General features: G+C 45.3%; 3 protein-coding genes across 4 annotated transcripts; 1 reads left to right on the top strand and 2 right to left on the bottom strand.

Moving 5' to 3' along the window:
- Positions 1 to 6,443: 6,443 nt before the first annotated feature.
- Positions 6,444 to 12,267, bottom strand: LOC119450411 (retinoic acid receptor RXR-alpha-B). 2 transcript variants are annotated; one of them, XM_037713851.2, is made up of 2 exons: positions 8,152 to 12,267; positions 6,444 to 7,770 (listed from the first exon to the last, which is right to left on the bottom strand). In XM_037713851.2, exon 1 carries the CDS (start codon positions 12,004 to 12,006, stop codon positions 10,747 to 10,749), a length of 1,260 nt encoding a protein of 419 aa, XP_037569779.1. In that variant the 5' UTR covers positions 12,007 to 12,267; the 3' UTR covers positions 6,444 to 7,770; positions 8,152 to 10,746. The 2 variants fall into 2 exon arrangements, with proteins under 2 accessions (XP_037569779.1, XP_049521819.1); XM_049665862.1 differs by having other exon boundaries at positions 6,444 to 8,560; positions 8,967 to 12,267.
- Positions 12,268 to 14,682: 2,415 nt separating this feature from the next.
- LOC119450410 (bystin) lies at positions 14,683 to 33,837 on the bottom strand. Its single transcript, XM_037713850.2, has 10 exons — positions 33,618 to 33,837; positions 33,450 to 33,538; positions 31,312 to 31,438; positions 30,567 to 30,699; positions 28,383 to 28,525; positions 25,975 to 26,072; positions 25,803 to 25,881; positions 24,149 to 24,214; positions 21,579 to 21,787; positions 14,683 to 15,050 (listed from the first exon to the last, which is right to left on the bottom strand). The coding sequence occupies exons 1-10, from the start codon at positions 33,747 to 33,749 to the stop codon at positions 14,759 to 14,761; spliced, it is 1,368 nt and encodes a 455-aa protein (XP_037569778.1). The 5' UTR covers positions 33,750 to 33,837; the 3' UTR covers positions 14,683 to 14,758.
- Positions 33,838 to 34,263: 426 nt separating this feature from the next.
- Positions 34,264 to 49,414, top strand: LOC119450409 (short-chain dehydrogenase/reductase family 16C member 6). Its single transcript, XM_037713849.2, has 6 exons — positions 34,264 to 35,453; positions 39,508 to 39,747; positions 41,225 to 41,331; positions 44,120 to 44,272; positions 46,002 to 46,127; positions 47,700 to 49,414. Exons 1-6 carry the CDS (start codon positions 35,136 to 35,138, stop codon positions 47,785 to 47,787), a joined length of 1,032 nt encoding a protein of 343 aa, XP_037569777.1. The 5' UTR covers positions 34,264 to 35,135; the 3' UTR covers positions 47,788 to 49,414.
- Positions 49,415 to 64,992: the final 15,578 nt, after the last annotated feature.

Raw genomic sequence — 64,992 nt, 5'->3', positions numbered from 1 at the left:
ACACTCTCTCTCGCCTACCAGGGGCCGCAAATCTTGTGCAGCATGTCGACGGTCAAAATCTTGACGCTGGCGACGTCGTGGGTAGTGTCAAGCCGGTGGAAGTCGGCAGCGTTAGGTGGTTCTGGAAGCAACGCGGCCATGGGGACCGGAAGGCGAGTCCTGAGGCTGCGCCCCATGAGCAGTGAGCAGGGCTGTACCGGTCACGCCAGGTGCGTTGCGGTATGCAAGAGGGCCAAAGGCCAGTCCGGAGACTTTCTGAAGGTTCCTTAACCGTCCGCACCATACGCTCGACTTCCCCATTAGACTGCGGGTACATGGGACTGCTGGTGACGTGGGAGAATCCGTAGCTCTGGGCGAAGACGCGGAATTCTGCCGACGAAAATTGAGGCCCATTATCGCTGACGAGGGTCTCTGGGATCCCATGCCTTGCGAATGACACTTTTGATGATGGAGATCACCGCTGTAGACGTCGTCGAGCGAAGGGACAGCACTTCAGGGTACCTCGAGTAGTAATCTACGAGGAGAAGGTAGTCGGCTTCTTCGTGATGAAATATGTCCACCCCGACTCGCTCCCAGGGACGGCTAGGCGTCACGGTAGGCAGCAGGGCTCTGCTCGCTGGACCCGCGTGGTAGCACAGTTGGGACAGTTCTCCACCATTGTCTTGATCTGACTCCCATGGTCGGCCACCAGACAGCTCCCCTGGCGATGGCGCGGCAACGGTTTCACTCCGAGGTGTCCGTCATGGATGAGGGAGAGGACGTGCTTCCGCAGAGAAGCGGGCACCAGCAGGCGTCCACCGCAGAGGAGAAGGCCGTCACCAATACTGAACTCGGCCCGATGAGCCAGAACTGAGCCATGCTGAGAGGCAGATTCTCTTTCCTAGGCCACCCTTGCTCACAGTACAACTGAGCTGCGCGCACTCCCCATCTGCAGCCTGGTGAGCTCGGAAGTCGTCGAGGAGGACTGCAAATGTAGGAGGGATAGCACGGAGTGCTTCTTGAACGTACAGCTCCACCTTGTCAACAGCTGGAGTCGCTGGCAGCTGGACGACTGGGTCCCTTGAGAGTGCATCTGCGGTGGCCAGCTGTTTCCCAGGAACGTACTTGACATCAAACTGGTACTGGAGAAGGCGGATGCGGAAGCGCTGGATTCGTGGTGGCATGAGATCGAGATCCGCGGTTCCTAGAGCTGTACTAACGGCTTATGGTCGGTCTCGAGGGTGAAACGAAGACCCCGAAGAAACTCGTCGAATCGGTTGATGGCCAGGTGGCAGCCAGTGCCTCCTTTTCGATCTGGCTGTACCTCCGTTCCGTTTCAGTCAGCGCTCGAGAGGCGTATGCAACTGGTCGGCGCTCCCCTGATGGCTGGTCTTGAAGGAGGACAGCACCCAACCCGAAGGAACTGGCATCTGCGGAGACTGTCGTCAACAGTGCAGGGTTGTACCTTGCGAGGCAGATGTCCGACGACAGCATGCTCTTGAGCTTTTCAAATGCTGAAGCCTGCGCTGGTCCCATGTCCAGGCTGCAAGCTTGTTCAGGAGACTTCTGATTGGCGCAGTCGTTTGAGAGAGGCCCGGGAGGAAGCGACCGACATGGTTGAGCATACCGAGAAAACGTTGGACACCATGAACGTCCTGAGGAGCTGGCATGCGCTGAATGGCGGCCACTTTCTCTGGATCCGGAGTGATGCCATTGGCACCGACGACAACGCCAAGGAACCGCACGCTGGACACGCCGAAAGTGCACTTGGCAGCGTTGAGGGTGACCCCCGCTTGTTGGAGGCGACCAAGGACTGCCTGGAGGCGTTGGTCGTGTTCTTCTGTGGTGCGGCCAAACACAAGGATGTCGTCCATAAGGTTAACACACCAGCCAACCCTTCCAGCAGGCGAGACATCTGACCGCTGGAAGTATTCCGGGGCCGATGTTATGCCGAATGGGAGGCGGCAGTAGCAATACCTGCCAAACGGAGTGATGAAAGTCGTGTACTTCTGGGAGTCGCAGCGCCAGGCGTACTTGGTGGAAGCCTGAAGTTGCGTCCACTTCGAGAAACGCGTGCGGTCACCGAGAAGTCCGAGGGTTTGGTCGACGGTCGGGAGTACGTGGCGTTCACGCAGAACGACTTGGTTGAGTTTGGTCAAATCAACGCACAGGCGGTAACCCCCCGCTGGCTTCGGGACGACGACAAGTCCCGCGCACCAGTCCGTCGGTTCGTCGACGCACCGGATCACGCCCTCCTGCTCCATCTTGTCGAGCTCCTTTTTGACTACGTCTCGTAGCGGTATCGGGATACGCCGGGCTGTGCTGAGGGCATACGGTACCGCGTCAGGCTTGATACGTATCGTGTACTCTTCCGGAAACGTGCCCAGGCCGGTGGAAAAGGGCTGGAGGGACTTCACGAGGTGGTGCGTCCGGCAGAGCTGGTGCGACGGCGCCGACAAACTTGACGACCCCAAGGGCAACGATAGCGGGATAGCCGAGAAGTGGCTGCTCTTGTCCCGCAACGACGTAGAGGCGCTCGTTGACTTGCCTGCCTCTCCAAGACAGCGCCGCGTCGAAGGTGCCGAGAAGCTTCAGGGCTTGTTTCCCGGGTCCGAAAAGTTCTTCGCCTCGCGGCTTATCGAGGACGGCTGGGCAGCCGGGAAACGTGCGCGGAACCACCGAGACGTCGGCTCCAGAGTCCACTTTGAAGACGAGAGGGTTCCCGTTGACCACGCACCTCAACGTACCGCCCGTTGCGGGCCACCGCCGCGACGGAGTGGAGCTCGACGGATCCGAGGCGCTTCCCTGAGCGACATACCGCCGCGAAGTGGCCTCGCTTCTTGCAGTGGTTACAGACCGCTTTGGCCGCTGGACAGTCAGACCGTCGGTGAAACTCGTGACCGCAAAATCCGCATTGCCCTACTTAGGCCTAGGCCGCATTTCAAAGCCTCGCCAGCTCTGTGCTCGAGTGCGAACCGTCGGGTCGGTCACGTGACGCAAAGTCAGCAAAGTTGCCAGAGTCCCGTCTATTGCGTCGTCCGCGTGCACGCTGCGCGGGTTTACGCGAAGTCGCCGCGTCCACGTGAGCTGCCGTAAGCGGTTGCCCAGCGGTGAGGGACAGGCGTTGTCTTTCGCGTTCGGCGTCTTCGTGCTGACGAGCTTGCACGAGTGCGTCGTCCAGGGAAAGGCTCGGAGTGCGGCACAGCTTGTCTGAAAGGCGAGAATCCGCCAAACCACGACGAAACGGTCGCGAACAAGACGCTCTTCAACGGCAGGTGACGGGTAGTTACACTTGCGTACCATGTTCCGAAGGGCCGTGAAGAAACTGTCGACGGTTTCGCCTGGCTCTTGCGTCCGCTTGTGGAACCGAGAGCTCTCGTACACTCGTTTACGGGGTGCACGAAGTAGCTTGTGAGCCGCCGGTGACTTCCGCGTAGGACTTGTACGCTTCTTCATCGGACATGAGAGAACTGAGGACAATGCGTGCACGGGGGCCCATACAGTAGAGGAGAGTCCTAACCCTCGTCTCGTCCGGGGCTGCGTGCATGCCGGTGGCGAAGGCATAGTCCTCAAATTGCCGTAACCAGGGCAGCCACTCGCCGACATCGTCGAAGGGGAACGGAGCGGGACTCCGGAGACTGGCGGCAGCGAGAGCAGGAACTGGAGCGTCTTTGTTAGCCATGGCAAGTCGCGGGAACCACGCATCCCACTTCTGACACCATGTGGTGGGAGGGTTCGAGCCGAGGAGGCAGGCTGAAGCCCGAGGGCCGCGGAGTAAAGACACACGCTCCGAGTCCCCAGCAGAAGTGCCCCCGTTTATTCACAGCACAGCCTTTATATGCTACATCCTATAGAGGGCGCCTCATAATCGGCTTAGCACTCGCGCCCTCTACACCCCCCTGGCAGAGATCCTGGGTGCGCTACTGGTGCCTAAAATTAAGAAGAGCAATGTGCTCCCATGTGTGCATGTCATAATAGGGGCGGCCCCACTGCAATGTGCAATTCCATGCCAAATGCAATGGCACTGATGTCCCAATTCCCGCAGCGATGTAGCAATCCCAGGCTGCACGCTTATGCCACAAGAAGACCTTGGCCGTTCTTTTATTTTTCTTCGTCTTCGGCTGTTTCTAAACTTCAATCCTGAAAAGCCAACTTGCAGAACAAGCTTTCGTAGCTACCAATAAATAAAATTTTCCATCGTGTCTGCGAAGGTCTACAAAAGTGTTTTTCGACTATGGTAACTGCAAAGGGCACTCAAATGCTTTGCACCCAAGCCCGAGCCCAGAAGTGAGAAGCACATTCTGCATTCGCGTGCAGGGCCTATGCAGTACACCTCGCTTCCTTAACACAGACTGCACATAAACCTCCCAAGCACTTTGGCGACAAAGTGAATGAGCGTTTTCGTAGTTTCGGCATTCCACAGACCTTTATGGACATGTGTGCATACACTTTATCGAATGATTAGCAATTCATGAGCCTAATTTGTGAAGTTGTTTCCTTCGATCCTATTCTTTTCAATGTGTTGTGTTGAGAAGCCGACTTCAGTGATAACTACCACATGATCAAGTACAAGCTGGTGGCAAAGACGAAAAGAATTATTCAAGAAAAAATTTTTTACAAAATGTGGGCCCAGGTAGTCACTGTACTCTGAAGTCCCAAGCTACAAACAGCATTTCCTATGCACAGACCCCAACAACATGAACTAATAAACACTGTAGATTATAATGCAATCATCATGGAGGACACCAGAGAAGAGAGAACTTGTACAAACTTTTACCATGCACGAGATTTCCAAAGCAGACCAAAATTGCCTCATCTGAGCACCCTTGCATTTCAAGATCATTACAGACAGGCCACTTTTATCTAAGCAGCGCACAGTCGTAGCTATAATTTATATTTGTTGGGCAGGGTTTCCCTCTCTGCTCAATTCATGGAACAATTCATGGAACGCCCTTTCCATGAACTGGAAAGGGCGTTCCAGTTGCATCCAACGCTTACCAAAGGAGTACCAACACACAAACTTGTCCTACATTTACTTGCTTTTTTAGGTAGCTGTCAACTTCATAATTAGGGTAAAAACCACAATTACTCAAGAGTGCCACATATAATTAATGACAGCACCTTTTATACTACCCGTTCAAGATGTGCACCAAGCGCAGCGTACCCTTTGGATGAAAAAGGAGACTCATCACACCACCGAAAGCAGAAGTAGTGGTTACCTGGTATCACAAATTTAAGAGCCTGCCAGTCAACCTGGTAAAGTGGTTGAAAGTGATACAATGACCGTGTTGCTGAAAGCTATCAAATTGGCCAGTCTAATTATACACTTCTCTAGGAAACACAGGGGGAGACGGTCTCCCTCCCCTCTTGTTCCATCGAGTGCTGAGTGGACTCAGCTATTGGGAGCATGGACTTGGTGTGTGTGTGCATGTCACTAGTATCTGGTACAATAAACCACCACAACAGGTCTTCATAACGTTGAAAGTCTCCTTTTTCGCGTCCGAAGTACTGCACTTGGCACACATATTGAACTGGTCACATCTGTGGCGTTATCCTGCGAATGAGTGAGATGGGCCACAAATTAAAAAAACATATTTCTGATGAGAAATCGCCAATGTCTGGCCTCAGCACTCTGCACTGCGCTCTAAAGGAGAGCTCAACCACGATGGATGCCCCATCCTCAGACTATTTCCCTGGTTCCTGCCTTGGACTGGGGCACGCGACTCGTGCCACACAGTCACGAGAAGAGGAGGCACTTTGCCGTCTTTATCGGAGGATGGCATGTCATCTGCTGTACGGTGATTGGCAGCTGCTACCAGCTGCTAGACATTAAAAGGTAAAGCAATGAACGGGGCTAGTTGGTGGACATTCATGATTGTATTGTGCTTAGTATTACACTGACAGAAGTTTACTAAAGAATGTACGTGGTGCAAACTACCAACTTGTTTAATACTGTTAAAGAACACGTTTATATACATGGTGATTGGGGGGAAAGGGAGTGAAATATCAAATTTGACAAGGTGATGACATGTGATGCTGCTGTGGGCCGGAACAGCGGCGTTCACTTGCACCCGTTGGCGCTGGCAAATGGTAGCGTAATTAATCATTTGTTGACCTCTCGGGAAATAGAGGCTCCACAGCCTAATTACTGTGTCGGCAGCTATGCAATAAAGCAATGAAAACGAGACAAAATTTTTCTGTTAGTACTCTTTCAAAAAATAGGCAGTATGAGGAAAGAGGAGACCGGGCCTTCTACATTAGTTCAGCCACATTTAAAGGCAAGGATGGAGACAAAGCATTAGTCTGACTTAGCACAGTCTATATACTAACTTAACACTGTCTATATATAGTCAACAAAAACCTACATTCATGTAGCAGTATCTCCACTTATTCCATCCGAAAAGCCGTTTTGAGCTTACCAACGAGAGGCACAGCCACAGTAAATTACCAAATGACTAAAAACATCCTGAAAAAGTACACAGATTCTTTTTGTCTCAGCGATACAGCAGAGCGTCGCAAGACACCCACGATGGAAAAGGGCCCTACCCATCATCACTTCACTGCTAACAGGTGTGGACCTCGTGTGAAATGCAGTTATGCCTGCATATCAACAAAGTGTTGGCTGATGGCCACTGCAGTCAATGCCTGGTAGGCATAGTTTTGTGGCTGTGAACACTGGCAGTAAATAGGTTATACAGATGGGAGAGAAAAGAAAATATGGTGGATGAAACCTCGCCCATCCTCACACACATTTCATAAGCATACCAGTCTCCTTTATTTCCATTAGATTCATGTGACTGGCACTCTAGTGTGCTGAAATTCCAGTGCTTAGGGACAACATAACATTACAATTTTCCTCACCTGCACAATATTGCCACACAAGAGGGAACATAAAGCACACTCAATAGTGTTACGGTTCACCCTCACATTAACACCTAAACAGCTTTTTTTTTTTTTTTTTTCATGTACAGCAAGTAAAGGAAATCTTGTGATGCTCTTCTACGATGATTACAACGTTGAATTATACCAAATTAGTTCTGCAGAATTCCACAAGGTGGAGGAAGGTTCATGGAAGGAAAAATTGACATCCGCACTGGTTTCTGAGAAACCCGTGTGGGTTTCCTTTGTAGGTTCGTGCTACAGGTGGATATCAATTTTAGAGCGCAGCTCTTGGGCACCCGGTTCCTGCTTTGAGCGTCAGTGCCTCTCGGCGTAACCGAGCACGGCAAAGAATGAAAAGAGCGAATGCGGAGCGCAGCAGGTGATGAAAGACGGCGAGAGCAAAGAGAGCGCAAGGAGGAATGCGGAGGAGGAGAGTATGGCAAAAGGGTGAGGAGGAAAGCGGAGCGCTACACGAGATGTGCTCCACAGTGGCGACCAGGCATGCGGCGAGCGAGTCCACCGATACCATATATGGAAACAAAGCGCTGGGGTGTGGTTTGGACTCACTGCGCCGCCGCCGCTAGAGAACACGCTCTGCGCTAGTCATGCTTTCCCATGTAAACGCTTTCTTTCTGAACAATGAGTGACGCAACCAGTGGAAATGCTTTGTCTGCCACTGCTGCTAAACGAGCTGCCCGAGCAGAGGCTCAGCACCGCTTCCAAGAGGACCCTGTCGTTCAAAATCAAATACTTTGCCACAATATATCATGAATTCAAAACACCTAAACAGCTGCACTTAAAATTCACATTAGAGAGTATTGTAATCATCGGTGAATTGTTTTTCCTTTCATGAACAATAATGAATGATGCACTGCTGCTCACACGTGAAAAGTTGTCAATGAAGTGCGTCTCCACCACAAAACGGCTCAGAAACAGCAGGTTGCAGTAAAGAGGAGTAAGATGCCCACTTCTTTTAGGCTACACACTGATCCATCCCAAATGAGCAAAACCAAGATTGCAAACAAAGATGCCATAAGCACATAGTGCTCGGTGGTCATATAGGGGGAGGCAGAAAATTTGCTTACAGAAGACAACTGTGTTGCCAAATTGCAGATCTATTTTTACATGTCTTACTACCAAAAAATAAAGCACAGGCAACAACACACCTTCTTAAGACATGCCACTGGTGTTCTCAAATTGGTGACATTTCATAAGCACAGCCTCATGAAAGGGAAAATTGCCATTAGTAGAAGGGAAATTGTCACAGTAGAACGAAGTCATAAAGCAAACCACAGAACTGATTTGCCATTACTGCCCCTGTGCTTTGAGTTGTCAATTAATTTGGCCTCACTCTGCAATCTACTAGCCTCCTTATCACCCTAGAGAAGCATTGGTCCTGAGCTCAATCCCAACTCCAGGATGAATTATTCAACTGCAAAACTTTCTTTTTAAGAAAACCGTGTCGGTGACAATTTTTCCATTTCACGAAACTTCTTCCACCTCGCCGGTCAGAACTGAATTGCCAAACTCAGCTTTAGCGTTGAACAGACAAGATATGGTGATGCTGATGCATACAAAACTCTTGTTGTGGTCACAATTCTTCTTGCTTCAGCCACCTATTACAAGTGCTGCGCCATTTATAACTGAACAGCTCTCATGCAAGTCCATCTTCAATAATTATAAAAACATTTGCAAGAACCTGTTCTTAACAGGGTGCCACGTCGGGACGCTAAAAATAGGCATACATAACTATCAGACCGCTAGCAACAGCTCAAGTTCAACTGCTAAAACTTCCGCAAACATTTAACAGTGGTTTGTACACAAACAACCCCGTGATCATGTTTACACTTTTCACTGCAAGAAATTTTATACTTCTCATTACAAGTATTTTTCCTACCTGACACTAAAAACATCTTTTTCACCCCCCAAAAAATTCATTATACATGACTCGTCTGCAGTTCGAAAGTACATCATTATATGCAAATGCTGCACGAATGCCAATGAGTCCTGTCTAAACCACAGGGTATAAATTTACATTTACATTTATAACTGCACAGCTCTCATGCAAGTCCATCTTCAATAATTATAAAAACATTTGCAAGAACCTGTTCTTAACAGGGTGCCACGTCGGGACGCTAAAAATAGGCATACATAACTATCAGACCGCTAGCAACAGCTCAAGTGCAACTGCTAAAACTTCCGCAAACATTTAACAGTGGTTTGTACACAAACAACCCCGTGATCATGTTTACACTTTTCACTGCAAGAAATTTTATACTTCTCATTACAAGTATTTTTCCTACCTGACACTAAAAACATCTTTTTCACCCCCCAAAAAATTCATTATACATGACTCGTCTGCAGTTCAAAACTACACCATTATATGCAAATGCTGCACGAATGCCAATGAGTCCTGTCTAAACCACAGGGTATAAATTTACATTTACAGAACACTTCAATGGTGAAACACGCATTTTGCATTTGATAGCATAAAACGCTAAGTTTAAAATCACGAAACAGGAAAAATATATTTTCTTCACCACTAATATGCTTTCCTACACATAAAGCAACTCTTTTTACAGCAATGAGTCAGTTAAAAGTCCACAGGCCTCTTACGAATGCTATCATGCACTGTAGGAAACCTTATGCTTGATGTATGGCATACCAATCATAAGAGCTCTGGACAAGTGTCAAGACTTAATTGCTAAGAGCCAATTACAACTTCGGAACCAGCAGCTTAAACGAAATACAACTATCTGACCTTGAGCCGCTGCACATTTAAAAGTGATTAAACTAGTTATATCACCATAAAATGCTGCATGTTTTGAGTAGCACTTGGCTATGGATGGTGCCACCATAGGATTCAGCAGCAGCACCAGCCTGCCAATTTCGCACAAGCACAAACATGCAACAAGTGAACTTTTAGCACCAAAAATAAAATTTGAGTTAGCGTGATTTTTTACTGTGTTCTGAATATCAGCTAGTTGCTTTCGTGTTTGACTATAATAAGGAATAAAGTTTGTGTTTTTGTGCATTCAACAAGAAGCAAAGGCCCATAGGTTTCGAAAATATCAGAATCACTATGGCACATTGGTTCAAGAAAACTTCAGTGCAGACAGACCATAGGACAGCTAGCTATTCTGCGAGCGCAATTCTGTTAGTCAAGCTAATTAAAACAGGATATGCAGCAATATTTTTTTTTTTCAACATGGCAAATTATAGGGCTGCGGAGAAGGCACTGCAAACCTTAGCAACATTCAATATCCAACTCTCTCACATTATCATGACACATACAAGTGCTCCGTGAGGAACCAGCCATTAAATATGTTCGAACATTGATATAGAGTGACCACCAACATGCAGTAGACAATAATGGCAAAGAATCTGGAACACAGTTCTTGGCAAGATGGCCAACAATCCTTCCTCCTCAGTGAGGGTGGTGAAAAGTATGTGGCAGAGGTACTGGAAACGTTTCCAAGGTGCTCCTGTCATAAGCTAATGGTACAGTAACTGCTACGTCACTTAGCGCAAAAAACACCAAGAGACGCTTTGTCATGCAAGCTTGCACTCAGCTGTACCTCACGTACGTATGTAAATGAAACCTTCAACAAGCTACAGTACGAGCTCAAGCAGGGATACACAATGACTGTTGTCCATTCGCCTTCAAAATCACACAGCAGCTATTTACCAGCACACTGCTGTGTGCGGAGTAACAAACGTATCCTGGCACACTGAGGTCGAAAGCATCGCACAAAACATTTCCCAGTGACTCAAGTCTGCAAACACGACAACTGCAACAGCCGTGGCACTGCAGACGTTATTATATTGATGGCGATGTTGCAGTCGCGAACCTTATGACTGCAGGATCCCTTTCAAGATCGAGGGCTAGGGATCGGCCGGTGCCTCGAGCATGTTGAGCAGAAAGCTGTCGATGGGAGTGTCTCCAATGAGCTTGAAGAAAAATAGGTGCTCGAGGCACTTGAGGCCGATGCTGCGCAGAGCGGGCAGCCGCAGCAGCAGCTTACCAAAGCGGCCCGGCTGTTCCGGATGGTGGCGCCGGCAGTGTTCCTCGAGGGCAGCGTACACCTTCTCGCGGAGCGCCTCGACTTTGGCGACGTTGCGGAGCCCCTTGGCGTCCGGATTGAAGAGCACTACGGCGCGCAGGCATCCGAGTTCAGTCTTGTCCATCTTCATATCGCGCATCTTGGCCACCAGCTCGGCCAACACGCGGTCGAAGATGTCGCCGACGCCCGCGCTATGCGCGCTGTGCCGCTGCACCACCAGGCCCGTGGCGAGAACGATGCCGTCTCGCGCGGTCACAGAGCGGTGAGAGAAGGCGGCGATAAGCAGCTCGTTCCAGCCGGCTTTTAGCAGAGCCGTGCGATCCTCGATGGGTAACTCTTCGAAGTGCGGAATCCGCCGGGCCCACTGCACGAGCTCGTGAAGCTGCCGGTCGGCGGCCTGACACATGCTGTTGACGGGATCGCGGCCCGACGCGGCCGCGTCCGCGACCAGCACGGACGGCGCCGGCTGGTCGACGCGCATCTCGGCTTCGAGGATACGGTCCAGCGGCATATCCGGCGAGCCCGGCCCTCCGACGGCGACGCTGACGCAAACACCGCCGCTCGTGCTCTCAACCTCGTTGTCGTTGCGGTCCTTGGCCCGCTGGCGCTCCTCCTGGACGGCCTCGCGCTTCATGCCGCACGCGAGGCATTTCTGGTAGCGGCAGTATTGGCAGCGGTTCCGCTGCCGCTTGTCCACCACGCAGCGCCGTTCCTCTCGGCAAGCGTACGTGAGGTCCTTGCGCACGGTGCGCTTGAAGAAGCCCTTGCAGCCTTCGCAGCTGTAGACGCCGTAGTGCTTGCCAGATGCTCGATCGCCGCAGATGGAGCAGAGGTGCTTGGAGCCGCTGAGCGGATGGGTGGCCGGGAAGCGCGAATCTCCCGCGACGGGCGTCGCGGACGACGGCCCGTTGCTGAGCGGCGGCGGCTGGCCATCGGCGGGAGTGCGGTTCACTGACAGCGTTCCCCCGCCGCCGTAGCCGCCGCCCGACAGGTAGGACGACGGCTGCGGGAGCAGGCTACTCGACACACCGTTGGACGCACCGCCATTGAGGTTCCGCGTCGTCGGCTCTTGGTAGGCCATGGTCTCCGGCGGGCTTCAGGCCCCGCGCATGCGGCCCGACCTTGCGTGCGGCAGATCGGACGCGCGATCACAAACAGGCTGTCCTCGAGCGGCAGGTGAACGTTCAGTGGGGCAACGGCACCCGAGCGAAGCCAGCCTGGGCAAGCGACCTGACGCGCTGCCGACGCTTGCCAAGGCGGCAACGTTGCCAGTGTTGCCGGACGCGCCGCGCAGGCAGCTGGTGTGCGGCGGCGGCGCAATCGCGCAACCGACGAGCGCGGAGGCTCGGCAACGCGCAGCTGATAGGCGGGCGAGACTGCGCCGCTCGTGGATCGCGGTACGTTGTTTACACGGCAAGGTACACGGCACAAAACAGACCTTCACATATTTGTTTATTGAGTCCACTTCTCTGCAGTGCGCTTATTGACCTTGAAAACATAAATCAGGCAGGCTTGCGCCAAAAAAGGCCATTCTGAGACTTGTGGCTGCCATTTCATGCAAATTAAAGCGCAGTTTATTTCCCGTGGCTAATATATTTACATTATTTCACCCGATTTACATGTCGCATGCGACTATTGTAGGTTAATAAATGTACTTCACGGGCTGAATTCTGTGAGCATTATGACACTTCCGAGTTGACAGTGGGTCAAAATCCTGTGTTTATGTGCTATACAAACTTGCATTCAGGTTTGTTTCTATAAATAAATAACTACAACAACAACGCCATTCCATTCTGTGTTGTCACAACTAAACAATTAGGCCATCTCTTTCATATAGATATTCTACTTTGTATAGAATATGCAAAAATCAATAGCAAGCATGCTAAGAGAGAGAATTAACTTAAAATAAATACCGTTGACTAGTCAACGTGGTTATTCTGGGTTACAACCTATGGAAAACAAGTTACACAGGGCGGGCTACTATGTTTCGACAAAAGTGCCACGAGTACACAGGGTAAGCAATAATATAAACAAAATATAGAAAAATACTTATGTGAATTGTTTCTATCCAAGCTTGTAGCAGATTCTGTCATGTGTTACAAAGCTTAAGAAAATTTTGGGAATGCGCTTCATTTGCATTTACCAACTGCGGAGCTTTGTCTACACAAGACACGCAAGCCCCACTTCACTGCTCTTCCTAGAGAATTGTGAGGGGATATAGTCGTTGCATGTACCTACATATACAACACAAGATGGGTCAAGAATCAGGCAGTAGAAATAAACTGTATCATTTAAAAATACAAAAATGATTAAATGAAATTGAAATTTTAATTCTTCGAGAGAGAAACACACCTGAGTAGACACAGCAGGAAAATTCATTCAAGAGTTGGGACTTCATTCTCATATTCTAACTTTGCCTCATGAGTCATGCCACAAAGTAAACTGACATTGGAAAAAAAAAAAAAAAAAAGACAAAGTAATGCAGTACCCACTCTGACACAATGGAGCTGTATGCAAAGTGAGAACGCACAACATAATAAAGCAGCATGTGGCATGCAAGATATACCAAAACTCATTTATTAGTGTAAATTACAAGACTTTTAGGACCTGGTTTTATCAGCACTACTCTGATTGAAGTGCATGAAACTCAGAATATTTGACCACACGCAAGCAATTAATTTTACTCTTTCGCATATCTCATGTTATGGGTCTGTCATCTGCAGAGAAAGCACACACAAGGAATTTCTGTCAGGCATGGCTATAGCTAGGCCTGTAACTAGAGGGAGGGTTATGGAGTCCCCAAAACCCCACGAAATTATCACTGAAGTGATATACTGCTCAGCACAATTTGCATGTATGTCATATTATATGTACACGACAATTCATGTATTAGATGTTTACACTACCACATGTCGGCGATGTGCTTGATTCACACATGAAAACAGGTGAATCGAAATGTCAAAATGGCCACCCTTACCCCCACAATACGCCTCCCAAAAATAATTCCGGGTAGGGCCCTGGTTACAGCACAGGTACTATGAAAATTCACGCTGCAGATACACTAGAAGTGTGTTCTGCGTGGCAGTTTAGACGAGTTTACTGCTTATCTTCGTGGAAACATGCCATCAAAACTATGCTTTCTCAATAGAGAGCCTTAGTGTAATAGAGACATGTTATTATTAGCATAGACTTGTACAATACCGAAAGGTATAGATGCAAGCAGCAGCACTAATAGAAGCATTTAATGAAGCAGCATTCAACCGAACCATGATGACCAGCTATTGGAAGGTCCAATATACCTTATTTCAGCAGCTACATTGTCATCGCAATGATATTTGCGATTTTCTTTTTTGCAAAGATTAGAGCAACACAAGAACATTATCACTATACTAGTAGTGCATGAATATTTATTTTCATACTCTCAGGGCCCAAAGGCATTAGAGAACAGTGGAACTACAAAAAATTGCAAACAGAATTTTTAAAGTGTTGTTACTGATATTTGAATATTGATATTTGTTACCATACAGCAAATTATCGGATATACTAGTAAATATGAAGATTTCTCACTGATATAAGCCCATCTAATGAATATATTCTTATAACAAATATATTGGATATAACGAATGTACTTTTGTGTCAGATGCCACTTCAACATAACGTGATTCAACTGTGGGATACATCGCCATTTATATGGCTAACACTATGCAAACGCTCTCATTTACACAGTTTTTGCATATGAGACTAATACAGCCATAACTTGCGTCAAATAAGCTTTATTGTACACCACATCATGGGCAGGCTGTCCTACATTATTCTAAACCCACTGGCCCTTGTCACGTGACCATCTCGGATGCAGGTTCTTCTTCTGCGCCTCCCGCTCTGCTGGCCACGGCAGTAGCAGAGTCCCCCTCCTCTGGCATGGGCTCGGGCACCTCGACGTCCCTGCAGGTGGCATGCTGCAGCTCCCAGCGTATCTCCGGCGTGATGGTGTGGTGCGGCTGGGCACGCAGCAGTGCCAACAGGGCCTCCCTCTGCTCTGATGAGATGTCGCCCTTGTAGCGCTGGCAGAAGCTCAGAAGGCACTGGTGCCACAGTACCGGCAGCTCCCGCTGCTCCCGTTCGAACCTGGTGATGACGAATTTGGTTGATTCTTTATTAATGCAGATAAAAAAGAGGGAGTTAAAAAAAAAAAAGAAACATAGTAGAAGTGAAGAAAAAGTGTGTGGCCACGGGCCTCGTAAATGCCTCACTGCCTTGCAGGCATCTGAACTATTCCGTGGCCAAAGTATGGTAATAAATGTATGCTGTGAATAAGGGGCGGGAATCGGAAGTGGAGAGAGGGATGAAAGAATGAAAGGAGATTGGGAGATGGACAGAAAATATGAGAGGGGGTTCCGGGGACTTGGTGGCCCTGTTTCTTTGGCAGACATCCCACGCTATCACGCAATCGTGCACCGTAGAACGTGAGGATGGTTGACAGCAGGGATGATGATCGACAGCAGAGACGTGAAAATGAGCAAAGGGGCACTACTAAAGGGAAGCTGCACTTGAAGGGTCCCTAAAATGGTTTTTGTCATATGCCTAGACACAAGCGGCGTTTACATGGATATGGTAGGAGTTTATTGCATTAGTTCATCGTATCACATAATGCTCATAATCCACTGTTTACATGAATGCGCATTTTCCTGTCCAGCAAGCCATACCACCTAGTCACAAAATGAAAGTTAGCGCTCTCACTTCCGATAAGCCTGCTTTTGCTGCCCCATTGTGAAATGCCCCGAAAGTACTTGCAGGGTGAAATATACATTCGTTGTCCTTTAACTGCCCGCGCGGACAAATTTACGCTATATTTATTTTGATGAAACGTACCATACTGTATCAGGATATTAAAATTTCCTAGCGCGTCCGCATATGTTGCCACGTCTCGTGGTAGCCGAGCGCAGATGTCTCAGCTTATATCTCCGCAAAACGCACTTGGCTATGTTAATGCAGTGAATCAAGTAACGCACCGATGTTAATGTCATTTATTACTGACAAAGAAGACAATGTTTCAAGGCGCATAATGCACTCACAAGTGGAAAGAAATCGTGCGCAGCCTGCTTCGTAAGTCGCCATCTTTGTTTCGGTGCCCCGTAAAGCAGCAGCGGCCACTGCTGGTTGGTTGGCCAGTTGTCATCGTGCAGCGAACGCGTTCCCATAATTGCCGATACGACACCCTTCTGCTTACAGTGGCCTCTCAAATGTGCATTTTCCATTGCAAGCTGCTTGGCGCATATGATGCGATACACCTTCCTAGCAAATTACCCTGTTCATACAAGATGTGATATGCTTGAAAGTTAATACAATACACTTCTGTCGCATTCATGTAAATGTGGCTACAGAGGGTATCTCTAAGAATGCTTTCTCACAAGAATTTCGCGCCAGCACACTATAATGATACACGTACGAGTGGTTAAACCTTACCCTCCCCTCAAGCCATGGAGTTCCCCTTCAACTTTAATTTTTTATTGCCGATGATGTTGTGTGAGTAGCCACTCAGATCACTCGCATGAGTGACATCACTGGCCCACGCTACGCAGTGTGGGAAGGGGCGGCTGGAGCAGCGCTGCTGCGATCAGTAGTGATGTATATTTTTAAAACCTTATAATAAATTACACGCTTTACATAGAGCACTTAAATCTGTCTCTCAATGATCAGAAAGACCTACCTTAGCAACAGTACGCTTGTAAACCATCGTCAAAATCGTCTCAGAGTCTCTAAAGGCCAAAAATTGGCCCAAGAATCGTATTTCAGTTCTGTACTTTTCGCATTTCCAAGACCCTTCATTTCCATAAGATTTTACAAGTTTTGTCCTAATAAAGATGCTTCAAAATGTTTTTTCTTTGATTTCTCAAAACCAGAATTTTGACACACTTGCAATTTCAGAGAGAAAATGGCTTTTGCGCTATCCTAGCTATCCTAATAATTCTTTTTTTACCTAAAAGACAAATGCATGGTGTGTGCGCTACACCCAATTTCAGTGTAATATTTTTGCAGAAACATTTTGAAGCTTTCGTGAAGCAGTTAATGAAATGCTATAAATTTGCCAATTTCGTTGATATGTATTTGGCATGAAGAAAACTGACGCACACACGCGTGCTCTCGTGCACCCGTGCTACACAATGGGACAAATCTTATACTGCATGCATTTCATTTCTTAATTTAAATGTACAAGCTGCTTCTTGGCAGACCACCCGTTGTGGGAACGTGCCTTAGTATGTAAATCACGATGCTTAATGGCCTAATGGTTAGAGCATGGGGCTGCTGTGCAGGCAGGCTGAAGTTTGAATCCCGCTGCTGGATGAGCTTTTTTTTTTTAATAGTGAGATTGAATCTACTCGGTGAGAAAATGACCAGCGACCGACCGACCCAGCCAAAACGATGGGTTGATAGGCAAAGAAGGCTTCGCTTTAATGCACAAGGCATGCAAATATGGTTAAGTTCTATCTACAGTCGCCAACCGTTTATTCGGACTCGACGGGAACCGCGAAAAAATCCGAATAATCGAGAGTCCGAAAAAAAGGATTCGCCAGAAAAAAGTACCTTTATGGTCCCAGTGGACGGAATAAATTGTCAATGCGCGACTGTACAGATGCACGCTTACACGCGATCAGGTCAGCCTTATTTCCGACAGTGTCTGGCTATCGCTATTGACCCTTTTCGCGGCGCTCCCGTGGGCGCTGCCATGTTTGACCACGTGGTGACCCGTCCATTGCTTGCCTCAGCCGCCTCCGTTGCCTCCGCATTTACAATGCAAGCGCGTGACGCCGGCGCGGTGCAGCAAACCGCTGGTTCGACGCGTATCGTAGACGGTGACTGCGTGCATGACACGAAGCTTTGGCCACAGCTTTAGAGGACATGTACGTGCTTTCAGAGCTCATTGCGCCTTGTCCAAACGGCGTGAGCAGCGTATACGGTGCTTGTACTAAAAGCGGGGCTAATAAATTTATTCTAGAGCACTGCACGGGCCGATTTTTTCAGCCCGGGCCCGGCCCGGGCCCGTTTTTACGTTGGGCCCGATCCCGATCAAAACTTTTATGGCGAGACCCGGGCCCAGCCCGGGCACAGCCCGGGCCCGGAAATAATCTATGTTACCCGCCCGGCCCGGCCCGCCACCCCTTTACCTAGGCCCGAGCCCGGCCCGAGCCTGACACGAAACCGGCCCGAACCCGGCCCTAGACCGAAAAATAATGTTTTTCAGAGTTGAGACGCCCGAGAATAACTTGCTGCACATTACATGCACACCACCAGAAAGCCCTAGCCCGGCCCGGGCATGCGTGAAAAAACCCGAGCCCGGCCCGGGCCCGGGTCAAAAAGCACACGCCGTGCCCGAGCCCGGCCCAAGCCCGTGAAAAAACTGTTCTACCCGGCCCGGCCCGGGCTTTCGGGTAAGCCCGAGCCCGTGCAGTGCTCTAATGTATTCCAAGCTGTCCAAACTTTCCGCTTATGAATTAAATCGGGATCAGTGTGTTCTGCGTTCATTATTTGGCAAACATTTTGAACCAGCGGCTTGTCATATTTCTGACTCAGTAAAGTTCCTCGGTGCGGCCACTATGTGATTGTTTATTTTAGCGTAATCACTCGCGGGTGTGCTCTGCTGCGATAAATTTGTTCTTGCTGTGCACAAAGCTTGGAATTTAAATGTTCGGTATACTTTGCGGTGGCTCGTAGCAAAGACATATTATCGCTAGTCTCTCGCTTGCTCTGTGGACCGTCACGAAACATTCAGCTTCCAACATTCGTGTCTTGTCGGTGTAGTCGCCGTCAGTCATGCTTCGGCACATTGATTAAAATGTGCGCCTATTCACTCACACGTTGGCGATATGCTGGGCGTAAGTTTTCGTGCGAGTAAGGGTGGATGTGTGTAGATAGCGTGCGGGAAACTTACTATGCCAGTAAGTGGCACTACTTCATTTTGTAACGAGTGGTACTCACTCCCAAGTGCCGACGTTCCGGAGTTGAAGTCCTTTCTTTAGAGGTTAGCTATACAGCGCAGGCGGATGAATTATATTTTTTTTATCCTTGAGGAAAGCCGTGCATCGCGAAGGGCGGCAACACAGGCAGTCCTTATGTAGCAGCGGCGACACAGGTTGATTTCATTCATTAATATGTGAATCACTATTTTTGCAGCGAACTGCCGCACACGTCTTCCATTTATCGTTACACATTTTGCAGTATGAATTGGGCACAGTGCATTAGCGCACACCCAGTTGCATTTTCGACAGCTGATCGCACAGTAGCAGGGTAGAAGCAGTAATGGTTTCGTATTCGTGCGCATTCGCTGAGGCAACGTGTGGCGCGCGGCCGAAAGCGCCATCTCGTTCCTGTAGAGCAAACTGCTCCGCGAAAAGGGTCAATAGACAGAGTCTTGTAATTGCCGCGTCTCGTCGGCGCAGATGGCACGGGAGGCGTCGGAGCCATTTCGCACTACGCGACGACTGGAAGAGATCGAACAAGCAAATCAGGCCTAACACACTAAGGCTTCCATGGGTTCTCAAAGTGGGTTCCGCGGAACCTACGGGTTCCGCAGGCCCCTGCTCGGGGTTTCGCGAGCCACTGATAAATTTTCCCTGGTCCCGCTCTCGACAAGTGCCTAAAACGGCAAACACAAGGTGCGCTTGATCCAAAGAACCTCCATTACCCATGCCCGAGTGTCAAAAAGCACATCACAGTGCGTAACAGCAACGCGCGAACTGCGCAATAAATACGCAAGCAGCTTGTAGCCACCCAACCTCTCAGAACGGGCAGCGCGCCTAAGTTTTCGCACTTGAATCTCGGAGGCCGTAGCTTACCACCATGCGCCATTCTCCTATTTGTAGATAGGGTAGGTGCCGATAGCGTGCGCACTGACCTATACGTTGTAGGAAAAATTAAAAAAAAAAAAAAAACCGCGGAGCACCGCAAATGCGCGCCGCAGAAGAGCACGAACGGCGTAGCGTCCAACCGAAACGAAGCGGCGCAGTCTGCATCGCCGTGGTCCTCAGCGGCAATCGTACGCGGCACGTGACTGACAGCAATGCCGAAGCGCTTTGTGCCTAATTGTGCCTTTAAAGCCTTTATTCTTGCGTTTATCGCCGCGCGTAACACTGCGTTGGCGGCTAGCCGCGTGCCTCCGTAAGTGCGTAGTCGCTATCTCTGATCGCGTCGATAACCACCGCAGTTTCGTCCGCAGCGGTTGCGACAAATAGTAGTTTCGTTTTCACTCGATGCGCGCATCGGCTGCGTGCCTTCACAACTGCATAGTCGCCTCCCATGGCAGCGTCGATAGCGACCGCAGTTTCGTCCGGACTTCTTGCAGCGAAAGGTAGTTTCGTTTTGACTTGGTGTGTGCGTCAGCCGCCTGCTTTCTGAACCGCAAGGTCGCCGTCCATGATCGCGTCGATAGCGGTCGCGGTTGCGGCAAGCAGTAGTTTCGCTTTGACTCAGTGCAAAGCTGTCGAAGATAAAAAGCACCGGCTACATCGCGATGGACGGACAATTTGTTGGCGAGCAGCTGAGTCGCGAAAAAATAATCGGGGTGTGCGCCCGTTGTTGCAAAGCGCGTCCCAGATGAAAACGCGCGCCGCGAAGGATGTCGCGAGGCCTTCGCCGCTGCTAGCGCTAATCAGTCATGAGATGAAGAGAATTTCAGCTTCGGCACTGGTCTTGTGCTAAACAGAAACAAGATTTGACGATTCATTGAGTAAATAAAATCGTATTGACGTAGTGAAGCATTTGTTTGTTTTCTTGATACCCTCGATAATTCGACATTCGGTTAATTGGGGGGGGGGGGGGGGGGGGGGTTCCTTGGCACTTTATGGAGCTTAGCAGGGGCAGGGTTCCCTGGGATGAACGTACTTGAGAACGCCTGCACTAAGCAAAAGAGCGAGACTTGAAAGGTAGCTCTTGACAAGGCCTAGGTCACGTAACAACTGACAACGCAAAGGGCGAGCACCGACTTCCAAGCACACTGGCTTGGCTTGGCCTGGCATGCTGTTTGGCCGCGGTATGCAGTCAATGGATACTGGACTGGCTAAATCCGAAACACGACCACCAATAGGTGCAGCCAAACAAAAGTATAGCCTTCGAGATCGGCAACTGACACTTGTAGGTGCTGCGTGGATTTAGACACCAGCAATCCAACCATAGCAAGCGCGCTCTTTCAGTGCTGGCAACCAAGTAAAATGTAAACATCGCGGCCAGCTTGTCGTGACCGTATCGTGGCGTTCGACGTCGCATCTGACCAGGCCGCCGGAGTCCGAAAAATCGAACGGCGCGCTGTAGAGCGTCCGAACTATCGGTCGTGGTTATACATTACTTCAATGGGACGAGTGGCGGTGCCGCGAAGGTGTCCGAATAAACGAGCATGTCCGAATTTTCAGCGTCCGAATAAACGGTCGGCGACTGTATACATAAGAAAGTAGGCTTTCAAGTGCTGTAGTAAGTATGATGTTTTCTGTGCCCTAGCTTAAACAAATGCAAGTGAAACTGTGGGACTATTTTCAGAAGCGATGTCACCTGCGCACAGTCTACCTCTGCAATAGCTTTCCATTCATTGCTACAGAAACTTGTCTGCGAGTAAGGTGTCGGGAACTCGTGCCACAGTGCCACAACACAGCAACAAATGGGGCTCACTTGAGGAAGTGATGCACGACTGCGTCAATGACCCGATAGGGCAGCGTGTACTTCTTGTCAATCAGCAGCCGCAGGAAGATCGAGTTGGCGCCCGTGTAGGGCATCTCCGCAATCTTCAGCATGGCCGCGCAAGCGTGCAGCATCGGCACCGAGTTCTTACTCAACACGCTGCCCACGATGATCGCCTCGCGTAAAGTGCAAGTCCCCGACTGCAATGAGAAAAAAAAAAGAAGTAAAGTGAGTGAACTGCTGCCTACATGCAGTATTCTGCTGTGAGCAAACGCATGACTCCCGATTCTCAAAAAACATGCATGTTTGCTTCCCAACAATGACAACAGTGCCAAGCTTTTCCAGATGTTCTCTACCGATTGCCTTACTGTACATCTTTTGCATGTGCATGTATTCAAAAGAGCTTCCTCTACAGTGTAGCCTTTTGGGACATCTTTCTGTTATGCTGTAGTCACAGGACATTATACAGTACATTTTCATTAATTCGACTCTGATTGATTGAATTTTTCGGTTAGGGACCTATTTACCTCTTTCTGTATACTTACACTGTATTCATATGACTTTGTGCAGTAGACTTCCATTAATTCGACTCTGGTTAATTCGATCCCAAGCATAGGTCCCAGCCAGCGCCCGCACATTTCTATGGGCCCAAACCTTCATTATTTCAACCATAACGTTGGCCTTCGCCAGGTAATATAAACTTGACTGGTTAGCACGCACTTGCCCAACCTCAATGGTGATCCCAACAGCAACCCCTTTAGTGGCAACATCTGCCTTGGTGGAGCTTAGAGTAGAGTTAGATGACGTGCATTAACACACGTCATCTCCCAAGAGGGGACATGGGTCTACAGGCCTAAAAATTACCAAAAAATCGAGCTTTGTAAAATTGCACTTTCGGATTTTGCATCTATTATTCACTTGATCTACCAAGTTTCTTATCGCGTATGTCAATATTTAAACAAAATTATATTCATTTTAAAACTATAGTGTGGGAGATTTGTTTGTTTTCTTCATTTCCACAAAATACTAATTTAGCACACCCAACAATACATTTACTGTGATACATCAGTAGCTGTTACAGATAGAATAATATAATTCTTTTAGCAGCATGAAGCTAGATGTTTGGAGCACACAACACAAGAAGCACTTTTCAAGTGTTTTTGTTTAAAGTTTTTAAAATTGGTCTTTTGTGTAACCAAATGCATGGCCATGTTCAAAACAATGGAGTTCAGTGTACTCTAAAGCAAAAATATTGACCCAATCATAAAAGTGCTTCCTATGTTGTGAGTCTTGAGCTTTCTGCTATTGATCCATATGTCATTTCTATATTTTCGTGTGGCGGTTATTTGTCTATTGTAGTAAGAACAAAAGACATTGTTTTCTTAATTAGGTACTGAAATAATGAACATACAGAAAAAATAACTGCATTTTTAGAATCAGGAGAAGAAACTAAACAAGCATGCCAACATTTATCAAGTTTGGTTCAAAAATAGGTAAGGATAGCTTTAATCGCCATATCCCAACAGCTATTCTTGGCCTGCTCTAAAATGATTTCCAAGCACAAGCGGTAGCGCACAATAAATGTTTACAGTATTTACCCGATTCTAACGCGCAGCTTTTTATTTTTCTCAGGAAACATCGTTAGAAAATTGCCAGCGTGATGTAATCAGATACGAAACCATAAGCCCATTTGCGGCGTTTCAAACAGCCCCCCCATCAGAACCAGCCACTCACCATTGCCATCTCAAAATAGCGACAGAAGTAGTTTCTAGCCACCCTATTTCCACATAGCGTGACACTACAACAATGTGCCACTTTCAGTCTCCGATTATGAAAGCTCACTCAAAACGTAAGTTATTTTACATGCTAAGCTAGCGGCAACCAGTCGCGCCACGTGTTTTTATAATTCCAGAGAGTTGCGTGCATCGCAGGACGAGCTGGCGAAGTGGTTAGTATAGGCGTGGACTACCATGCCATTTGAAATTGTTACAGAGTCCTTTGACAAATGCGGAATATCAAGTACACAATAAACCGTATAGATGTGTTGTGGTTCATAGACAGCGATAAAGTGGTGTCTGACAGTGATGACGATGGACATTAGGTATATATAAGCTTCTATTCTGCGAAGGTAAAGTTCACTGGTTTCATTATACGGGGTGATCATGTTGAAGTTTTACGGAATTTTTAAAGCTAGCCTATTGCAGATAACCTAATTCTAGTCCTTGAGCTGGATTATTTAGAGGTGGACATTTTACGCCACATAATGCAATTTATGAATTGTAGCCGGTGGGCTTACAAGGCATATCACTTGGAATTAATTTGACTCTTCAGTCTGTGTGTGGAAAGTAAATACAGTTGGCCGAGTAATTTTTTCCACGGACGGTGTCGCAAAAATATCTGAATTATCGGGCAGGTCAGAAAAACGAATTTCAACAGTAAAATTAATTTGATATTTTTTATAACTCCAGCACCGCAGCATATAGCACAGCAAGCTGCAGGAACTACATGGAGGAAATACCAGGAATGCTTGTATACAGCAGGTGATACTTAGGTAAACAAACCTCGCACAAAGGAAGTATGATCCCCTTGAAGAAGGCACCCGGTTTGAACAGGGCTTTGCGCAGGGCCTGGAAGAACAGTGAGAGAGGACACAGTGAAAAACCACTGCTAAGTGAACTCGGTTAGCAAGTTAATTGTACTCTCTTAATAAGAGGTGGTGACGCACATGCAAGCAGGCAAGTCAGACCCAATGAGCCTGCAGAAAGGAACTTGTTACTGGGCAAACGTGCACTCTTGAAAACTAGCATGGAACACAGACGCAAACTTGTGTCACGGAGTATGTGCCACTTGGTATGTGCCACTCAATGAAAAATGTATATACAGTTAAACCTGCTTATAACGAACCTCCATATAACGAATTCCTGGATATAACGAAGTTGTTCTATTCCCCGCCGTTACTCCATAGAAGCACATGTATTTGAGACCTCTACGCAACGAAGTGGCAGCGGGAGACCCCCTCGAAATAACGAATTTTCCCCGCCGAGAACCTAGAGATTTCGCCCCAAATTTTGTCATTTTTGCGCGAGCAGCAACCGGAAGCACTTTCTCCGCCGCGATGGAATGCGAAGCGGCGACGTCGCGTTTGGTGCGCTCGAATTCACGGCGACTGCGAGGCGAGAGTGAGCGCACGTGTGCGTGCGTGCGAGCTTGCCGCCGCAGGCGTGACCTTTCCCCCACCCGATAAAACGGGTCCAAAAATTGCCTGCGCATTAGAATCGAGTACGACCCTAAATTTGCGCTACCATATCGCAATCGACATTTCAATATGGCCGCCTCCTACGCACTTCGAGCCTAGCTTCCGTAGCTTCGACCATGTGCTGTAGTATGTGTGCTTAGGCATTAGTCTACCAATTTAGTTAAACATAGATTATTTACAAGTTTATACGGCCGATAAAACTACTATATTTACTTCGTATAGCTGTCTGCTAATTTGCTGTCGCAATCGATGCTTCGCCCTTCACTGGGAATTTTTTGTTCATCGCAACTTTAGTGTATTGGGAGTAAATCTTGAGCGATAGTTGTATTTCTGTGCGAAAGCATAAGGTGTGCGGTACTGTAAAGAATTTTTTTTCCTCTCTTTTGGTCATGGAAAACAGGTGCGCATTACAATCGAGGGTGCGTTAGAATCGAGTAAATACGATATGCGTTTCTTTTTCGAATTTTCGTGCCGAACCTGCATATAACGAAATCCACTTTATAACGAAGTTTTTCGAAAATTTGTCAATTTCGTTATATCGAGGTTTAACTGTATATAAAAATTATCTGGTGCTGGGTCTTTCCTGAATATATATTCATTCATATTCGGCACCGCTAGATGATGCAGCGTGTCCAGACGAATGCACGAGAGGAGCCCGGCTACACACGTGTCATACATGACTCTCTTAAGCAATGGCAATACCATGCATTGCTACATTGCTTCTATGCTGATTGCATTAACGCCGGCATTCATCGTAAGATGGGTTCTGCCGGAATATTTGATGACTCCGGGTTGCCTACTTGTTCTTCCAGTTACCCTGCAGTTGGTAATCAGCTCTCCTGCCCTCTTTCTCCATTCAATGTCTACGCTTTTGAGGTGCAGACAGTAGAATTCGTGAACATTAGGTGGCCACTAACTAGCGCCACCACCCAACGTAACAGCAACAGCTCCTGTAATACCTGGTACAGGTGGTAGTTGAGCTTCTTGTACTCGGCTATGTCGTCTCGCACACGTGGCAGCAGGACAAGGTTGTAAAACCTGTCAATCAGAAAAACTCGTTTAGAAAGCATCACCACAGCACACACTTGCTTTTCCAGGAGCCGGGGTACAAGCACGGGCAGACGCACTCACCTCTGAGCCATCTTTTCCTTGAGGTTTGAAGCGAAAATGCGAGTTGCCTGGTACATCGCAGCTGATGACCATGAGTCAGGGTCAGTTAGGTACAGCACCTGCCACAGCAGACACAGAGCAATGTCAACACAATGCTGCCGGATCATTACAAGCTCGGGGTGTGCGGATAGTAATTCTTGAGACCAAATCAAACATGAACTAGTGCCAGAATATAATCGAATATTGAATCCTTTTCTAATAGTGTTCAAATAAAAAAAACTGTTGCTCTCACCAATAATATAAAATTATGTTTATATTGTACTATTGTATTGTACGACAGCAGCTGTTGTGTTTAGGGCCAGCTGTAGCAGCGGCCGTCCTTGAGCAGCTGCTCTTTCTTAGAAGTATGACACATGTCAGCGTTGCAGGTGTATGTGCTGTGCTTCTTGGAACAACAGAAATTAAAATTTCCATTAAATAAATTCCGGGGTCTTATGTGCCAATACCGTGATATGACTATGACGCACACTGTAGTGGGGGTACACCAGAGTAGTTTTTACTACCTGTGCTTCATTACCGTGCACCTGAATCGAAGTACATGACTGTTTTTGCATTTTTCCCCCATAAAAGTTTGTCTTCCATGGCCGGGATAAAACCCACAACAAACAGCTTAGCAGCTCAATACCATAGCCACTATGCTACCACAGCGCTTCGACAGAAGAAACATTCGCTCCAGCTGTAGGACGCGTCATGCTGTACAGAAGTGCCGCCGCCGCCTCGTATCCTCTAGAGTTTCGTACAAAAATTTCCAGAGAGAACTCTGGCGCTGCGATCATTCAGCTGCACTACCCATGTACTACCCAACACTACCCAGGTAGTGGTGGGTAGTACATGGATTTGTCTAATCATCATGCTTCTGGCTTCAAGCATTCCTGTGGCATTATTTACTATGCTTTATCTTTCTCAATTTCCAAGGAACCATTCTTTTTTTCTAAATGTACGAAGGCAGTAAGTTTCTGCCAAAATGCATAATCAGTGAAAATTGTTGCACTTATATTGCAATATATTGTTCAAAATGATCAATTTTCCAAGTCACACAACACCGAAGCGAGAAGGACAATGTATAAGAGAATCCACGTGCTGTTCCATCATTCCCCACACTGACTGAACAGCCATGCTTGCAGCTGCCACAGACACTAGCGCCGCAGTTCGCTCTGGCAATTTCTGTTGGAAACTCTATTAGTTTAAAATACTCGGCTCAAGACTATGTGGATTGATTGTCCGTGCATCTGCGTCTTGCACATAAGCCCTTATTGTGAGAAGCGAAAAATCTGAACTGAATAAGTGCGCACTATTGGTGTTGCATTCTGAATACAACTCCTAGATGCAACAGTAGTAGCTTTGCTTTCCCACGCAACTTTAGATATTTTGGAGAGCAAGTTGGGAGACTGCAGCACGACTGTGCTCTCAAAGAAAGCATTTGCAGTAAATCCATCAAGGGTTTGCCTAGGTGGGACATTAGTGACTGCTTTGAATTGAGTGGCTTAGCTGGTTTAGTACGTTTGCCTAGGTGGGACATTAGTGACTGCTTTGAATTGAGTGGCTTAGCTGGTTTAGTACACCTTGTCGCTGTAGTATTTTATGCAAACTCGTGAACACGTTTGAATGTACTACTATATCTCGCCAGCCATATGGTTTGTCCATATAGACCATTAAAATTTTTGCTATCGCCATATAGCCATCAATGTGAACCTTCTATTGCTCTTACACATCATAATACCAGGGCAAAACCCTTGTAAAGTGTGAAACAATTACAAATTGGTTAAAGCCATATTCATAGCTCATTACAGCTACAAAATACTTGCGCTGACAACCACAATGGCCATAACACTTTCAAATATTCGACAGTATACCAGTAGCTCTGACATTCTGCAGCTAAAAAGAAATCGCCATCTTGAAACCCAGGCACAGCAGCTGTACTTTCCCAAGGGCAGAATGCAAGAATACATGCCTGCTGAGGTTCCAGTATGTGAGAACCTGCTGTGTTACTCTAAATAAGTTAAATAACGAAACTGCAATGTGTACCAGCGCATGCAAATTCATGCTACTGAACCATGAAAAATGGAAAAAAAGAAAAGATGATAAAGGAGACAGATGCAACTGGACAAAAAATAAACTGGAGCCCTGCATTCAGCTTTACTCAAGGGCCATAATATTCACTTAATATGTGAATTCCAATTGAATTTCTTCTTTTTTTTTTTACATAACAGAAAATACAGAAAATATGTTTGCATACAAATGGCACTGTCAAAGTGCCAAGTTCGATCATCGTTGCTGCTTTAAAAAATGCAGTGAAAAGATATTGAGCCGTTCACATTATGAGGCCAATCTGTTGCAGGCATGCAGCAGTATGAAAGAGCCACTCTCACCTGTTCCCAGTTGGAGAGTGCAGGGATGATCTTGAATGCCTTGGGCAGCTTGCCAGAGCGGTACCGACTCAGCACTTTCTTCACCCCACGATACATCTCCACAACCTTGGGATCCAGGTCGGCCATCTGCACACTGCCCGCATCTGTAATGATTTATGGGACAAACTGCTTAGACACCACAGTAGCTACCAAGAGTCTACAACAAGCATATGAATGTTGTGGAAGCCAAAAGCCAGATGACTCAGCGGTTGCAGGGACAAGCAAGCACTATGAATACGGCATGTGGAAAGCCGTGGACAAGTGTGACACCTTGGCTAGAAGACTGAATAACTGACTGACATAGTATTGGTTCGCTTTTAGGCAGCAAAAAAAAAGGCGAGTCAACAGCGGTTGACATCAAAGAAATACAAGGTCCTCTTGGGCACATTAGTGTACTATGTGGTTTGTTGTTTAGAATGCACTACCTTTGAGATTGACCCACATTTTTAGACTGCACAATCTCCACGATCGGCCTATATGTTTTTTTTTTTTTTAGTAAAGCCACGCTACCATTTCTGGGTGCACACAATTAGAACAAACGCGCCTGGGTTTCCTTTCGGCACACACCCCTAGTTGCTAATGTGCAATGCAGCAGATGATGAAAGAAATTGTGGAGCGAGAAAGGAAAGAGGAGCAATGTAAACGCAGGGCTTATACACATGAATAGAAGGAGGTGACTGTCAAATGAGATGGCCCAGTGAGCAAGAGTCATAGAATTTGAATCAGGCAGCGATCAGCCGGCAAAGATGGTTCTTCCAGTCTTCAACTGCTCTGGTGAGCAGCTAAACATTTGGCTGAGGCAGGCATTATTTGTTTCCCGAGCTCAAATGGGCATCACATTGTTGCAATCCAAATTAAAGCACAGTAAGAACCTGTCAAATGTACTGCAAAATTGTGCATACAACTTAATCTTGCAGGTCAAGCAGAGCTGGGCGTAACCAGTCTTCATAATCTGCTTTGCAGTGGAAAGCCCAACAAATTTATCTGCAGAGTTCGTGGCTGAGAAGCAGCCTTGGACTTTGGGTCTCAATCTTCGGTGGTAATTTAACTGACGTGGCACTACTGGGCAACAAATTGCGACTCCATTTCCATACAGCATTGCTTATCAGTTGCTTTAAAAAGTGCTTGAAATGAAAAACCTGCCTGAAAAATAAGGTGCTGCTGATAAGAAATGCTCTTTATCTGGTTTTGCTTCATATATCCATTCATGTACTAGTATCTACTTTTTTCTAGTTGTGGTGCTCAGGAAGGTGGCATTTTATAGTTGGTGTGATGGTCCATTAGGTGAAATGACTTATCAGCAGGCCTGCCATGCTTTTCGCTAATCAGTGCGTCCAGATAACGAAACATGAAGCATGTGGGGAGTTACACAAACGGTATGACTGAATAGTTGTTTATTAGCACTGGTGGATGCCAATGCCACACGCGACTCTTCTTTGTAGTCCACCGCATGGCAGCATGCATGAGGGATTTTGCCCAAAGAGGGCAACTGGCAACGAGATGGCGTAACGTTACCGCAGAGCTCCAAGCCGAAGAACTTTGAAAACTGGCCAAGTAATCCAAACATTGACTGACGCTATCACACCAATCTTCTTTAACACAGTCAACCCTATAAGCGAGCGCTCTAAATTCCTTTTGTTTGTTCGTTTATTTAAAGCATAGGTGTTTGCAAGAAGTCAGGGGTTTTCGCCTTTAGAACGAAGAGGCATCCCGTCCTAATTTATGCTGTTGGGGGACAGTGGCAGGCACAAAAGGGATTCAAGATGAACCACACCCTCTGAATTCGAGGCATGCCCAATGCTGTGTGTGTTGGCGAGTACGTGCGTGTACATGTGGCAGAGAGACTCAAGAAAGTGCTACAGATGTGACCGAGTGACAAGTAAAGAGACAGTATGCGAGAAACCCAAAGAGCTGAGCAAACAAGCTTGAGAGTGTTGTATATAAGTTTTATTTGTTTTGTAAACTGTAAATAGTTGTTTGCATAATCAAATGTAATGTGTGTTCATATCGGCCGTAGGCAATGGTGTGTTAACTTTGGCCACTGCTAACTATCCTAATGACAACACAATGTCATTTGACAGTAACTTCAACTGCTAGATGCGACAAAATAAGGGCAGATAATCCCCATAATGCACAGACACTCACCTGAAAAGAGCGTGGCAACCTCTGTCTCATGCTCCTTGAGCTTCTCCATGATAATGTCGGCCAATGTGCGCCGAGACTTGCTGTTCTCGTTCATGAACAACTCGAGCGCCCTCTCATCCGCCTCATCCACTTCCTGCGAGAGGTTTTGGAATATGATGATTCAAAGCAGTCACTCCACGTCCTCAAGCAATTTGCAGCATAAAAAAGAACATTCCACATAAATTTTAAAAGATACTGACACAAATTTTTAAACTCACATTCTTTCTCTTTCCAGCTTAAAGTGGTGCAATTGCAATAAAAAAAAAAAAACTAATAACAAAGCACAGTGCAGAATTGACAAACAAACTTATTACTTTTATTATTCAAATATTGAAATATGCAAACCAAATATAGACTCAAATACAGAATATCTCCAACTCCGGGTGGCTGAAATTCCTTTTTTGTGAATTGTTTTACCTGTATACTGAACTACTCAACACACCGAATAACCTGAAAGTTTTACACCTTTATGTCTATTTTCTGGTTGAGCTGGTAACTGTTAATCATCCCTGCACCTCTTTTACAATTTAATAAAACTATTCCACACTGTATTCAATATTTTGGGAAGCTTTCTTTCTTATAGTGACATTCACTTGATCAGAAAATTTTGCTATTTAAATATCCCTGTTATTATGTATCCGACAGAAGAAATCCCTCATTCTCGACAACTGTGCGCAACAATTAATATGCTAACAGCACTACTCACAATCGTCTCGTAAAATGTGTCATCCTCAGGAGGCTCCTCATAGTCGTCATCTTCGTCACTTGATGCACCCTTGTTGACGAGCAGCCGAGACTTGGCATCAGGCACCTTGAACTTGACTCCCGCTGAGCTGCAAAGATGACACAGGCTAGTCATTTTTAAGCCAGCATGACAATTACTGCATAAAGTGAATGTCCTTCAAGTGCCAAATATTTCCATCAAATATTTAGTTCGAACATTCCTTTCATCTTCTGAATGAATTAAAAGAAATGTACAGCGACAGGGCAGATCAAGAATTTGAATTATTCAGCAAGTTTTGCTGCATTGGAAAATGTCGACTTCCTGACTTAACGCTTAAAAATACTTCAGGAACAGTCAGGGCTTAAAGTCTCCCTTCGGCTTCAGTGGAAGATAGGGCGGCGATCAGTATAGCATGCATGCGCACACTCGCACATGCTCATATATGTATATATTATTCACGTTCACATTTTGTTTACTTTATTGGTACTGGCCAAGCCAACTTTAAGCAGTGAAGTGAAGACAACTTTCTCAAAATTAAACAAATTTTTATGTGTGTTCTGCAAATAAATATATTCTGAGTGTATTTCGGGCATCTATTTAATGAGGCTATTCAATCAAGCATGTAGAAAAAAGAATGGCATATTGAAAACATTCTTTACAAAACTAACACTGGAGGTAAGGATTTAAACTTATGTGAACTCAAAGCAAGTAAGTGTAGCTACAAAAAAGAACATTAGTTACCTTACGTCATTAACAACCTAAGGCACTACAACAATATATTTTATTGTTTCACACCTACTTCCCTACAAAGGTGCACAAAATGCATGCGTCTTTGGTTTAACACAGCACTCGTAATGTGCAAGTAAACCAATGAAAGTTATTTGGTAACCTTAAAAAACCAAGGTGAACCTTCACTAAGTCATGAGTAGGTAGCTTCATACTCAATTGGCACATGAAACAGTATGCTACACCAAGAACCTTAGTCGAACAAGAGTATTCACCATCATGTGCAGTGCCTCGGGGAAATGCATGCAGCAGTACAACAATACCTGCTTTCCTGTTTTTGCTCATGACACGCCAACCGATTAATTATTAAACCATTAATAAAGCAACTGGAAAGTTAGAATTGCCCTGCACAAGGCACTACTGGTAATAAAATCACCTCCAGTGCTTGTCGAATGGGTGCTGCTTAGCTGCAATTGACCTGCCGAGGGGAGGCTGAGCCCCTCCTTAAAAAATAGAGCCCCCCCCCCCCAACTTGAAGCACTGAGTACAGCAGCACAATTTACCAGTAGACATGCAGTGTACCGGGTAAATGTACAGCCATTTGAGAAATTTGCTCGAAAGAAAATGAAAGAAAAAAAAGCCCACACACAACTACATACTGGCATTGGAAACAAAGTACTCTTTGCTTATATATTAATCAATTGAACCTCACACCTTCAAAAACATGCATGCAGTATGTTTTTCTTGCAACATGTCTGTTTTCTCCATGTGGTTATAATCTTTACTAGTGATTACAATCTTGAGGCATGCTCTTGGCCCATACAATAGTAGTACATGCTTTGCCCAAAGGAGACATGCATGACAACATAATTTAATGTAAATGTGCCCACTTATAGGGACGCGAATGCCATCTGATGCACTCGTGACATCTTTCTCCATTGAGCAAGAAGCGAAATATATTTTTTGGCATTCTTCTTGCGCATAATGTAGGCGAACGCTGCAACAAATTTCTTTTTAGATCGACAGATGGTGATCGTGCCTGGTCAACACACTGTTCGCTGGCTAAAGGGCAAAACAGGCGGCAAGCGTCAATATTGGGAATAGAGATTCTGGTTTCAGTGTTAACGGCATTTAAATATGCTAGCAAAGAAAAGAATGTTTACACGCTTTTCCAACCACAACCGAAGGTATGACACACTCGCCAAAAACTATGGTAACGAAACCATCATCCCCTGCCACCGCAGCCGATGAGACAACAGTGGCAGCTAGATGAGTTAAATTTCGTGGTTTACCAGCACGTCATCACTCAACAAGTTACAGGAGCACGGATCAAGCGGTCGTGTCAAGACAATAGCTATGAGCTAACCACCTAAGCAGCGAGCTCCTCGGATTACCTGGATTGGAGTCCATGCTCTTCTTCCAGGTCCTCCTGTTGCTTGCGAGCCTGGTCTAGAATCTTCTTCGTGAGCTTGTCGTCTACAAACTGCAATAGAAGCCGAAATGGTCAGCGATCTACGCTGCGGCACCAATCCTGCGCGAGTTTGCGACGACGGCCCGCTTACCAGTTCGTCTTCATCTTTTCGGTTCCTCGACTTCACTCTGGCTTTCCTGACCGTCACCTCCTCCTTAAGCTGTTCGTCTAAAGGTACATTACGATGCTGTTTTCCGACTTTGATTTTACTAGCTTTGCCCATTTTATGGCTAAATAAAGACGCTCACAGCACGACTGAGCACATGGAAAACACTTCCCACACCGTGCTGAAAAGTGACAAACTCGGATTGACTTGGATAGCACTCTCGCTGGCTGTCACATGCTGCGTAGAGAAACGCTACGTACGCACAAAACAATACAATTAATTTTCTTGTTTTCGTTATTTTTTTGTGTATATAAGTATGCTAAGTTTAAGATCAAATATTTTGCGAGAAATAAGACTTTCATGTTCATAGTGTTATCTTCGAATGAGAGGCGATGGGCAAAATAGCAGACGACTGCAGACGCCTATTAAGGTTTCATGCATAGAGTTTCGTTATAGTGAGAAACCCTATGGTTTAATGTGCCTGTGATGAGTTGGTGGTTAATTTTAAATAGCATCTGTTCTAAGCATAGCAGGTGGTTCGGTTCTGCATCTGCGCCTGGAAGCGCAGTTTCTGGTCAGTAACAATGGTAATAAATAACAAGTTTCGCTTTCAATTCATTTTCTTCCAACGTACTAGAGTGTACTAGAATAACCGTACCACGTCCATTTAACAAGCTACTTACAGAAGAAAAAAAAATCACCTGCCAAAACTGTTCGCCGATTTGCATCGTACTCCCGGAATATCGACCGGGTTTCAGCACGTTTTGGACGGCAAGTCAAGGAGACAGAGACGGCCCCGCTCCGCGTCTTATACGTGACGATAACAGGATAACAGGCCCAGCTTCATGAACTACGTGCCGAGTGTTTATCTTGCGCGCAGAGTATGAGAAAGCTGGGAGCTTGTCAGCAGGGCCGAGAGGCGCTACAGCTGTTGTCAACCCTATGCTGTTGCCGATGGAACTTTGTTCACGCTTCGTGCCTCCGCTTTCTATCTTTCTGTCCCTTTATCCCTGAGGATACAGCGGCTACAGCATGTGCAGCCTCCCCATTCCACAAGAGAATAAAGAACCAGCTACCCCACTTGTGCTAAAAGCTAAAACACCACTGGGACGCCCACTCTCTCCCACTTTTCCCACTCTCCTCCTTCCCCGCCAGCTCTTTCCCGTGTGTTTCCCTGCCCAACGCCTCCTAACCGCAAGTGGAGTGGCGAGTGGGGCTGAGTGGGGTGAGGAGTCCTCAAGGCTTCGATCGCATAACAACCTTCTCCGTTTTCTCTTCCTTTGCCGAGTCTGTGCGACCAGCAACGATCCGCGCGGAGTTTTCATCCTGGCGCGCGCGTTTTCCGAACTGGCAGAACGTGTTCGCTCTATCTTCCGCCGGTGAGAACAACATCGGCGCCTACATCGAAAGGAGGCGTGAGCTGCCGGAGCATCGGTGACTGTGTGCGACATTGCCGATCCGAAGCATCAGCATCGGCGCGGCATACGGGGCGCCAGCTTCTTCATGATAAACACGCGCAACGGGCGACCAAACCACGACTTCGGAAGTGGCGACTGCAGCAACAACAGCAGCAACCGCACTAGCGGCATGATACTGTTGCTCTTCAACTGGCTGCTCTTCTGCGTCGAGCTCGGACGGTTGTTTGTCCGACTCGCGCTGGCGTCGGCTGAGACTCTGTACCGCGCCCTCGTGCCCAAGCCACGGAAGGACGTGTCAAGCAGTGTAGTCGTCGTAACGGGAGCCGCGCGAGGTCTGGGGCGCGAGATCGCCCGCAGCTTCGCCAACCTCGGCGCCAAAGTCGTGCTGCTCGACATCGATCAGGTGAGCGCGGTGCGCGCAACCGAGGACTTCGGGCGTGACGGTCAGTGTACTGCTACTACAACGCATCCGTAACGCAGGCAAAATTTTTCTAGTTTCAACTCTGGATTTTCAACTCTGCTTTGCAACTTCTCTCCCTTGCGTTAATACGGGTGTCACACGGTGAACTTTCGATCGCGATCGTGCTCGCGATTGGCTCCATTGCGGAAGCTGAGGGAGGGAGCCAATCGCGAACGAGAATTTCGATCCAGATCGGGCTCCATCGCGATCGAAAGTGGATGCATGTGTGACACCGGTAAGTGAAATGCGAGCCCGAGCTCTGTCAACACGTACTGCATCGCTGCGACGGACTCCGCGATTATCGTGCTGTTAATTATTCATTGCTGCAAGCCTGTTGTTCGTGTAAAAGAGCTTATCGCACAGCGACACGAACGAGCGGTGGTTCGGCTTGCTTGTGGGCATTATCTTTGATCTGAATTGTTTCTTCGTGCTTTGCTTTTCTAGTGCGCCAAGTGGAGGTACTTACAGCGCTAAGCAATCCGAGCTGGCTCGGAACCTTTCTCTGAACAAAATTAGTTGCGTATATCACTTCTACGCTTGTTCTCGGCTGGTTGGGTCTATCTTTCCCCGCATTGATAGCTTCTTTGTACATCTGCTACCCGCGCGAAGACTTCCCCATCGATGTCGCGCGCCGCATTCGCCACCTGTTTCCTACAGCAATGCCGACCGCGGTTGGTACCGACTTCGTCACATCATTATTTTTTTTTTTTCTCACTCTCCCTTGCGCTGTCGATTGCATCTTTTGTCGTTTTCGGCGCGCTTTTCCGATTCTTCATTCTTTCCTGGTCACAGGCGCGTGGCCTTGAGTGGACAAGGAAGAAATCCACAAGCCAGCTCGTTCGATGAGACGGTTTTGCGGCGTTTTTTTTTTTTTTTTTTTTTCTCCTCGTTTTGTTTATTTAGTTGGGCGCCTACAACTCTTGCGTCATAAAGATCGCTATTTATTCTTGGCAAGTTTGTATGTTCACGACGTCTTTCTCTCATTTGGCCTGCGCGCGCCAGCGCAGGGTATAATATATATATCCCCTTTTTCTTGGAGCAGGTGCCCACATTTTCTTATTTTTCTTTCCTTTTTTTTTTTTTTTTGTCTGTAGCCGTAAAACGTCTTGAAGGTGTGTGATATACGATGTTCGTGTTCAGGTGTCATGTTGAATTCGCGGCTTGAGCGAATTCTCTAGTCCATTGCAGCAGTGAAAGGCCATTGTGCCACAATGCATGACCCGCATTCCTTGTGAGGCAAAATATTTAGTATAACGACATTGTGTAGATGTCTAGCTCAAAGGCAGCTCATTGCTCTGATCATTTGCTCTGTCCGACCCCTCTTCAGCAGTGAGCCATGCCTCATTCTTCACGTCATTTTGCTGTCATGATCCTTATCCTCATGGCATATATTGCTTGTTTCTGACCGTACGTGGTGTGCACTGTGTGATCCTTCTGCAGTGTAGTTGTACATTATACATTTGTTGCGACTGTTCAAATGAGGTGTACGTACGTTTTTTCCTGCCTCCTCTTTGTTTTTGTAGGAACACTCATACAGAACAATAAAGCTTTTTTTTTTTTTGTTTTTATAAAGCGAATTCAATGGCCACCGCCATGTCAAAGACCGGCGTGTGGCAGAAAACTGCTCGTTGAACAGAAAGAATTCGAAAAGGCATGAGTGCATGTTGCTCCCACATGTAGTGTTCACAGTTCAGAAAGCAGATATTACCTAACTTCAAATGTAAAAATATCTACAGGTAATTCACCTACCAGAAGCAGTCATGTGGGTGAGCTTCATATGGCACTGTGAGGCGATGGTTCGTTTCCTTGAATGACTTGTCTTCCAAATGTGCAGTGAGCACAGCCACTTTTCCTCTGTGTTTGCCTTTACGGTGCGTTCTGCTTTGTAATTAGAAGGAGCCATTGTATGAGACTTTATGATTGTTTCAAGTACAAATATTAAGGAAGACATGAATATTTTAGCACAATAGGAGGTCCAGAGTAAAAACTGTCAGGGGGACCTCCTCTTATTAGTGGGTACACAGTAGGCAGTGGGTTACACCGCTACAAAAAAAAAAATAATAATAATAATAATTTGTCACAAGGAATGACATGAAATACATGAAGCACATGAGATATATGAAGTATATATAAAAAAACACAAAATAAGCTATCAGCAGTAGTAATAGAAAAACAGACAGTGTAAAAGTAGGAATTATTGAGATACAGAAGTTAATAATATTTCTAAATTAACAGTAACACGAAACACATATATAAACAAACCAAAACAAGATAAAAAAAAAATGACACAGGTAAAGTGAATTTAGGCAAAAGACATTGCTTCTTATAAATTATTTTTAAAATTGTTTTTAAAGGACTGAACAGAAATGGATGACTTAAAGTTTGTTAGGGTAGAATTCCAAAGTGCAATGCCATGAAAACTGACTGTAAATTTAACCATTATTAGATTTGACTTTTGGTAAGAGAAGGTGATTGTTTTTATAAAATCTAGTGTTATTTGTATTAACAAGACCATTAATGGGCATGCTGTCAATAAATATGTTGCAATGAATTGGACGAAAGATAGCGATTGGACAGCTTATGCTCAAATAACTGAGTAAGAAGTGGAATACAGAGCTGTTGGTAAATGGGTGCAGAGTGGAAGGAGCTGAAGGTCATAAACTTTAGTGCTTGATTTTGAGGCGTTTAAGATGATTTAGATGTATACTGTAAGTGTTGCTCCACAAGAATAAGCAGTATGATAAATGGCAATGAATGTAAGAATGATATAATGAGCGAAGAATATGAGGTTGCAAATACCTGCATGTTTTGATGATAATGTGAATACCAAATGATATTTTCCTCAGAAGCGAGTTAGCATGACAGTTGTATTTTAGATGTTTGTCTAAAATGGCACCTAAAAATAACACTATCAGATATTGGCATGATATGATTACTTAATGATACACCTGAAGAGGAGCTGGAATTGTGGTTTGCGGGTTATGAAACAAAACAAAAGTTGTTTTTGAAGGATTAATTCGAAGATGGTTTAGTGAGCACCACATGATATTGTTAAAGTCTGCATTAAGCTGATCTTACAATACTGTCAATGGCTTAGAAGATGAAAAGATGGTTGTGTCGTTGGCATACAAGAGGCACCTAGAACTGGTAAGCGCATTGGGTAGATTGTTTATGAATAACAGGAACAATAAGGGACGCAATAGATAACCTTGAGGAACACCACAGTTGATTAATTCAGCCGATGAAAGGTCACCATTAACATGCGCAACTTGAGACCAATTAGCTAGGTAGCTTTGAAGAAGCTTTAAGGGAGGACCAGTCATGCCGCAGGACTCTAGTTTATGCAGAAGAATGGAATGGTTCAGAGTATCAAATGATTTAGTTAAATCAATAAATACTGCTCCCACAATTAACCCATTATCTATAGTTTGTTTAATTTTGGCCACATTTCGGTAGGGGGTGAAATGCAAAAAGACGCTCATGTACTTATATTTAGGGTCGTGTTAGAGAACCCCAGGTAGTCAAAATTAATCTGGAGTCCCCTACTACGGGTGCGGTGTGCCTCATACTCATATCGTGGTTCCGGCATATAAAACTCCAGAAATATATTTTTTTATTTAACTACATGTTTAATACGGGTATAAATGAGGGATTACATAGACTTGGACACCTTCAGGAATCCTTATGTCATTTAACGCACAAAGCAGGCATAGAACTCCTCTTTGAGGAATCCGTACGGATTGCTCAGAAAGAAATCTTCTCAATCTGAGAAAAATCTCTGACCAGGTCAAATTTTTCTTCAACTGCGAAGCTTTCTTTCTCGTGTCGGTTCCCTTTGTAGCTTTGTGCTGCGAGTCAAGAGGGTGACAATTTTCCCTTTCTAAGAGCGTTAAACTACAGCATGACATTGCAGATTCTCAAGCTCAGTTTCTCATGACATAACTGCTCTTGCACAGAAAAACTTAAATGACATGCAAACTTGTTCCTTGATGTGCAGGCACGCAACAATGAGCTGGCCAAGACAATCCGTGCATCGGGCGGAAAGGGCTTCTCTTTCACATGTGATGTCACAGACGAGGACCAAGTTAAGAACATCGCTCAAAAGATTGGACGTCTCATCGGAGATGTGGACATTCTGGTGAACAATGCAGGCATTGCTCAGGCCATGCCCATCCTCAACATGAACCCAAGCCAGGTTCGACGTACCATGGAGGTCAACACTCTGTCCCACTTCTGGGTAAGTTGTACGTTCGTGTCGTATAAAGCAAAGATGCGCCTATGTGCTCTTGCACTCAGATATTTTGTAACGCATGTAAAACAATGCCAGGTAGAATCAATTAGACCACTTCCTTTACCTTTCAGTGGCCATCATGACTTGGACATCACATAATTTCACACTAAGATTACCAGAGGGCAATGTGGGGTGCAATCGTCCTGCCACCATGAGAATCATGGGCAGTACATAGATTTTTCTGATTTGGCTATAACTTGTTGACAAAAGTGTACCGCAGGGTCTGTTATTCTTCTTTTTGTTTCATTTGGGTAGTGTGTTACACAATTCTAGCGTGTAGTAGTGCACAGATGTAGTGTGCCTTATTTCACTGCGTGATTTTGGCGATTTTAACTATGCCTGCCACTAAATCTAGATGATGTTTGCCAAGGATTGTTTTTAATCTTATAAATGATCATTTCGGTTTGTTATGTTCTGAAAACAATCAAATAGTAGAAATTAGAAGCTAAATGGCTCTTACCATGCAGACACTGTGGTGAACATTTGCTTTAGAAACATTACTGTAAGAATCCACAATGTTTCTAAAGCCACAAGGATGAAGTTTAGGCAGATCAATCATTCCCCCTCTTGCAGGAGGATTGGCCATATTTGTGGTGCACGCAGGAGCTAGCATCAGATTTTTCTCCAGTATTCTTAGAATTAAACTATATGCCAGGTGTGTATTGTGTAACAAACATTACATTGGTTGACCAATTAGACACCGTACAAAGCACCGAAGAATCACCTCCTTCTCCCCTGTACTACTGCAGCACTCAGCTTATATTGCATGGACACTTATTAAAAGACAAAGTGTTGGGCCAGTTGTGTATCTGCATAATGGAACATGTTTAACGCGGTTTAAACAGCCCAAAGAAGGACAGATGTAGCAGATCACTACTTTTATATGGTTTATGTAGTTGAACATAGCACTTTGTTTTGTCTGTCCTTTGTGTTCATCTGCATTAAGATATTTTCCATTATGGGGCATTGTAACAGCTGGGCAAAGGATTTTCCATAGAAATGGTGAAATCTTATAATCGAATCGAATGCAAATATTAGAAATACTTGAATATTGCATCAAATACCAAATATCTTTCTGCTTCTGAAAGTATGAAAATAATATGTGGAAAGTGGGGGGTGTTACAAAAATATAATGTTTATTTCTTTCAATACAAATAATAGTGTGTCGAAGTTTTGACTGAACAACTTGTAAATGAGCAAGATGTGAACATAATCACAATTCCTGACTTAACAAGCGGCACTTCTAGAGGCCAATGAAACATATGTATGGACCTGGTTCTACTGCAGGCAGTAATTGTAGTAAACCAGTACGTTCAGTCATGATCAAATCTTCAATGAAATTGGCTATTGCTTTTCTATAACCAAATACGTTTATCTGAAGCAGAAATATTTGATTCGTGTTTGAAACTTCGGAAATTTGCAGATGATCCAGGAGTTTCTTCCCAAGATGCTCGAGCGCAAAAAGGGCCACATCGTGGCAGTCTCGTCTCTCGCTGGGCTGGTGGGAGCAGCCAATTACACTGAATACTGGTGAGTGGTGTGGGAACCAGCTTCAGCTTTCCACATGAGTTTGGCTTCTTGAAGGCACTCTGCACTTTTAACAATTCGGCACCTTTAAAAATAGGTAATCCACCCATTGTCGTGGCTCAGTGATCTCGTGATCTACTATGTGTGAGGTTGCGAGCTAAGTTCCCACCAATGGCAGCCTCATTTCATTGGGCGTGAAATGCAATTACACTCGTGTGCTACACACTGATCTGGATCTCTCCACTTTGTTGCCCCTCATAGCTTCTGGGTTGCTTTGGGATGTTAAACTCTGTCAATCAATTAAACCCTTCAGGCGCTATGTTCGCAATTGTGCATGCAAAAGGATACATCGAAACCAAAAGCACTGTTTAAAATTATTATATTTAAAATATGCCACAAATGTCTTGAAGCACTGCTGATTGGACCTGTGCTGCAATTTGGAATAGTAAGTTTAAAGTGATTTTAGTAAAATGAGTTCGAACGTAAATAGTGAGCTGTTTGCCCTTGCAGTGTCAGTGTGTCCTCATGTACTAGTGGGTTCATCTGCTTTCATTGTTTTCACAATGTTTTACTTCAGGCATATATTTCAAGTGTCTGGATAGGTGCTGTCCAAGTGGGCTAGACATCAAATAGTTGAGATTCTCATATCTGATGTTTCTATAAAGAGTTGCCACATGGAGTACACATTCTGTAAGCTTGAGAAAACTCACTGAGGAATTGAAAACTCCTAATTTGTTGTGAAGCTCAATGGTTTTCAATATTTTAAAGGTGCAATAAATGTGAGGAAATTAAATTTATAATGCACAGAGTTAATTGGCACCTGAAGACATTAACCAAGCAACTGTACATCCAGTCACTCAGTCAATCAATCAAAATCGGGAATTCATTCAATTTACACTCCTAAGGAAATAGCTTCTTGATGTTTCCATCACGCCTTGCACAAACTTATTTTTGGTTTTGAGCGTGCATTCAACCCAAATGCATGAATCCAGAAGCGATGGGTCAGCCCTTTGGAAGCTTTTGATAGCCTTTGGAAGCTTTTGGTAGCACTCTTAGATACACCCATTACTTGCTTTATTATGAATCCCTTTTTGTTCTCACTGTGCTACACGCTTAGAACGGTGCAAAAGGCTCACCCAGACTACTTTAGTAATCACTAAGATATAATTGCTTCTCCCAAATTTAAAAACTCCCGGTTAGATGTACTACAACAGGGATGAACGAACTGGCAGTAAGACATGTACACACACACAGTACGATTCATGTCATAATTTTTCTATTAAAGCGAAGTTTTATATGGCTAGGCAAAATCGCATTCACAGAAAACTATCATAATCAGCATTGACTCAAGCATCGTCGTCTTCTTCCGCAACTGGCACTTGTGCAACTGCTCCTGCGTTCGTCGTCGTCGTCTGCTTCCACAGCTGGCTGCGTTGCCACTCCGTCATTCCACCGTAGAATTTCACTTCTCCTCTATCGTCGTAATGGGGAGGCCGCATTTACGGGGGTATGAGTCATTTATTGGATTACGTAACGGACAGATTTAATTTTGAAGCAATTTAAGTTTGAAGTATCGCAAGCGGCAATGGCGGGCGAATGCTGCTAACCACGCCACCGAGCAAACTCGAGGCATCGAAAGCAAGTGACGCCACCGGACTGCAGGCGTCAGTGACGTCGTTCTCTCCGTTGCAGCCGAGCGTGTGCGTAACCTCATAATTGAGAAATACTTCAATGAACCCTCGGGATTAACCCAGTGATAAACACCAGGGCCACAAGTTTCAGCTTCGCTGGTTGACCATCTTCACGGAGTGGAAGGGCCGACGAATTTTTTTTTGCTAAGTCATAACCAATCTGTTATCAGTTTTGTTCTTTCACTGGAGCCATCGAGATAGTCTTGTTCTTTAAGTCTATGTGTTTTCAATTCTCGAATTTGCAAAATTTCTGGCCACTCAGTCAGATTCTTGACGGTGTAAGCAATGTCGTTTGGCTGCTCAAGGAAAATTCAGACTTCGTAGAAACTGAACCAGGATATCAGTGCAGTTTGGTCTCAAACATAGGACAAAGTTTTATTTTCTGCACTAATATAGAGAAATGTTTGGATTAATATTCATAATACAGAATAGGGACTTGTTGCAGCTAACATCACTGGTAACAATTGTTATGAGGTCCTTCATAGGGCCCAGCAATTCAAGCAACACATGCTGGTGTTCACAAAATAATAATAATTGAATGCAGATATATCTATGGATGCAAAGCAAAGGAAAACGCAGTTATGAGCAGCAGAGTGTTAGATGGGGTGATGAGATTGGAGTGCATGGAATGGCATATTTTGTCACTGGCATCCATTGAAGCCTGGTGGCTTCACACTGTGCATAAGCATATCCTCATATATTTTTTCATTTCTCAAGCACGTAATGCTTGTGGACCCACTCTGGAATTGTAGCTTTTAGTGACAGTCGTCTACAAATGCACACTGGCTTGCAAGCCGCATCTAATATGAACATGAACCAAGCCATTTAATACATGAACCAAGCCATTTACTGAAAAGCATTATACCCTATCAACAAAGCAAGTTACAGAATGTTTAGTAATTCATTCGCCCTTTTTTTTTTTTTTTGAATGCATGAAAGCAGGTGTGCTCTTGAAGTGTTGGAATATTTCTGTTAAAGCTTTCAGAAGTGCCTGCATCCAGAAATTGTGATGCCATCATTGTTACTACCAACTTTATTGGAGCACCCGCAACTTAGGAGGTCACAGGCTCACAACACTCGCTTCCAATGTTCTTTCACAGCGCATCGAAATTTGCGGTGATGGGCTTGATGCTGTCGCTGGAGCGGGAGCTGTCACAGACGGAGGCGGGGCGTACCATCCGCCTGACCACCATCTGCCCTGCTGTGCTGTCCCGCGGGTTCTCCCACATGGGGCTGCCGTACCTGAGTGCATGGTGGGTTGAGCAAGTGTCAACACATTATTGCGTATAGGGTGGCTGTGTTCCTGGCCTCACATCGCATCTCGTGTTGTTACTATAATACACACCTTGTATGCTAAGTGAAACATTGCGATTTCAGCAGCAGCATACATGAAACTTCCACAATGTTATTGTCTGCCCTTTTACATTGAAAGCAAACAATAGGCAAGAATCTGCATTAGCATTGATATTCATATGGCATACAAATTTAGGCCTTTTTCCCAATTCACAAGGGCGCTTCTCTGCATTTGTGTTTGCCCAACTAATGGCTGCACTGGTTATGGTTCAAATAAAGATAAAGTGTTAGCTTTTGCAGCTAACACACACAAGAGCCAAGTGTCCATTTTCCATGACATAGTGCTAGCAATCTATGCTCGTACGTGCTGTTTGCAAAAATGACTAAGTTGCCATTTGTTTGGCAAACTGTATTGTGGGAAAGAGAGTCTTACAGTTATGAAAAAGGGTTCATTGAACAAAACAAATGCTTTGTTTGAAGACGCCATTAACTGTGCACTCAAGAGGAAATTACTTCAGTTTGTGCTGGAAACCCTGCAAAATTTTCAGAAGGCACTAGCTGCGAGTTGCGACATTATTTGCACATTGTCATTATCGCCATTGGACAACACGGAAGTCACTGTGGGAAACGTGTTATGCACTTGGTATCACAGGGAGGCTCACTGTTGGAAAAAATGGTGTCATGACTGTCGACCACAGAGCATGAAATCACAAATACAATTTCTGGGATCCAAACTGGCACCATTGTGAACGAGGGCTTCGTGTGGAACCCGAAATGTCAGAAGATGTTTGTTTTGACTGGGACGGTGGCCCAATCTTTTTTTCTATCAATTTACTGGTATAGAAACCACAATTTCATTGGGCAAAATGGGGAAATGCAGTGTTGCCAGGATGTCCGAGTGTTTAATGCATACTGTTGCACAGAAAAATGTAATGTTGTTGAGTGAGAAAGAAGATATGTATTTGTTGTGCTTGCACAAGAAGTCTAATTGCTGAAGTGTCACAGCATGCAAGTTTTCTTCTGCCTGAAATACAAAAGGCAAGCTTTTCAGAGGCAATTGTTCTGTTTAAACTGTTTCTGTTTACCAATTAAGCTTCTACTGTAATGTTCAGGCCACAGTACTATCATAAACTGTACTTTTGCATTAACAGTTGCAAGGCACACACAAGACCAGTGGCATTACATTGCAGCTCAGAGAACAGATATTGTCTAATATGTTTGTTTTTCTCCTTTCAAAGGTAGCCACTGTTTTGTAAATAGCAAAACATTTCTTTTTTTTTTTTTTCAATTTCTGTACTTGCAGTATTGCATCACTAGCTAGTACCCACCATCATGTCTCAGTGGCTGTGGCATTTTTCTGCTTACTGCAAGGCCGCAGGCTCGATTCTTGGCAGCAGCAACCGCATTTTCATGGATTTGAAATCCAAAGATCCTTGTGTACTTAGATTTAGTCCCTCATTAAAGAATCCCAGGTGGTCAGAATAAATCCAGAGCTCTCCATGCCGAAGTGGAGAGCTCTGTATTCATTCTGACCACGTGGGTTTCTTTAATGTGGTTAATGTGGAACTAAATCTAAGTAGTGCACAAGCATGTTTGCCTTCCAACCCCATAAAAAATGTGTTTTGCTACATCGGTAGCAAAATAAACATGGCAGGGACACCACTGAACCCAGGCCTCGTTCGTGCTCAGGTTCCCCAGGATCTTTCCCCCAGTGGATGCCAATCAGGCGGCACGTGAGGTGGTGAGCCGGGTGCTCCGGGATGAGGAGCTGATCGTGGTGCCAGCCAGCTTCAACCTCATCCTCAAGCTTTCTGTGTGAGTGCTGCTTCTGGAGTAGTCAGGGTTGTAAAGAACAGGAGATGTACTTACACATCTCTGGGAGGAGTTCCACGGACCCTCTGGATCTTGCCAACAGACGAGCAACTATGTGCGACTAGTCGGAGACACGAGCACAGGCTTGATATCTGCTGCTGAAGAGTGCAGGTTTCAAGTATGAAGTTACAGGTGACTGACCAAGTTGAAGTATATAGTACAGTCGACTTCCGTTAATTTGACTCTGACGGAACCGGCGAAACTGACGCAGTTATCTGGCCGGTCGAATTAGACAAGATGCAGAAAAAACGCTGGAACACGTACACTACTGATTGATTTGGCAACATTTGCTCGATTCAAACATGCCTCCAAATCAAACACGAGCCCACTTTCTTTGTGTCTAACATAGTAATGACATTAAAGCTCCTAAAGGAAGTCGACATCTAACGCACACCCGATTTTTCAGCAAGAACAATCGTTGCGCAATAGCGGCCAGTTTTATAAAGTCAGCTTCGCCGCAATACATTCATGTTATGCAGTAAAGCATATGAAAGTTGAGAAGGCCGTTCTGGTTTTGTATCCGATTGCACCATGCAGGCAATGGTCGGCCCAATTTTCTTTTAAAACGAAGGTGCATGTTAGAATCGGGTAAATACCGTAATCAGACACTGTGAGCTACAGTTTTTGCTTGAAGATCATCCTAGGGCGGGTCGAAAATGGGCGCTTTCGACGGGAGATGACATGTGTTCAACCCTCCTAAGGACATGTGTTCACTGTCTCCTAAGCTCCACCGAGACAGACGCTGCCACTAAAGGGGTTGCTGTTATGGTTGCCATAGGGGTCGGGCGCATAAGTGCTGACTGGTCAAGTTCGAATTATCAGGCGAAGGCCCATTTTAGTATCGAAATAACGAACATTTGGGCCCATAGAAATGCATGGGCACCGACCGGGGCTTTAGGCCAGGATCAAATTAGCTGAAAAATCTAATTAACCGGAGTCGAATTAATGTAAATCTACTGTACTGACATTTTGGATCCACACAGAATCCTTTTTATCACAATGCAAACCGCTTCAGTGGCAGGTCAAGAGCATGGTGGCAAGTGTCCCTCAAAGGGAACATGTACATATGCACCAGCGAATCACCTTGTCTATAGTCCCTCTCTCCTTTATCACCCTTTGCATTTACGCCTCCACTTTCACTTTTCTCAAGCACTACCTTGCCGCAAAACACCTTGCTCTGCCGACGGAGCCGTTCGTACTTCATGTGCAAGTGATGAGTCCGTGAAGGGATCATTTGGCGATAAGTTTGATAGGTCCTCCTCATGACATAAAGGTATCTATGCAGAGATAGAACAGTATTTTCTGTATTGCAATAGTTACAGTAAAAGCAGCAGCAACTCACAAGTTAGTTTACTGTATCTTCTGTTAAACCTTCCTGAATTCTTGAGAGTGAGGGAATATTTTGGCACTCAGTTCGATATTTAAAGCCAAGTTTTCATCAAGTACTACTCGATATGATCAGAGAACTCCACTATCTGAACACCTCTAATGTTCACAATGCTTGGTCTTTTCCAGGTTGCTTCCCCACAGTGTGGGCAAGATAGTGCAGGAATACCTCGACTATATGGTGAACCCCATGACCGAGGGCGGTACAGTCCTCTGAGGAGCCTCGCCCCTTGACATTCTGGTCACCTTCATGGCTCACGCTATGCCTTAATGCAGCTTGACTGTGCAAGCTGCAAGCTCATTCTGCACATCAGCATTCCCCAGGTCTTCCTTTTGTCGTGCCTTACTTCAGTCACACTGTGCGCAGATTTTGCGCGTTGTGGGCTATTGGTAATTTACAGTGCCGATGTTTGGGGTTTCTTGCTGATAATGTAGGTTTATTGCAGACAGGTGCGGTAAATATAGCTGTGCGCATGATCAAATGCAGCCTTACCGATTGTTGGGGTTTCTAGTTTTCAACGTTTTTTAACATTTTTTAATGAGACTCAGTATTTGCAACTGCTGCATTAAAAAATGTGGCACAGTTGTTCTTGTTGGAAACTGAAGTCAACATTCAGGCCCATGTATGCATATTTGTTCGGAAATGTTCTATGTTTGGATGTTGGACATTTCCTTTCTGTCCTGCACAAACCATTTTGCAGTTTGAAGTGTTCATTTGTTGTTAGCTGTTTATCCACGTTCAAAATTTCTGTAATTCAATCCACCCCACGCGTAGCTGCATCTGTATGAGCTGTCGTAAGTTCGAGCCCATACCATGACTTCATTAGGTTATAGCATGTTCTGGACAATATAGTTAGGCTGCTATGGTCTCCAATGCGTTTAAGGAATGCAGTATAGATGGAAGACGTTTAAGGAATGCAGTCATAGATGGCACCGAATATGAGATGCTCTGGGCAGATACTGATAAGAAGACATTTGCCAGCGGCAGTGGTCTATTGCAGCTCGCATGCTTTAAATTTTCTTTTTTTCCAAGTGAGCTCAAATCACCACTACTTTCTCTCTCTCTCTTACCATGAATATCTGGTAGCTATAAACAATGAAGGGCATTGCACTTATAATTTCTTGAAGTATGAAAATCGGGGTGCATGTTGAGATCGAGGGCATTGCACGATTCATTTCGGGCCATCTAAACCGGGTGCACGTTACAATCGAGGGTGCATTATTATCAAGTTAAATATGGTATCAAAGATTCTGAAACAAAGGACCAACTTTGCGACAGGTGTGACAGGTACGGAGATAGTTATGTGGCATTGTACAAAGTAATTAGTAAACCCTGTCGTTCACATGTTGCTTATACTGTCATTGTCTGCGTGTTTAGGTTTGTGCATACAGTTAAACCTGCTTATAACGAACCTCCATATAACGAATTCCTGGATATAACAAAGTTTTTCAATTCCCCGCCGTTACTCCATAGAAGCACATGTATTTGAGACCTCTACGTAACAAAGTGGCAGCGGGAGACCCCCTCGAAATAACGAATTTTCCCCGCCGACGCTCGAGAGATTTCGCCGCAAATTTGGTCATTTTTGCGCGAGCAGCAACCGGAAGCACCTTCTCCGCCGTGACGGAGAAGGTGCAAAAAGGTGACGTTAATTCGAGCGTGCTTGGCGCGCTCAAATTAACGGCGACTGCGAGGCTAGAGCGAGCACACGCGAGGCGGGCCTGCATCCCTCGACCCGACGATCTTGCCGCCGCGGACGTGACCTTTCCCCCTCCCTTCATTCAAACCTGATCCCGCCGCTTGCTGCAGTTGGCCTAGCCCGCCAAGCCGGCACTCTCCTTTTCAGTTGATGTTGCCGAAGAAAAAAAAATACTTTTTTTTTTTTCATCGCGCTGGCAGCGCCACTCTTTGGTTACTGTGCAAGTCTCTGCGCTTCACTTCACTAACCTGACACTAGGTCACACTATAGGGCCGTTTATGGTAAAGTCACTTTAGTTTATAGTGCGACGTAACGCGAGCGCGCGCGCGCGCTACGTCACGTTGGCGAAAACGACCAACGTAACCAGCTGCTTCCGACGGGCCCGGTGCCGAATTGGCTAGTGACCCATTCACGCGTTGGTCGCGCCGACTGCGCCGACCTACAATGCCATTTCGCGCGAAGAAATAGAGGCGCCCACGCTGCTTCGCCGACGGTCGCTGACAGCCGTTAAAAGCGGCGCGCAGGCTTGGGATCGTTCTGCGCATGCTCTGAAAGTAACAGCCGACGGCGCGCGCGTCAGAGTATAGAGGAGATGGCGTTTCGGCTGGCGCAGCGCAGCCGGCGTAGCGTGAGTGGCCGCAAACGATTCTGGCCCGCGCCCTGATAACGTCGGACTATAAACGGGTCTTATACAGTGCTACGACGCCATCGCTAAGTGGTAAGAATCGAGTAAATACGGTAAGCGTTTCTGTTTCAAATTTTCGTGCCGAGCCTGCATATAACGAAATTCTCTTTATAACGAAGTTTCTCGGGAATTTGTCAATTTCGTTATATCCAGGTTTAGCTGTATATGCATTGGTATTATTTACAAATCTTGTGTTGCATTACACAGAGCACCGTTTCCTCCTTATTGTCAGTGTCAGCTGTTCATTATAATGGTTCTAGCACAGGTTGAATGTGGGGCACAGAGCATTGTTTGCTTTTTGTTTTGCATTTTGTAGAGTGGATTCTTGGCCACCACTTCATCACTCCATGTTTTTTTTCTGTTTGTTGTGATGGATTATAATTGATTGACTGAGTCATCCGCCTTCTCCTCAAAAGTTAAACACACGTTGGTAGGAGCTGCACAGATTACCTTTCCTTTTTCAATATTCGCAAGATAGGCTGGCTTAAAAAGAAAATTGTTGCTCAGTGCATTTTCATGGAAGGGAAAAAAAAGACAGGCACTGGCTTGGAGATAATGTTTCTGCTACTAAGTGCCAACATATTGTTGTTCATTGTTCACTGAGCAAGGGGCGGGCCCGGCGCCGCATTGAGCTTACGAGAAACATGTTTCATACATATGCATAGTCTGCTGTGTTGTTCATTATTAGTCTGAAAGAAAAAGAGCAAAATTGAAGCGAGGACATTTCTTTTCCATCCCCTCTATTTTTCTTTTTTTCGCTGTAGTAGTTGCTACTGTCAGTCGTTACATACAGGTGCTTAAATCTGATGACCATGGTAAAGTGCCAAACGATTCTTTGCTTAAGAGCAGGCTTAATTGTGCAACACCCTTTGGAAAGGTATAACATGCAGTCGGGATATTTATCTGACTAGCCTGCTCTTGACAAACTGGCATTACCCGTCTTGCTATCGTAAGATTAAATGGCAGCTCGTGTCATTGTGTTTCTTTGAAAAAATTCAGTATTTTTTGTTTGCTTGTATTGCTTGCCACACCACCGTTCCCAAGCCACGCTGTGAGTTTTCAACTTGACAGTACTATTTAGGAATTTAGACTATGTGTTTGCTAAAGACAAATTTACATAAAGTATGCAAATGTCGCCTCTATGCCACCTTTAGGAAGTTCGAATGCACTGCCAAAATGTGCTGTTGATATATACGCAATGGGATTATGCTATCAACACTCCCTGTTTTTAGCTTGTTTTCAAACTGTAGTATACTCATTCAGATGTGTTTTAGCACTAAAAGGGCGTGTGAATTGGTACCACCACATGTCATCTCAGTAATAAGTTGTCACTATTAACGAGTTTGCAATTTTCAAAATGGTAGTAGCACATGTGCTGAAGCTAAGGCAGCCCTTAGCTGAGGCGACCTATGGGTCTTGTGCTGCGTGTTCAATTGTTACATATTATGCCTTGCTAAATTGTTTAATTCATTCTGAGAGGAATCTGCCCTCCTCGACACGGTTAGGGGGGTAGACATGGCACAATTTGCCCTGCTTCTTTTTTCCGCACAATTTGTAATGTGGCCCACGATAACATGATCTTGTAATTGGAGATTGGCCAATTTTCTGTACAGTTGCCATAGCCGACTGAGTGTTTTGGCATCCTGATTGCTTTTGGATTCTCGGAGGTGTTTTATTACTTTTCCAGCTGAGTGCAATATAAACTCTTCAGAATTTAAGGCACTTTACTGCGTAGTGACTGAAATACAGCATGCAGAAACACGGGCGTAATGAAGAGGCACACGAAGCAATTTATAGGTGTCAGTTCATTTTGCACGCCACATTTTCCCATAATGAACAATCAAATAACCCAAATTTATGGAGTGAAGTGATACCGTCATCCAGATATTTTCTTGTTTTTTTTTTCTTTTATATATACATGGCACTTTGCTGCTGCTGTTGTGTGTTAGGCACTGTGAACTCTGTGTGGCAAGGTTTTTCTGTGGCATTTTCAGCGTGTTTTTGCAGAGTATGTGAATCGTTAAACATCATTCGTGTTGCCTAAGCTTGTACACTGACCTTTGCCTTGTGCTTCTCGCTAGGTGTGGGGCCTGCGCACTTATAGAGTGAACCTCTCTTTGCAACTTTCCTGCATGTGGCTGCTAGCTGAATGCTGCTGCTGTCTTGTTGAATAGTTTGCATGCAGGACAGCACTACCATCTTTACTACCCTAACAGGTGTTTGTACTGCTAGCCTTATTTTCTACGGAATTACTGAGTGATAAAACAAATGATAAGTAAACATCTTCATTGCAAAAAATATATGTAATCAAGACCGTAATCCCTTTAGTAACGCAAATCGTTCTATGCCTACTTTCCTAACCGTTAGGCCACAATCGCACGTATACTTCTGTCGTGCCAATGCCAACTACCTCTTTGAGATGATCGACGCGTGCAGCTGTTGGTGGTGATTTCCATACTATGCCACAACAGGCAATTGGAGAAGAAGCGGGCTCTACATTTAAAACAAATACGAAGAAATGAGGAAGCGCAAGGCAGCATACGAGTTGTCACATTGCATAGCACTGTTATGCAAGAGCACATGCGCCCGCGCCAGTTTCATTTGCACCAATGACACAGGAAGGAAATGGGCAAATTTATACCATTTCATTAACCTCTTCACTAAAGCTTTGCTTCACATAGATTCCAAAATGTGCATTGGATCTGAGTAGGTTTTAGAACAGTTTCTGCTCTATGTTGTGTAAATATTGGAGCCACTTGTAAGTGGCTGTTTGAACTGAACCACTGTTTGTGCTAAAATGTTACACAGACATGTACTTTATGGTGATCTTTGTTGAGTGTCCTGCTTAGATGCAGTAGTTGCCTGTTTGGTCCAGAAAATGTAGCAACTATACATGTTGTCTCCAGCAATGCAGGACCAAAATAAGTAGTTCCGTTATTGAAAGGAGCGGTGGTGCCATCTGCCAGTGTTTCGATGAGACACAATACCACTGTACAAAGACAGGTAGAACCACTATTTCGTTGTTGAGAAAACCTCTGGATTTCAGCCGGGATAGGCCGCAGACAACGCCTGGTTGATGTTTATCCTTGAAAAAATTGGCAACTAACGCATCCAAACATGTTATTAAACGACACGCACCAACAAATGTCAACTCTATGCTAATTTTGGTGCGGATAAGCCAGCAGTTTCGTCGAAAGATATTTTATGCCTGGCTTCCTGATTAGTGCAACATGTGGTGTTATCAGTGAGATTGCAAACCAAGGCTGCCTTGTAAGCATGTGTTAGAGCTATATTCGAGCATGGATTAGCTCACTTGAAGTAACACACTGTGCATGAAATGCTCAGGTTGCAAAGTTCCTCCTCGAAGTTGTCATCCTACAGTATTGCAGGCATATGTACTTAATTTTTCCATTTCAATGTACAATGAGGCTTACATAATTTGTCTCAAATTTATCGAAGAAAATTGGTGTCATTCCATAAATGGATGAGTGTGCACCAGAAACGAAGTTCGTATGATGTATTGTTTCTTGTATAGTTTGAGTGGGCTTGACTGCACAGTACCTGAGTCACTATAAGCCTACCTGGTCAGAAATCAGCGGCTAGTGTGTGGACACCCGCGTTGCTGCTTTTAATGAAACTTATGCTGTGATGCAGGGCGTTTGAACTGTGTAGCTCTTTCTTTAAACAAATACAAGGGCAACAGATCAGTCGCTACGCAAAGAGAACATGAAAACAGGGCATTAAAGCTTGTCAAACTGGCTGATAATGTTTACAGTAGAAAATTGAATACCATGCTATTATAAAATGCTTTGTTATATTTTCATAGGGGAAAAAAATGTAAGCATCAACAATAATCCCAGAGTAGCCAGTAGGAGCCCCTTGTTTCTATTTTTGTTTTCTTTATTGCTTACCCCTACATTTTATATTTTTGTTATATCATTGTTATTTAGCATTTCTGGCGTAGTTTCAATAGGAAGAAGTGGCGTTTTTTTTCTAGCTCTTTCTCTATTTAAAGTTTTGATCAAGTCTAAGAAATCGTTCTTCAGCTGATTGTCCAACTTCTTTTTTTTTTTCTGCAGGGACAAATTTGTGTCCTTTTGCATTCAACTCTCTGCAGTGCATTTCTACGCATTTTGTGTGCCTAGAAATGTGTTCATGCATAGTCCTTCAGCTAGGGTCAAAGGCCCATAGTGACCTGTTGTAAAAATGCCTCGTGTAATGGTACTCAGATGGAACCCTTAGTACTTACTTTGATAGCTTAAAACCTTTAATGTGTACAAAATACAAGCAGACATTCTCGATGTTCACTGCAACTGTTCATGCTCATATATAAGAATGAACACACTTACAGCTGTTGCGTGATGGTGCTCAGATTTTGTCTGCGTTGGTTTGTGGAAGCAGTGTTTGCTGGTACCAGACATATTATGCATACATGTTAAGATACAATTGCAGCTCTTCTATACATGTCAAGTATGCTACAAGTGATCTAAATGTTTTTGGTGTGTGTTTGTTTGTGTGTGTGTGTGTGTGTGTGTGCATGTAGTACAAAGTCAACAAACTGTGTTCACATAGGTTTCGTTTCCACCCAGAAATACCCCCTTCCTCCCTTTTTTAAACATGATATTGCTAACAGCATATGCCACAAGAGCAGGAGGATGTGCCAGAGGAAATATTGTAGTTTATGAATAGCTTTTGCTCTAAATAATAATCTCGACAACAAACGAAAAATGTTGGGGTGGCACTGCGAGCATCATTTACCACCGCACTTAAACCGTTAAAACAACCGTCAAGATGTATGTGACATGTAAATAGTGCATTTTTTACTATTGCCCCAGAACAATTTGTTGCTGCACCAGATAGTTCTTTTCTTGGAAGTGAACTTCCAATTTAGCCAAAATTAATGTCTTTTTTTTTAGCTTCCTTACAGTATGCATGCTTTGTTCGCAGCATTGTGCAGAGGCCACAGGGCAGTCATCTTTTGTAGCATGTGTTGTAAGGGATTTAATTCAGTGCTGCACATGTACTGTAAGTTAGTTCTTTCTCATGTTTTAATTTTCTCGTGATTACAGTTATGAAAAATTAAAATAATGTGTGGACGGTAAATTCTGCGAGACTACACAGCACTATAGAAACAGGCCCCAAAAATGTTCCAGTCTAACCTATTTTTGGCAAAATATGATAAAATTATGAGAATATCAAAAAATTAGGTCACCACAAAAATTATGTCGTTTACGGTATAACGTCAGTAGAAATGTTCATGCATCTAGTACTTTGGCTAAAAGTTGCCCACTTAAAGTGGCTGCTGTGTTAATATATACAGGGTGTCCCACGTAACTTTAGCCAAACGTTAAAAATATGCAAATGCCACCTAGCTCAACAGAACCAAGGTAATGCTGTTTGCGGTCGCTTAGAGATACTCAGATTATTTTTTGCATTCCGCCTAATTAGATAATTAGTCATAATTAATTAATCAGCTTCTCAAGTATTATAATTAGATGAAAAGTGTCAATGAGAAAATTGTAGAGCACTATGAAAAACTCCCGATACAGCTTTCCATTGCTCAATGCGTGCAACATAAAAGTGTTTTTCCGAGCGTGAAAGATGCCCGCGAATACACGCAAAGTGCCTCGAGCGGCCAGTCGCGCGGCAATTTTGCGTGAATTCTCGGGGGATTTTTTCACGCTCGGAAAAACACTTTTATGTTGCACGCATTGAGCAACGGAAAGCTGTATCGGGAGTTTTTCATAGTGCTCTACAATTTTCTCGTTGACACTTTTAATCTAATTATAATAATTGAGAAGTTGATTAATTAATTATGACTAATTATCTAATTAGGCGGAATGCAAAAAAATAATCTGAGTATCTTTAAGCGACCGCAAACAGCATTACCTTGGTTCTGTTGAGCTAGGTGGCATTTGCATATTTTTAAAGTTTGGCTAAAGTTATGTGGGGACACCCTGTATATATATAATATAATATATTAGGACTGGGCCGGTGAGAATTGAAGTGCCAGTAAAGCTATGAAAAATAAATATAGTTAAAGAGATTAAAAAAAAAAAAACGATTGTTCTGAGTTTTTGAAAACAAGCCCCTCCTTGTCCCACTTCTTTTTTTTTTTTTTCACAGAATTTTGTGCCAAGAGAGTGTGCCTACATTTGGTTGGACACTTTATTAACTAAAGTTCCTTTGTCGGAGATAAAAATTTTGTTTGTTTTTGTTTCTTTTCTGACAGGACGTATGCTGGGGTTTGCAAACGAAAGAAAACAAATAATTTACCGAAGAGCAACCTTTTTCCATTTCGAAACCTTGTAGCTGTGTTTGTGAATGGCTGTGGCAAAATAATCGCTGTATTGAAGAATATGTTGCCATGTTCCAGTCTTTTTTTTTTTAACCTGCCACATTTTTCACTGCAACCTTCAGACATCACTTGTCATTTGATCTCATTGTGTTTTGTGTTATTGTACTACATGGCCTTGTGCTTGCGACTGCCTATGAAAACAAAAACTGCTTCACAGTCAACAAACTTCGCACTGTTTTCACCTGTCTTCCAAACTGTGGATAGATTTTGTGGTCATAGGTACTTAATTCTACCATATTGAGCATATTAAATGTAGCACGTTGCACTTACTCAATGTACTATGTTGATAATAAAGTTGTTCTCGGTTGTACGTGTGTGTTTGTTCATTTCCACAGCTTGAGCACACGACTCTCGGGCCAAGGTCTCCTTTAGCATTGTGTAAACCTTCAATGTAACTGAGTTGATGTAATGGCAAAGAGTGTTGGTACTCCAGCATCCTACTCGTAAAGCTAAAGCATACTTACTATTTCCAGCAAAATGTGGGCCTTCAGAGGATTTAAGACGATGGTGCCTTAACCATTTCGGTCTAATCCAACATAATTCTTTTGTTTCTTTATTGCTTGATGCATTAGCAATAGACCTGCATTGCCATCTCAAAATTATAAATGTGTCCTGATGTCGTGAGGCTTTACCATGTAATCACTCAATTTATCTACTGCACATCATTGTTTCATTTCATTGCAATGTCCTCAACAAGACCAGTTAACTTGTTGGATGTTGTTCACTATGGTTCTTTCTAGTCAACGTGCATTGATCACTGACCTTTCGAAAAATTGGTTATGTGTCAACGAATAGAAAACTAAATAAATTCTGGGATTTTATGTGTCAGAACCATGATATGAACCATGACAATGCCTCTTCACAGCTTGCGTACAGAACAAAGCCCATGAATTATTTTAATAATTAAGTCAACACGTTTACACTTTAGGAAGTAAAAACACAAATATATACAGGGTGTTTCAGCGAACACGTTCAAAACTTTTTAATGGTTGCCTGTCGCAGATAGCACAATTCGGGTTAATGAACTCGTCTACTCGAAGAGGCGGACATTACTTGCACAATAAATTGAAATGCATTATTGACTAATTAACAAACACATCACTAATTAAGTTTTTACCTAATTACCTGATGGCCCATCTTGCAATTTACAAATTGTAGCCATGGAGTTTGCAAGGTGGATCCACTTGGAATGAATTCTCAGGATGACACCAGTTTCAAAGTATTAATTCCCGAACTTTGTGGAGAAATGCATTGGCGTTCCAGTTACTTTTGAGCTTCAATGCATGAAGCGACGTTTTGTTAAGCAAGTAATTGGAACGCCAGTACATTTCTCCGCAAAGTTCGGGAATTAAATACCTCGAAACTGGTGTCATCCCGAAAATTCGTTCCAAGTGGATCCACCTTGCGAACTCTACGGCTACAATTCGTAAATTGCAATATGGGCCACCAGGTAATTAGTTCAAAACTTAATTAGTCAATTTCTGTTAATTAATCAACTATGCATTTTGATTTCTTGTGCAAGTAATGTCCGCCTCTTCGAGTAGACCAGCTCATGAACTAGAATTGTGCTATCTGCCACGGGCAACCTTTAAAAATTTTTGAAAGTGTTCGCTGAAACACCCTGTATAATCGGGCCGCGCAACGAATAGCAACGAGCTGATATCATGTAAGCCGACTGCGCCATGAAAGAGGAGTGTTGCGAGCGCGTTTTGTGGGGAGTGAACAGGTAAAATTAGTCTACTATTACTCCTCTTTGTACACCTACATAGACTAAAAAAAAGTTGACACCCTTTGGGTTGTATCTTGTCACCAAACAGTCTGTCTTCTCAGCATTTTCTTTAACGTTGCGAGCCCGGTACTTCCTAGACACGAAATTAAGGCCTGCGCGTTATCAGCGTGACACAGCGTTCTCGGCAGGAAAGGGGCGAGCGCCGAGTTTTCAAGAAACTAAACGCAGCTGACGATTATTGTTTGGGGACAAGATACGACCCAAAGGGTGTAAACGTTTTTTTAGAGTGTACTGTGTATGCAGTAAATTCTCTAAAAGGGAACATTTTCACACCATATCTCGCTCTTTTGCGGTAAACAATGGCAACATACCTGCACGAGTACTTACTGGAAGTAAATGCGGGCCCAGCTGTCGTGTATAATATGGCCACCTAACGTTGAAATTAAACCTAATATTGCGCGCGTAAATTTCGCTAACACTGATGTCACCTTCACACCTAGCGAAAAGTAACCAAGAACACACGAGCCGGCGCGGCTGTAGTCACTATTTATAGTTTGATAGAGCGGCAGTTACCGTTCGCGCGTCTCTGCAGAAGTTATGTCGTTTCGTGTTGATTGCGTGGTGGAGAGTGCACTTGTCGCTGTTATGATCGGCTTGGAACTGCACCTATCAAATGTGGGAATCAAGCCCCAGCGCTTTTCCCGTGACGAGATAATCCCCTTCATCCCCGAGAGAGCGTCTCACCTCTACGGAGCAGACGAAAACGGCGAGCTACCAAGAAGGAGGACCCGAGGGAGAGGAGGTCGTCAACTTGACCACTGGAGAGAGGACTTCCCCGAAGGAAACATCGGCCACCACGAGGAGATTTAAGGCTGTCCTGGCCCCCGTGTTAATCAGAACCGCTCGAGACTCGGATAGAGTCAAAACCATGTACCAATGAAGTGAATACAATCTTTTCTATTTTCATCCTCACGATGCCCGCCTTCATCGCCGTCTCCTGATTCCTGCGGTGACGACCCACCTCACCCGGTCGAGATTATAGAGAGCTTTAGATTAGGGGGACGCAAGCGTTGGGGCCCCAACGCTTGCGTCCCCCTAATCTAAAACTCTCTTATATCATCGCACACTCGTGTCCCAGCATGTCCTCCGAAATTGTTGATGGCGCGCATTTCCCAGCCCAAGCCGAGTACATCACTAGTTCTCTCACGCATGCATAGGCGTAATTACCGGGGGGGCACTGGCAAAAGTGGCGGGGGGGATTCGCCCCCCCCCCCCCCCCCCCAACATCTGAAAGCGGGCACTTTCGGCAGCACGCTGGAAAGTCGACGCAACTACAGCTGACGCTCAATTTTTTTTCCTTAACAGAGTAGCCACGTATGTAATGCTTTTCTTCACTACGCATACCCAGCGAGGATTGTCTTCTGTGCCTCCTCGTCGGGACGCCCTGTAGGAGACGACGCGCGGGATTCGCTACACACGCTCGCATTGCGGAGAAGGTGTGATGCTGGGTAGTTCCCGCCCTAGCAAAGGTCAGCTTGCGCTACTTGTATCATGTCCAGCTCATCATGCTTATATTTCGTGGAAGTCAGATGCGTCGCGAAGTGCAGATGCGTCGATACGATGCAGTGAGACAGCAGCGGATATGCAAAACTCGATAACATATACCCCGCAGCAAAACTACAAAACATTATTCGCAGGGCAAAACCGGCAAAACTCGAAAGACAGCTCAGCGGCGTTCAAGTGGGTATTAATGCATTCGCATTCACAACTGCTAAGAAGTGCTTAGACGTCCTGGGCATGCGATATAATTGCAGGAAATTGAAACTTTTATTGCAATAGTTCGAAAGAAACAGCGTCGCTGCATGGAAATTGGGTTGTAGTTCAAGGTTGCAGACATCTGCTCTTTTCTTCTTGTTAATATTGCAAGTGATTTATGTTGATTATACTTCGTTGCGTGTAACCTCGACAATACTATTACCTAAACTATCGATACATTTATGTTGTGGGCTTAAAGAGCAAGTGCAATTCTTTGCTTAAACATTAAAAATGTTTGTAGCAAGTGAGAATTTTTCATGTGCGCTGTACTGCTGCTATACTGGGTGGGATCAGGGACCACTGTCAGGCACTCATTGCCTTTTGTCCTGGCATCATCTTGAGATTTTATATAACTGCAAGAAATAAATGCAAATCCAAATAATTTTTCGGGCCACCATGTGATTTATAAATAGGTCCATGTCATAAATGAGACAGACGCATTTCGAGACTCTTGCACTTATTGTAATAGTTATTCGCAATATATATACACCAGCTTTTGGCTGGAACGTCGAAATCAGTTCGCGCTCCTTTAAGTATATATATATATATATATATATATATATATATATATATATATATATATATAAAGAGAGAGAGAGAGACTTCATATAACTTCATCGCTATAACTATAGGATGAAGTTAGAAGGGCCTTGAAAGACATGACCAGGAGAAAAGCTCCTGGAGAAGATGTAATAACGATCGATTTAATGAAAGATGGAGGAGATATCATGCTTGGAAAAGCTTGCGGCCCTTTTACATAATGCCTCACGACTTCAAGTGTACCAGAAAGCTGGAAGAACGCCAACATTACACTCATCCATAAGAAGGGAGACGTTAAAGAATTGAAGAATTATAGACCCATTTGCTTGCTTTCAGTATTGTATAAAATATTCACCAAGATCATACAGAGTGCGAATCCACCGCCATCCCCAACCTTAACGAGTCTGCCCATCGTGCTGCGCGAAGCCTCATTAACCGCGCCCGATTAAGGGGGGGGAGATGGAACGGATGGATAGGGCTAGACTTTTCTCATTCAGTGACATTACCCAATTTTATAGAAAGTCGAGGCGTATATATCCTCCTCCTAGCCCAAAATTAAACAGGTCTCAGGCGGTTGACTGGAGGCGACTTCAAACCAGAACTTACACGAACCCGGTACGTCTTACCCGCATGTTTCCGGACTTGAGGCCCCGGACTTGATACCCCGAGGCCAAATGTGTTATGTGATGATAGAGGAGCCACCCTAGAGCTCAGGGATCGCGAAGTAGTTCAGAGGAGAATTACAGCCCCCGCGGATGAACTCAGGGCGTAGTGGAGAGCCGCACTGACTATAGCTCAGATCTCCAGGACCAAAATTTGGGCCATCCAGCAAGCACGGGAAGCTACCGAGCACCCGGCGCACCCCCGGCTGCGCCCTGGCAGCATGTGGCAGCGCGCCCCCGGCAGCAGTATGCGCGCCCCCGCGCTCCCACTGCTGCCCCCGGCGCGGCCTAGGACCAGGCCATCAATTTGCAGGATATTCATTAAAGTTGTCTCACAGACACACACAAGATAATTTCCAATAGAATCAGAGCAACACTTCAGCCAACCAAGAGAACAGGCTGGCTTCAGGAAGGGATATTCTACGATGGATCATATCCATGTCATCAACCAGGTAATCGAGAAATCTGCGGAGTACTATCAACCTCTCTATATGGCTTTCATAGATTATGAAAAAGCATTTGATTCAGTAGAGATACCAGCAGTCATAGAGGCATTACGTAATCAAGGAGTACAGAAGGCATACGTGAATATCTTAGCAAACATCTACAAGGATTCCGCAGCTACCTCGGTTCTCCACAAGAAAAAGTAGAGAGTTACCTGTCAAGAAAGGGGTCATGGCAAGGAGACATATAATCTCTCCAATGCTATTCACTACATGCTTAGAAGAAGTATTCAAGCTGTTAGACTGGGAAGGCTTAGGAGTGAGAATCAACGGCGAATATCTCAGCAACCTTCGGTTTGCAGATGACATTGTCCTATTCAGCAACAATGGGGACGAATTGCAGCAAATTATTGAGGACATCAACCGAGAAAGTGTAAGTGTGGGGTTGAATATTAATATGCAGAAGACAAAGGTGACGTTCAATAGCCTGGCAGGGCATTCAGGATCGCCAGTCAGCCTCTAGAGGCTGTAAAGGAGCACGTTTATCTAGGTCAATTACTCACAAGGGACCCCGATCATGAGAACGATATTTACAGAAGAATAAAATTGGGTTGGAGTGCATATGGCAGACATTGCCAAATCCTGACTGGAAGCTTACCACTGTCGTTGAAAAGAAAAGGGTACAATCACTGCATTCTACCGGTGCTAACATATGGGGCAGAAACTTGGAGGTTAACAAAGAAGCTCGAGAACAGGTTAAGGACCGCACAAAGAGCGAAGGAACAAAAAATCTTAGGACTAACGTTAAGAGACAGGAAGAGAGCGGTGTGGATCAGAGAACAAATGGGGATAGCCGATATTCTAGTTGACATTAAGCGGAAGAAATGGAGCTGGGCAGGCCATGTAATGCGTAGGATGGATAACCGGTGGGCCATTAGGGTTACAGAATGGATACCAAGAGAAGGGAAGCGCAGTCGAGGTCGGCAGAAAACCATATGGAATGATGAAGTTAGGAAATTTGCAGGCGCAAGTTGGAATACGCTAGCGCAAGACAGGGGTAATTGGAGATCGCAGGGAGAGGCCTTCGTCCTGCAGTGGACATAAAATATAGGCTGATGATGATGATGATGATTTAATAGGTGAGCGGCGAACCACAGCGTGGCTCTGGCACTGCTGAAGCCTTGGTTCTCAGCCCGCTCCCCTGCTTCTGCATGAAGCGGCCGACGTTGCATGCTCGTGGTCCCGCGGTCCACGTCACGCCGACTGCAGCACCAGGCTTTCCAGAGGTGGCGCTCCCCCAGTGCCCTATTTACTGCAGCTTCAAAGCGCAAACACTGCAACGCGCGCACCCAAAGACAACACCGATTCTATGAGAATGTGGACCTCTTGATGTATGCTCTCGATTAGTACGTGCTCTCTGTGTAATGAGCAGCTATGGGCCCTTGGTTAATAAATTGCATGAAAGTATACCTTCCAGAGCGATCGATGGAGAACCCGCAGCCCCGGCAGTGTGTCGCTTTCGTCTGTGTACTTCAGGCTCCGGGTCCTCTCTGCAGTTATACGTTCAGAGCTATAATCACTGTCAAATTGAGGCTGGCAAAGAAAGGCTCATTGGCTTACCCCACCGTGCTGCTGATAAATCTCTTTATCCAGCCCTGCGCTATATACTTCACGGCAACTTTCCTCCTAACATAAGACCACGGGGCTATTCCGTAAGAGTCCACCTAGTGTACCGCCCACTTCGGCTGTCGCCATCGGCTCCCGCTTCACGAGCACGAATAAGACTGGCTGGCACCTTCGCGCTCCTGAAGCGGCAGCCAATGGCGACAGCCGAAGTGAACAGTCCACTAGGTGGACTCTTACAGAATAGCCGCCCAGGCCCTACAGGAACCCCTCCTCCCTGCTTCCATCGACGCTACTCGACACCGTGAACTTCAAGGCATGCAGTGCATTACACAATATTTCTGCAATACACTTTATTTATTTATTTATTTATTTATTTATTTATTTATTTATTTATTTATTATATTGCGATATCAATTATATGAACACTCCGAGCGGATTTCTGCCGTCGCCATGTGGTTTCGTATGGAGTCCAATGGCGATGAAATCGTCGCCGCGCGCCGTATGCTGTATCAATGGCTGTATGTGCGTGGAGGGAGCGAACACACGGCGGAGAGCGAACGCGACTTCTTCCGTCGCGCGAAAGGCCGTTAGGCGACGGGAGGGAGGGGGGGGGGGGGAAGCGACGTTTAGCTGCGTCATTAAATGCGTATTTATATAAAAACGTTGCGAGGCGAGCAGGTGGTAAAGACTTCCGACGCTGCTCAACGAGTGTCCCGTTCTGATCTCGTCGAAAACCTCCGAGCCGCCCCCAGAGGCACCGGCAACCGCTGATAAAGCTACTATCCTTACTCCATATAGCTCTCTACTAATTTGTTATCGGAATTGATGCTTCGTTTTCGGGTGAAACTGCGACATTTATTTATTTATTAAATGCGAAGCATTTCTTGGCGAACATTTGCTACTTTGACAGTATCTATCTATCTATCTATCTATCTATCTATCTATCTATCTATCTATCTATCTATCTATCTATCTATCTATCTATCTATCTATCTATCTATCTATCTATCTATCTATCTATCTATCTAACCGCTACGACTTTGTGCTCTCATGGTCGTTTCGTTAACTTGGTATATACCAAAATTGGCATACTATGACAACAGTATATGACACACATAAATGATATGCCATGACATGCGTGTCATGTAGGTCATGAAACAGCCGTCTACGTCTTGGTGCTCTCATGGTCCTTTCGTTAACTTGGTAGGTACCAAAATTGGCATAGTATGACAGGAGTGTAGGACGAACATAAGTGATCATGACATAAATGTCATGACATGCGCGTCATGCAGGTCATGACAATGATACAGCGAAAAATATTACCACTCAATAACCACGAGGAGGAAGAAGCCGATGAGTGCGGACGTGGGAACTTCGGATCCCGCTTCTTGACATGTTTTCGACCGGATATTTTGCTCAGAGCCTCAAAATGTTGCTGTCACTTAATGCCTTACGTTCTCAGGATCACGCCGATACCAAGTTTGCCACTGTGTGTGGACTTTTTCCCATTTTCAAGAGGACTGTCAGTGTGACCACGACGCGGGCGCGCTAAGCCTAGCGCTCTCCGGTGGATCCGCGCTCGGCGAGTGAGCCTCGCGCGTCGCCGATTGGCCACGTCACGATGGCGACGGCCATGCAAATCACCGTGGAAGGGGAGGACATCTCCTCCGATGAGTTTGAAAACAGCGCCGGATGGACTACGGCGGTCAGCAGGCGCAGGTCTGCTACCAAGAACGCGCCCAGGCAAGGTGACCGAGCCTCGCCCGCTCCACGTGGCGAGAAACGAAGCCCTACTGCGGCTAGTGTGAAGAAACGTATCACTACTGCTTCGAAGCTGCCCCACTTGCCAAGGGAGCGCATTCGA

Source organism: Dermacentor silvarum, chromosome 4, assembly GCF_013339745.2.
Source record: "Dermacentor silvarum isolate Dsil-2018 chromosome 4, BIME_Dsil_1.4, whole genome shotgun sequence".
In the NCBI taxonomy this organism is placed as follows: domain Eukaryota; kingdom Metazoa; phylum Arthropoda; class Arachnida; order Ixodida; family Ixodidae; genus Dermacentor; species Dermacentor silvarum.
This window is presented reverse-complemented; position numbering and strand designations above follow the sequence as displayed.

What these genes read in the sequence shown, in the direction of transcription:
- LOC119450411 (XM_037713851.2), bottom strand. Translation starts at nt 12,006, where the DNA reads ATGGCCTACCAAGAGCCGACGACGCGGAACCTCAATGGCGGTGCGTCC.
- LOC119450410 (XM_037713850.2), bottom strand. Translation starts at nt 33,749, where the DNA reads ATGGGCAAAGCTAGTAAAATCAAAGTCGGAAAACAGCATCGTAATGTA. An exon ending in ACACATTTTACGAGACGATT is followed by an intron (nt 30,700 to 31,311) that starts GTGAGTAGTGCT and finishes AACCTCTCGCAG; the next exon opens with GAAGTGGATGAGGCGGATGA. An exon ending in TCAACTACCACCTGTACCAG is followed by an intron (nt 24,215 to 25,802) that starts GTATTACAGGAG and finishes CTGTTCTTCCAG; the next exon opens with GCCCTGCGCAAAGCCCTGTT.
- LOC119450409 (XM_037713849.2), top strand. Translation starts at nt 35,136, where the DNA reads ATGATAAACACGCGCAACGGGCGACCAAACCACGACTTCGGAAGTGGC. An exon ending in TGCTGCTCGACATCGATCAG is followed by an intron (nt 35,454 to 39,507) that starts GTGAGCGCGGTG and finishes CTTGATGTGCAG; the next exon opens with GCACGCAACAATGAGCTGGC. An exon ending in ACACTCTGTCCCACTTCTGG is followed by an intron (nt 39,748 to 41,224) that starts GTAAGTTGTACG and finishes GGAAATTTGCAG; the next exon opens with ATGATCCAGGAGTTTCTTCC.